General features: G+C 39.3%; 3 protein-coding genes across 4 annotated transcripts; 1 reads left to right on the forward strand and 2 right to left on the reverse strand.

Annotated features, from left to right (window-relative positions):
* Positions 1 to 3373: 3373 nt before the first annotated feature.
* Positions 3374 to 16951, reverse strand: LOC137288244 (uncharacterized). Its single transcript, XM_067820701.1, has 2 exons — positions 16725 to 16951; positions 3374 to 4436 (listed from the first exon to the last, which is right to left on the reverse strand). Exons 1-2 carry the CDS (start codon positions 16949 to 16951, stop codon positions 3374 to 3376), a joined length of 1290 nt encoding a protein of 429 aa, XP_067676802.1.
* Positions 16952 to 27557: 10606 nt separating this feature from the next.
* Positions 27558 to 41703, forward strand: LOC137286474 (cysteine and histidine-rich domain-containing protein 1-like). 2 transcript variants are annotated; one of them, XM_067818364.1, is made up of 9 exons: positions 27558 to 27746; positions 28643 to 28749; positions 31435 to 31512; positions 32096 to 32267; positions 32945 to 33003; positions 33431 to 33501; positions 35242 to 35344; positions 36582 to 36773; positions 38688 to 41703. In XM_067818364.1, the coding sequence occupies exons 1-9, from the start codon at positions 27680 to 27682 to the stop codon at positions 38823 to 38825; spliced, it is 987 nt and encodes a 328-aa protein (XP_067674465.1). In that variant the 5' UTR covers positions 27558 to 27679; the 3' UTR covers positions 38826 to 41703. The 2 variants fall into 2 exon arrangements, with proteins under 2 accessions (XP_067674465.1, XP_067674464.1); XM_067818363.1 differs by having other exon boundaries at positions 27639 to 27746; positions 35242 to 35348; positions 36586 to 36773.
* A 5183-nt stretch (positions 41704 to 46886) lies between these two features.
* Positions 46887 to 50942, reverse strand: LOC137286472 (uncharacterized protein DDB_G0287625-like). Its single transcript, XM_067818362.1, has 2 exons — positions 48128 to 50942; positions 46887 to 47986 (listed from the first exon to the last, which is right to left on the reverse strand). The coding sequence occupies exons 1-2, from the start codon at positions 50940 to 50942 to the stop codon at positions 46887 to 46889; spliced, it is 3915 nt and encodes a 1304-aa protein (XP_067674463.1).
* Between the last annotated feature and the right edge of the window lie 21147 nt (positions 50943 to 72089).

Raw genomic sequence — 72089 nt, forward strand, 5'->3', positions numbered from 1 at the left:
CAGACATGCAGGGCTCGCTTCAGGCGCATTTTATCGCCGGTATTTCAAGCATCTTAGCAATACGTATCTCACAACCAGCCTCTCAGGGAATACGAGGATGGCAATTTCACAATAAACAATAATGTGAATGATATGTATACCTTCATTTTCACAAAAATCAAGATGGTCTATTTAACAATTTTATGACACAATGACTAAACCGTGTGACACTACATAATACACGTTCCTATGTATAATGTTGAAATATGTCATGCACAACTGCTTCAGTACTGTCTGAACAAGCATGTCGGGTTTGCGGCTTATCTGTTGTCATGTATGGTAAGCCAGTCAGAGGTCTAGTAGAGAGAACGCTTGTAATGTGCTACTTCGGGTGAGAATTCGCGTAGGTTCCAAGAAAGTGAGTGAGTAGATATGGTTTTACGCCGCTGCTTACAATATTCTATCAACATCATCGCGGGGGACACCAGAAATGGGCTTCACTCATTGTACCCATCTAAAGAAAAAAGGTAGTGCTGACTCTGACAGAGATAGCCAGACTGTGAATTTTGAGATTGTGGTTGAAGAAGCCCGATCGCATCGTTGTTCATACTTTCAGTCACCGGTTTCCCTGCTACATACTATATTTTTTATTGCTATACCTCTGCTGGCTGATCACAAACAACATTCATTCGCTGTTCGTGGCATTCCTGTGTTACGTGTTGCACATTACATACGATCAGTTTGTTGAAGCGCACATAAAATATCCTACCCTACTTTGAAATACGGTCTGATCTGTTGTTTTTTTTATTATTATCTTCATATTTTTTTGCTGGTTTATTCTTTTTAACACTCATAAGTATTCCTGCTATATGGCAGCAGTTTGTATAGACGAGCGTCTGGACCAGACAATCCAGTGATCAACGACTAGAGCACAGATCTACGCAATGAGGATGGCCCGACACGTGCCAACCATGTCAGCGAACCCGATCACCCGTCAATCACCTTATGACAAGACTGGGTCCCTGTACACCAGGCTGATCTGTATATGACTAATGTGAAAATAATGGTCTTTAGTGTCATGTTCAAGATTACTGGATTTACGCAACAACGCAGATGTCGATGTCCATACGTCTGTAGGTGGTTGCGTCTGCTTGTGTTAGTCAGGGACTGATGCCGGTTTTCAAAAGCGACCGAATTTAGATATCTTGTCTCATTTCAGAATGGACACCCTACTAACATGAAAATTTCATGGATATTATCCCCCGCCCCGATTAATCTGACTTTCATGCTCACCCCTCCAGGCCATACCCTGTAGTTGCTGCTCAAAGGGACAAGCTGCATAATGAATTCAATGTAGCCTTCATGACACATTGGTATCGCGTCTACGCTTATACTATTCACTAGACTAAATCTAATTCTAACTCTATCTCTAAGCCGCTGAGAGATGGTGGTAAAAGTGAATATCGATTGTTCTACAGTCTATTATAATCTGTACCCCAGTAAGCACCAGTTGCCCTAACTCTCCGTGCGTTCCTCCATGTTTTCCCATGCACTGCTTCCGGGGGCTTCTAATTGTCCATTCACTGTCATCTGAGAATGTGCGTTCTAAGCTTTACAGCACTTTTTAAGTTCCACGTAAACTCCGAATAGGTATAAACAAGAAATATTATAATATAATAATATAATAAGAAAACAAACCCCAGTGGTACTTATCGAATATTGTAATCTGGTTTTCCAAATCGTGTAAGTATTTTTGTTTCTTCGGGCAATTCTCGGGCAAGAGCATTCTCTCCCAAACAACGTCAAAACTGGTTAAGTGATCCATTGTCATCATCGATGTTGTTGAATGTATGTAGATCCTATTTGCCATCTTTAACATCACTGACCTTTTACAACAAACCTCTTGTAATGAACACGTTTATTGCCTTCAGGAACACCGCCTTGAAGTACAATGTTGCTTTTACATTCAGACTAAACCTCAAAAAGGATTCAATGTAAAAAAATATATATTCAACTAACCAATCTTATCGAACTGATAACAATATGACCCCTGCGCATCGCATATCTGATACATTTACCAGCAACTACTTGTAGATATCTACCTATAACCTGATAGGGATAACATTAGCAAAATACATTACCTGGCAAGAGAAAGTATGCCCCAGCAACTTGGATTTGAACAAAACAAATCAAACGTCTTCACAGTTTTAAGCATTTTTAAAACAGTCGTCAAAACACCCCATGTCACAAATATGATACCCTGTGAAATATATCACAATCGAATAACCATTTCTTGTTCTTGTCATTTTAGCCACTATCGAATATAGGACAAACATTCACCTGCCAGTGGTTTACATGACATAGACTGTACGATCGTGCTATTGCGTCCATCCATTTAAACTGTTAAACAAATAAACTTCAATAAATATTCAAATATTCCGTCACTTGTTTCACGTTTAAACAAAACTGTGTTTCATTTTAAAAAGAAAGTTCTGTTTGTATTTCTGTGAATTGGATACTTTTAATCTAGTTTTGGTGCATTGATACTAGCGGTGGATTTGTCGGCGAATTATCTTAAAGAACACTTGCTGAAATTACAGCAAACTATGAGATACAAAGTGCTATGATTATAACACAGTCTTGTCTAATGGCTTGTGTGGAGGAACGTTCGTGTATTAGATGAATGTGCCGCAGGTTTCATAGAAGAGCAGTTTTACTTCCAACTATATTAATTGTTGCTTAACAAATATTCTAGCTGTGTGAATGCAGCCTGTAAATAATCGTTATTAAAAATGAACCAGAGAGTTCGGTCATATTGTGAGCAAGCAAGGTATGAAATGTTCAGCATTAAAGTCACCGAAAGAGCCCACATCTGCACGACTACTCGTATCAAACATATTACCTTGGGAAAACTAGTTTTTCTACCAGTTTTAGTACTCATGAAAGCTGGCGTACTCTTTGTTTCTCCTGTCAGTTTAACTGTTATACATATTTTCATACGGAGATATTGAAGGAATGAGAAAATCTTCAAGATGAACCGAACAAATCTAGTTGCCTGATTTATCTCTATTAGTTTCCATTTCCACAGCATCTTATAGCGGCAGACAACGTGAGAGACTAAAACTATCAACACCTAACTGCTTCTTTGACACAGCTCTGGACCCACTTTCAGTCATGTACTTTCTTATATCCGATCTTTTTAGTTGACACTAACGGCCAAGTGAGTGAGTATTCTGTTAGGCCACTATTAGCAATATCCTCCCATTTTGGCAATTAGCCTAACCCTCCACTCAAGAGTTCTAAAACTCATTGCTGCTTGATGTGATCTCGTCAGCTGTTGAAGTTACTAACCTACAGAAGAATAAATAGAAACGATCCAAAACAGTGTCATATGTTAGCTGGCATCCAATGACACTAACGTTGGGAAATCATCCAGTCTTTCTTTAAGACTTTCTCCCCGAATAAATGGCTCTCTTTCCTCACAGTTACGTCCCTTTCGTTGCTTGTCCTTCGTAAGGGACTTCGCTTGAGACAGAGTACGCCTCGATATAACGCGACCCCGTTTGGGTGATCCGTTGCTAGGTTTTGTTGAGTGTAGATAGTTCAGTTTGTTGTTTAACGTTGGCAATGCTTTGGAAGACATGGAACTGTTCTCCTGGTCACTCTGAGGGTCTGGAGACTGATCAATGCAGTCCCCAGAACTTGGCACAATATTTGGTAAAAATAGATGCAACTCAGTTCCTTGTACGCCATTTTGTTTGTAAGCCACTTTGATATTATCCGAAAACGTCCGCGGTGTCACATGATGTTTTCCCACTGGAGGATCAGACGCAAAACCTTTGAACTCTGACCTTTGGTCATGACTTGACCTGTAACCTTTATATGGTTTAACGGCGAAGTCATACAGGTCGAGCGACTGGTTAGACTGACTGTCTGTGTCGTCAAGGGTCGAACTGCCCTGGACACTGGTCCCGTCTGTGTCTGAGGAGGCAGTAGACGTGACCACTGATCGGGTGACAGTTTCCAGCAAGCGGTTTAACTTATCCGAGGCTTGAATCAAACATTTGAATGTCGGCGAATGGCTTCGAGGGTGGTAGCCATATTTGGAAGGAACGATAACTCTGTCACTCCTTCTGTACATTCTCCGTCGAGGCGAAGTCAACATTCCATTGGAAGACGCATAATCGTAATATTCAGTCTTGCTTCTCACAAACGTACCCTGTCTAGAGTTTAAGGCAGAGGAGTTATCTTTCCTGAGCACAAGTGACGTCACACATAACCGTTGAGAGCTTCCGGTTCCACTAGACCGAGAGTCATTGCTCTGAACACTGACAGTATCTGGGTCATGTGACTTTGTCGAAAGGGTGCCAAACGGAACTGAAGATGGCGCTGTTTTCGGGGGAACGGAAGTACTCCTGTAAGAGTCTCTCACTTTTCCTAGTCTCCTGTCGCAAGCTCTGAAACACGGAATATAATTCTTGAAAGTTTCTCATGCTAAATCTAAAGATTATACTTGCAGGAAATAGACATGGATACAGCCAACAGTGGCTATATTTTCACACTGCAGTACTTTTAAGTTGTGTCTGTTTGTGGAATCAACACTATTCCACCTTGGCGGTCTGTAAATAATCGTGTCTGGGCCAGACAATCCTTTGATCAAAGGCATGAGTTCGACTTACGCTAGTGGGATACGTTGACATATGTCAACCAAACAGCAAACCTAATCACCTGATCCTATGACTCGCCTCTGTCGACACGTATGGGTCGCTGAGGACCAATTCTTACTCGGGTCTTCATGTGTTACTCTTATAAATAACAAGTCCATCGTACATATTCTGGGTAATATGGCACTTAAGCGGGGAGCTGACATCCAGAACTTTATGACATGAAAGAAGTACCTAAACACATTCATTCAATACCAGTTATGCATACTTCTACTAACGTAACAACGTTAACATTGGCAACTTTTGACTTGAAGAAACCTGGTATTATACGTAGAGGACATATCTTTTTGGAATTAACAGTACTATGTCCTTATGCATACATTTCACAGTCACTTTCACTATTACTTATTGTCATCGCAAGAGGCACGGTAGCGCTTTAAATCTAGCGCGTAAGTTATTTGTGTGAGGTAGTGTAGTCGACTAACTGTTCCGTTGTTGAACGCAGGTCTGAAATGAATTAGTATGCATATAAACTGTAAGGTCGAGTTGATCTGTCCGACTGTACAGGCGAGCTGTTGTATGTGTTGTATAGTGTGTTGTACGTTATATTGCATGTAACATTTGAAGTTACTCACTGACTAACTATCAAAACATGCTCATGCATTGTGTCTATGTGTGTAACGCCCTGCCACACAACATTATATAGCATGTGACATGCAGTGCGTTTCACCAACGCCGCTTTGTGTGTTACCTGGAACTGTATATTGAAATGCTACAAAATATGTCCACTTGTGTCTGACAGGCCGCTGTTGATAAGAACTACCTCCTATATGAGTCAATTTCCGAACCTTATATGTACCCGATCTAATGTTTTTGAGAGCGGGTTGTAATTTTCACACTTGTTGCAAAATTTGAGTATCTAATTAATGGGTTTACTTTTTGGAGGCTTTAGCTAATATATATATAGTTTGTTTTTCGGGTATTCGTCTCACGTTCGGTCAGTGGTAATATTAATTGGGTTCAGAGCATTTACCACCTGCCTAGATCGAAATGGGTGGGCTCATATTCAAAATACTATATTGTTAGATTCTCTTGTTTATCTGTTAAGAAATCAATTTAAAAGTGTTTAGGGTCGACGATAAATAAGTGAATGAATGAATGAATTTCACAGAATATTGGGGCCACAGACGGCTTTTATCAAACGTGCTGAAACTGCCGATTTAAGTTTTGAATACGTTACAATCACTATGACACTGCGTTATAGTATGTGTTCTTTGACCTTTAACCTTTAACCAACGTTATGTCAAGGTCAAACACTTCTGCATTAATCGGAAATGTACGATGTCAGAAGTTGTTAGGTATTTTGGTGCAATACATGCTCTGAGTGGATACTTTTGTCCAAAAATATATATGCTGAGATAATCACTTATTTGAGGAGTTGTTCTGAACATTAGTTAACTTTAGTTAGAGACGAGTGTTCGCGTCTGTCTTCCCAACAACGAAATAACATGCCTTTTGGAACAAATCCGACAATGGATAATCTGTCTGGAGAACTAGTTCTCGTTCTAGTAAAGAGAGTAGTCATGGCTTAATTTCAGTCTAAAGTTCTACCTACCGTAAAATATAAGATCCACCTTAATCCCACTCTGCATAAATACTGGCACTCTGCAACTTCAAAGTATGGACTTCGAGAGTTAATCTAACCTCGATTAACGTTTTTACAAGGATCGGTTCAATAAGCAATGTTGTAACTTAGATATTATCTCTGCAGAAACGGCAGAAGTTTAATCTGGGAGTCCAAACCCACGTGCAGTAATCCCACTTACCTGCGTTCAATATGAGATAAACGTTACTTTGTAATTGACAAGCCAGCTGTCAACTTGTCACATTAATTGACAAGATGTTCGTGTCGATATCGACCAGCGTTGCAAGGCTATAAACGTGGTGTGTTAGCCGTGATTTAACCGTTATCTGTGTGGCTGTGAGGGGAAGATATTGATTACGTTTCAGTGTTACCCGTCTACCATGTTCTCTAATTTGTACGTATATTTGTTTAGCTTAATACACTTTCTTTTGACACGAAAAATGCCGAAAGGAAAGTCGTCACATTGCTGAAATACAATAGCATAAAAATACAATAAAGTGACACTTTGCTAAATCGAAGTCGAAAATTGACGTTGTTTTCCGTTGTTCGAGAAAAGTGGTGTATCGACATATATTGAACTGACAATTGTTATTCTTGCAGGAGAAAATATTACAGCTGATCTCCAGTTTCAGAAGATTGTGTGCAGTGAAGTAATGTTCAAGTTTCTTACAGGAATTACATAGAATTCAAAATAATTTATAACGTCATAAACGAATATAGAATTAGTATTCTCTTGCACCTGCATTTTCCTTTTTTTTGTTTATAATTTAGCTTTTCCATCATCTGGTTAGAATGAGTCTTTTAATCAACACTTGTGCCAGGTTTTGAAATGAGTGGATAGGGTTGCATTTATTTACATAAATAAGTCTATTTTTATTCCAAAATTACTAGTGAACCCTGTCTTGGTTACGAACAATGTGCAGATCTAGGTATACTTAAATGAGTGAGTGAGTGAGTGAGTGTGTGTGTGTTTAGCTACGTGGCGGCGCTCTGTACATAATAGAGTCTGGACCAAAACAATATAAACATAAGCATTGTCCTACGCAATTGTGATATGATGATGAGACTACCAAATCAGCGAGCCTGACCACCCGATCCCGTTATTCACCTGTTACGACAACATGGGTTACAGAAAGTCACTCCTATCCCGGATCGGCACGGGTCTTGTGTCGGAAGGACCGACCGAGATGAGTACTGTTTTATAGTATAACACGAGAACGCAGAGCCTTGTATATGCTACAAGATTCGAATTTATCTCATCTACGAAGTAAAAGAACACTCACTCACCTGACACTCAGACGGGCAATTTATAGTTATTGGGAGATTCCGATCTGAATCCAATGTTTTGATCACGAACCTCAGTTATGAATGACCATGCACATCATGCGAAACCTGCATTGCTCTTGGGTTTCCATCCATGCCGAGATGACAACACGAACAGACACATAAATCGCTTACAAAATATCCAACGCCTCAAAAACAAAACTGAACTAATAACGAAACTCCGTAACTCCTGACAGCGCCTTAAGGAAATGAAACTAGCGATGATATAAACAGGAACACATGATATCTGACACACGGGTGACGAGAAGCTCCAAGGGGAGATCAGCCCAATGCTGAGAGCGTTACATACGGATCTAAGATTATATTTAGCTAAAGTTCATTTCACAAACTCAGTGCTAAACCTACCACTTAGTGTGGCTTCGCTGGTCGGTGTGGATTCCGTTGGAAGGTTGGACGAAAGACTGACCAAATATTGACCGTTAGGATTAGGAATACCTACCTAATGTCTACCAAGCTGGGGATAATTTGGTTGACTTACCTAGAGGTGGTGAATGTTTGTTGTAGGATTTAGCGGGGTGTCCCCTGGAGGGTTGTTTATGTACTGTATACTCGTTGTTTACTTGTCTAGTGGTCAAACTTCGAAGTAAATGCGATTTTGCATGTCGAGAGACAGAGACAGGGAGAGAGATAGAAAGATCGAAAGTGTGTGAGCGAGGAATGGATTGAGAAAGTGAGAGAGGAGGACTGAAAGAGGGAAAGAGACAGAGTGAAACAGGCTGAAAGACAGATGGGAGAGAGTGAAAGAGAGAGAAAGTGTGAGACGTAGAATGGATTAGTGAGAGAGAGAAAGGGTGTGAGAGACTGAAAGCGAAAGGGCGAGACAGAAGGCAAGATAAACGAGACGAACAAAGAGAGAACTTTGTATGTGTGTGTGTGTGTGTGTGTGTGTGTGTGTGTGTGTGTGTGTGTGTGTGTGTGTGTATGTGTGTGTGTGGAAAGGTGGTGAAAAGGATGGAGAGACTTAAAAGGTATCGAACGTGGTTCTATAGAGATTGAGACCGAGATACGGAGAGAAAATACTCTTCATACACGAAAAAGGAACACAACAAACATTCTCACAACTACTGACCATGAAACAGTTCATGTTTCACGTGCCAACATCTCTCATATAAACAATTATAAACAATGAATACACATAAATCATATCTACCTGTCATCACATACCCGATTCCAAGTCTCCCGCACCAGCTCCGCGCGCCTCTTCTAACACACTCTATATACCCATAGTGAAAACACTGGCCTATTCAACTAATAGACCCTAACGCTAAATACCTCCTAACCGCCCAACAACAGAATGAAAGGATTCAGTCCTCGTGGTTCCATTCAAGCAAAACTACCACTAACTTGTATTTGTTCGTCGTTCAGAAACTTTGTACGCTATATTACCTACCTGGCACCGACCTCTCGGTGTGCACCTCTTGTCACGTACAAAAGAAGTGTCGACTGTACTGGGGTCATCTGTTATTGTCATTGAGTGACTGAGGTCATCTCACCACGATTAGGAATAAAACTCCTGTGATGGAAGATCAGGATTAGTGTGGTCACTAATCTTGACCACCCACTTTTATTCACATACCGAATATAGAAGAGAAGGAGTTTATTATCTGGGAAGAATTGACATACTAGCGGGGCAGTCAATCGTTAGATATGCTTGTTGGAGCGTCGTTGTATGACTGACAAAGCCGAACCGAAGTTAAATCTGAAAATCGCTCATTTGATGAAGTATATATGTCAGAAAAATACTTTTGTAAACGAGACAATATCTCTTGTAACGCTGGTGGCACAAATGCCGAGACTGACAGTCGGGTTTTCGTCATTTCGGATTTAGGGTTGATAAAATAATCTAAACAGCATTATAAGCCGTTTTGGCTATATTCTCGCATATATATGAGCTACGCCGTATTAGGTGTAGAAATATTATGCATTTACAACGACGCGTAAAATGATTTTTTCTGATAGTCATTAAATACAATGATGGCATGACCTAGAGAGAATACTCACATACGGTAGATGGGCTCTTACTTACATGAAATACATGTAATAACATATCACTTAATGTGTTAAACCAAGAAACAATAAATATATGTTAAGCGATGCAGAGAAAGAACTCCCTCAACTGGATATGTCGTTAACGGGAAAGCTACGGTAATTCAAAGCCGAAAACAGGAACCTTCATCCTACTCTATTGTTTGTAAAGTTCATAATAATTTGTAAAATCCATTCACATACCCAATTACGTAATTTGGACAACATCCTGGTAAATCCCAGCTTTGTTTATACAATATATCCTCCGTCGTTCTTTCCCTCACGAACGAAATAAAAGTACACAGTTTCATTAATAATTCATACTCATACGCATATCACATTTTTCAATTTGTGGTGCATATCTGTTACCCTCACAGCTCTACCGCCCCACGCCGGTGGTCTATACTTTGGGCAGACTCGCGGCCATCCTTGTTGGGTGTGACAGTACACCAGTGACACCACTTTATCGCCTCTATCTTCCGTGGCTTCACAAGACAAGCTGTGGGTCACTCTATATAACACGGGTAGTCAGCCCTCCTATGCACTGTCACACTACTAACGAAAAACGTTGTTTATTTTTTTACTGATCTCAGGTTAATGTCTTTTACATTCGAACTTCTTAAAGGTGGGTAGTGGCAGAGTCGCGAATATCAGTATTGACATATACATGTTATGGGCTATATGGGTTAAACATATTTGAATTGAAAGGACCACGAACGAGACCACATACAGATTAACTTTAACAAGTCACTGAAGCAAAGGTAAAATCCATCGAACCGGTAGAAATTATGTCAAATACTTAAGTCTGTAAAACATTGGTCGAATCGGACAAAGCAGTGGAGCATACATAAAATCTAACAAGTCAGTGGAGAATAGGCCCGAAAGAGCAACCTAATGGAGCATTGATCAAGACATCACGTAAGAGCCTGCGTGAAGACTATAGCGCCGGTGGAACCTGCGTTAAGCATATCAAGCCAGCAGAGCCTAAGGCAGACTGGCGCTTAGATCCTGAATATAACTAATTTTGTCGGTAACCTGTTTAATTTGAAAAGAAGCTCCAGTGAGACGGGTGATTGAGAACCTGAACCAGAGGAAATCTAGACTTGCTTCATTGAGGGCTTTAACATTGGAGGATGGGCTAGGCAGTAGGGGAAATAATGCTTCCTTGAGGGCTTTAGCATTGGAGGATGGGCTAGGTTGTAGGGGAAATAATGCTTCCTTGAGGGCTTTAGCATTGGAGGATGGGCTAGGCTGTAGGGGAAATAATGCTTCCTTGAGGGCTTTAGCATTGGAGGATGGGCTAGGCTGTAGGAGAAATGATGTGGTTCAGAAATTCTGAGACAGACAAAGGCTAATTCATTTAGGTGGGGGTTGAGGCTACGTCTTTCAAGCTAGTGGATTCTAAATCAAGTCTACCAACCAGATCATAGTTCATAACTATTCAGCTGGTGGACCGTTATAAAATACGCCAGATTAGCGGAGACAAGGTCATGTATATCAAGTTAGTGGACCCTAGATCAAGCCATCCAAGTTTGTGGAACCCAGATCAAGTCACCCAAGTTGGTGGATCCAAGATCAAGTCAACCAAGCTTGTCGGGCCAAAATTAAGTTAACCAAGTCAGTGGATCCAGGAACAAGTCAACTAAGTTAGTGGAGCCAAGATCAAGTCAAACATGTCAGTGGATCCAGGAACAAGTCAACCAAGTTTGTGGAGTCAAATCACATCTTGAAGAGGGTTCGCTGATGGTTCGTCTATATTCTACTTTAGACAAACCAAAACCAAAAGGCCTGTGTTATATCAAGTCAGACAAGGCGTGAGGAGCAACAACAGGACCATTCTACAGACTAGCAGTACAATTAATACCTCCCCTTACTTTACGTTACACATGCAAATAGGTACTTGAAGGGAACTCAAATACAATGTTGACATGAAGCAGTTATAAAAGATCATAGAATTTGGCGACCAATGCTATTTTGTTGAAAACATGGACAAGGATATGAGTTCATAAAGGACTATTTAATATGGAATATCTGGCGTCTCTGCATGTGCTGAACATACATTACAGACATTACGATCATGCCGAACAGCGATGGGTGATATATAATTATGTAAAATATATGCCTCAGCTACAAGCCTGTACAGTCCAGTTATATGCCCTCGACACAAGAAAGATAAAACGGTATCCAATAGAACACAATCACCACATTTATATTTCTACTAAACCTACCAACCTGGGGCTGGAAGCAACCTTTACTAAGGTTACCCTTACTCCGAATCTTCAGCATTGCACTAAGGTTACCTTAATGACTTACGATCACTTTAGTTCTTTGTGAAAGGAGTTCGTGGTTAGGGCCATTGTTTGTGACCAGCAAACATGGTCAAGATATAATGTAACATATCCATCCTCGACAGATACCATGACACAAGGATATTACACAAAGGTATCATATCCTTCTGCGCCCTGCTTCGCAAAGCGATCGTAATATTACGAGTTGTTTTAACTCATGTAGTTTAACAATTACATACAACAGGCATAGATTTAAGATCGGTTTGTGACACGTAACCCTTTCAGTCAATCAGAAGACGACGTTAATGCCTGAGGTAAGATAAATACCTATGTACAGTATCACAGAAGGTATATTCAGGGAAATATACAACATACATATCTCCACATGACGTCTTTCATTCGCTGGAAATGAACCGTGTAATGTACGTCTGGTTTCAGAGCACTAACTCTTTGTCTTCAAGTTTGAGTCGAATGTCTTGGAATGATTAAGACACCCCTCACGGCGCTTCAGGACGCCTGGTTTCAAACGCAGAACGAAACGCATATCGTATATCGGTATGCTAAACGTTGCTTAATGGGCGTGTTAAGTGCACATTGTTGATACGAGTATATTTGTAAAGGTTGATGTTTATCTGCAATGTCCTATCTGGATGACCATCTCTTCACATCTGCTATTTTACGGTACTGCCACGGTTCGCGAGTGGGCCGTGTTCTATATATACCATTGCCACTGAATGTGTCGGGTGTGTAATTACTCAGATCGGTAGGTGTGCTTTGATAATACTATTCTATCACTATCCGTGAACATGAAATTGTTAACTTTACTTTGAAAACGGTCCATGAAAGAATCAAAGAAGACGCCGTTAGAAACCCCACGTCACCGCTCTTTGATATACAATCAAAGACGCTTGTGTCGAGCTTACTGTTGTCTCGAAGTAAAAGCTTGGGCCCTCTGTATTCTTTCTTTGGTGAGCATTTTGCGATATGTCGAACCTCAGGTAACTTGAAGTATTTACGTAATATGTACGTAACTTCGACACAAAGGAGTTTGGCTGTCCACGCAGATGCCATTCGACAACAAGACAATACGAGATGGCAATCGTAAGAATTGAATTGAAGAAAATCATTGATTACATTAATATATTGAACTTTTCGTGAAAAGGGTAAACAGGTCCTTCTCTCTCGAGAACGCCCGCCACTGACCCAGTTCTCATGGAATACTGATTCTGATTAAGGAGGCATTAAAGTCATGAAAAAGCATATTGTGTTATGGTGTATCATCATGCGTCATGATGACTAACCGATGTCTTGGACTACCATAGCAGTTCTAGAAAACCTAAAACATCCTTCTCGTTCTTGTCGTACAGTTTTGTACATTTTTGCAATTATGTACAGAGATCCAGGCATCACACTGTTTGTCGTATAACGCCGCAATCAGCAATATTCCAGCTGTATGACGGCGGTCTGTAAATAATCAGCTCTGGCACCAGACAATCCAGTGATCATCATGAGCATAGATCCACGCAACTGGGATACGATGCCATGTGTCAACCAACTCAGCAAGCCTGACCACTCGATGCCATGTGTCAACCAACTCAGCGAGCCTGACCACATGATGCCATGTGTCAACCAACTCAGCGAGCCTGACCACACGATGCCATGTGTCAACCAACTCGATGCCCCACACGATGCCGTTGGTTTGTTAGACCAATTCTAACCTGGACCGTCTTCAGTATTCACCTGAAATATAATTGCCTTATTGAGGTTTGAACATCTGAAACAGAAGGACCGCCTTTACAGACGTTAGTAGTGAAATATATACTGAGTGAACGCTTTCACAACGTCAGGAAATGTTGGTTTGTACTTAGTGTAAAGCAGACCTACGCTCGCCGACACTGCAGTTTACACGAACAAAGGAACTGTAGGTGCCCATCAAAGGCAAATTAGTTTCAAGATTTGAAATAATTATATCTTGACATCATCATCAAAGCATACGCAACTCAGACAGCTCCCTTATATAAATCATATCATTTGAAAGCCATGTTAAATCAAAGAGTCGCGAAATACAAGACAAATGTATGCCTTCGAAAGGGACACAGTCTGTATCGCTAAGAGAGAAAAGATTTCCCGTTATAAATAGGTTCTGGTTTGTTTCATGTATTTTGTAAAGATTTGCGAGAGATTTGCCAGATTATCGATGTAAAACTCCATTAGCCAGCTCGCTGTGAGATATGGGACAATCAGTTCCCATGGTTGGAGTCCGAGGTCAGAATGTGCCGACTAGGTGGTAGGTAAGGCTTTGTTTCTACACAATGCTTATTGAGCTGGTACAGCTATTTCCTATTACCAAGGACAGGGAGGAAATATTTAATAACGCACCTGGTCTGACCTTATGAATCAGTGACGTAGAATTTATGCCGCGTGTAAATTGATATCGGTATGAGTTTGATTTAAAGTTTTACGCTGAGTTGCGAATAGACGAAAACATGGTTTCTCAACAAAAATTCATACGTTATTGGCGTACACATGATATCACATCTTTGTTATATACTAGGTGGTGGAAGTTGAGTGGTTGGGGTATGGAGGTGTCCTCAGTAACGCTGATCGGTGGGCTGGTTGTAGTCTGTCGTACAGACCCTGGAGTATAAATACCCAAGAAAGCCCACGCAAGTCTAGAAAATGTGGCAAGTCTAGATTTCCATAGTTTCAGGAAAATGAAGAAAGTCTCAGGGCTCCATTTCATTATATTATTTTTTTCACTACGAACGTTTTTTAATAAAATATGTTCATTTCAGAGACTAGCTGTTAGTCTAGGCTGGTTGGTTTGTTGTTTAACGCCGCCATCAGCAATATGTCACCTATATGGCCTCGGTCTGTAAATATTCGAGTCGGAACTAGACAACCTAAGGATCAACAACATGAGCATTAACCTACGCGACTGGGATACGATGGCACGTTTCAACCAGCCTCCCGATCCTGTTAGTCACCTCTTACGACAAGCATGTCTTACTAAAGACGAATTCTAACACAGATAGGCACAGGCGAAACAGTACCGCCCTTCAGTGATTTCGGGTCTGGATGTAAATAAAATGTTGTACAGGTTGTGGTGGACTGTACAAATGTTACGTCCTCGGTGGTATTTCGGATTCTCCTTTAACCTTGTTGTATGACGGTGGGACTAGTTGCTCCTGCTTTCAATTATGCATGGGTTTGCTTAGTCCAAACCCAATCATATACAGGTCACCTCTTACGACAAGCATGGTTTACTGAAGACCAATTCTAACCCGTATATTCACTATTACGATTTGACGTCACTTAGCCCTACTATAAAGCTATTCATAATTATTCGTTTACAAATGCGACTTGGGTGTCAAGAGCTTGCAATATAGATATATACACAGTAACAAGTTGACAATTATAACAACAATTTTGTTACTCCCAGTGCTATCGTTTGATGATTTGTCGGTGACAAAGACGTCATGTTGTTTGATGAGGACATCACCGTAAGACTGTCAGTTGATTGTCAGTTAATTACGTGTTACGACTGCAGTACAAAGTCAGCCCTTTGTGTTCAGACACAACCGTCCATAACAATCTATAGCTAAACTGTAGAAACCTTTACTTTGTTGTAAAAACAGCGTTATCTATTTGACGGTATATTAACTAGAAGAGAGTCAAACAAACATCAATAAGAACACACGAAGCAGTCGTCTTGTATGTGCTAAAATCATTTGCAAACCAAAAGACATGATTTTTTATTCTGCGTTTTAAAATACTCGTAATTTATTCTTGCACGGAGACCCCAACTAGTCTAATGTGATCTCTGTTTTGTAAGGAATACCTGGAAAAAATCTCCAACAATACCGAAGGTACTTGAATTGCCAATTGGTGTGGCGAGAACCCATCACGCGGTAATCAAAGGGGATAAAGTTACCATAAGTCTCTATAGGTACACGCTGTCTACAACCAGCTATGCTTTTAGCCTGGGGTCTTTGTAATGAATGTGTAGGTATACCTGCATGCTACTGTTGAGGGTATTGACAACAGGCGGAAGAACCGTGGTATACAAGGGGGTCGTGTTCGGAGCTGTCGATAATATCGATATATTGATATATTTTTTTACATTTTGTAAACACACAAATTTGGTCAAATTTTAAATTATTTGGAGTCTATGAATATCGAATAATTTTTCACACGAACACCTTCAGATTATTTTCTTGACTTGAATCTGTATTGGCGTATGTAGATTCTCACACGAATGTGACACGCTAAGTCATATTTGAATAAAGGATATTATAATATTACTCGAAAAGAAAAAGAACCATAACACAGCTCGAAAATATACAATGAACGCGTTGTTTGTTGTTAAAATATAAGTTTTTTTTAATTTTAGAAAACACTATCCTCCAGTGTGAACAATAGACTGTGACAACATTTCTTGCGGCCTCATTGCTAAATTTGAATTTAAATAAAGGTGTATGGATCACCTCAGCAAGTGTGTCAGCATTTTGTGACTATTACTTTGAGAGGGACCAATCTTCCACGTCGATTGTATGGACATTTTTAACTTGCTTGTCTTGAACCTTTTTAAACATTCCTGACAACATAGGGTTATATTCATATGGAATTTACATATCTAAACAATGAGATGAGATTGTTATACACTACAAGCATGCATTGCACGACCGTTCAGATGATTATTCCATTATTCTGGCCAAAGTAGAATCAGGAGGTATATCAATTCAGAAATGATCTATACGAAACGTAGACATTATATACCTTGAACGCCCAGTCTGTCTGAAGAATAATTGCGTATCCTGCCGAGTGGGTCCGAGGTTTGGACACCTATGTCCAGCTGATGTCCGTCTGTCCGTGTTTCCGTTTGCCTTCGCCCTTGTCACGTCCAGGCGGAAATCTGGCCTAGGGGTGGCAGCGTTGAGTATCCCCCGAACCCCGAACCCCCTTCTCCATACAGGTGAAGGAGGCATGACACACACTGGTGGCATCAGAAGAGGCAACAAATCATCCTCAAAGACTCCAAGGAATCTCCAGATCTCTCCTCACGACCCATCAAGAGTCTCGGAAAACTATATACCTACAACAGACTCTAAATCATCGGAGTCTTGAAATAACTTCACTATCGACTATAAAGTACTGAGGTGTATTTTCAATAGTTGAAGGAGGTATAGGTTCACGTGGATTGGTTCTTAAGCATAATCAATCACTTTGGGAGTCGTCTTTCTTTGTAAGTGCAACGCACACAACCGAGAGACCAATACCGGCAGGGTCAAGTGTCCGTCGTCAAGTTTTCTTACACACACTGGCCTGTGATATGTGCCTCTATGTCAATGTATCATTACCCAACAGCTTTGACAGAAACCCTTATTCGCACACAACACGTATAGGAAATTCTCATGAAGTTCGTTCGGTCCCTGATTACTGATAACATACCGCAGCGTTTTCTCTCTGTGTTATGGAGAAGAGAGCTTCACGTCAATAGAGTGGGCCTAGTCGCCGAGCACCCGGGAACGTGAGACGGTGGTTCTGTATACCCTGGGGTACACGGTATTATTGATACCGGACTTGCTTCATATCCAACACTTCTGTTTTGTTTAAGACGCTGAACAGGCTTATTCTCTTCCTGAGATGATTTTTGTGCGTGGTTTTTACTGAAATCTTGCATTTACCCTTGTCAACGTACAGAATTCTAACGTTTCAAATAGAGTCGGTGCTCTTCAGATCCGACATATGAAGGTGGTTTACACACTTTCCGAGGCACGCTTGTTGAATTGTTTACGATCCTAGAAGATCCAAATACTCAGTGCCTTCCTTGTGTTCCAGCCTATTCGAGTTATCCTAAACCTTCGAGATATGTATATGCTACCGTTGTTGTACGATGAGATTTCTTCTTCTCTAACATGTCTTGTGTTCTATTTTCGTCTCACATCTTAGTTCCTGTCCAGATACATTTCACCACTACAGGTCTTCCTGAAAGTTCCACCAGTCTCGATTTTCATTCCATTTCATATAGTCATTTTAGTCTGAAAATAGGCTGAGTGATACCTATGTCTCGATAAATGACCATCTGCTGACCACTCCTTTCCTGAACACTGTCCAGATCACTGACCGTAACATAGCCTTGCTCTTGTTGTCTGAGACATCCACATCCTATAGCATGGTGACCACCATCCCGCTGCTGTCTTCATCTACCCCAAAGCAACATATCACAAGATCGGCTTTTTGTTGATGGCATCTCCTAGGAGAGATACGCGCGCCTCCCCTCACATAAAACAGATTTGCGCAATTTATATCCCGATAAATTACCTCTATCGATAAATCAAATCAAATTTATAGTGTGTGACTTGTGAATGAATACACGATTTATCAACACAGATTCTGCGCATATGGGTTATTGACAGCTATTGACAATTGTCAATTTCATCAGGTGTGATATCCACAACCGAACTCGAATACTCCGCCACATTCCATTTCCGGTCCATGGTAATCGATATCCAGATTACTGGATGAAGAATAACGTTTCACCACCACCTACAATGATGATGTACAAATACAGGTGTCTATATTCAAGCTCTAGTAGATCATCCCTGTCTCGTCACAAGCGCTTCAAGTATGGCTGTCTTGCTCACAGCCTTAACTGATTATTGCTTGCGTTGCCATCAACGTGTCAATGAGCTTCCTATAGTCATAATGGATATTTCCAGTCTATAGGCGGGATTTGGATCAGCGCGATATGAAATAATCTCTGGTTTATTCACCGGTACCGACATAATGTAGACTCAATGTAAGTATAGGGTAGGACGGCTCGGGAGCTGCTTTACCTATCGTTCACTGTACTTCATGTGATAGCGACAAATTGGTTCAATGATCCGTGACGAAATCTGTCGTCACGATTCAACCACACGCTCTCAACGAAAGAGGGTTTGTGGTTTGGTTCTTCGAAGTCTGTTCCAAACACCGGCAGCCATGACTTGATTTAAACATGTTCCGTGCTTTAATATCGAATACATATTTTCATTTTCAACTATACTGTCGGACAAGAGGACTGGATACATTTGGAAAATGTAACTGACCAAGACGTTTATAACGGTATTTACGATACACTGAAAACGGTCGCCCAAACACTGCACACTTACTAACAAAATACTACACGAAATAAACTGAGACGTTCAAAAGTGAGTGAGTCTAGAATTATCAATATTCCAGCAATAACACGATGGGAGACACCAGAAATGGGCTTCACATAATGCATCCATGTGGAGAATAGAACCCGGATCTTCTGCGAAAGCTTTAACCACTAGGCTACACCACTGTCCCATGTACAAAAGGTTGTACTTCGGAGCCATTTAGAGATTTGACATGAAAATACAACAAAAAACGTAAGTATTTGCAATGACAATCTCAAAGAAAACTCTTTTGAAAATATTTTCGTTGGGTTTCTACCGGAAAATAAACACCAGGCCTGGACACTTTTGTACGTCAGTCTATATCACATTCGAAAAAAACATGTTTAAAGAATTTCAGCGATCATCAAACATCGGCGTACAGGTACATTTGTATGAATGTGTATGCATTTGTATATATTTGAACGAATTTGTATGCTTTATATACCACCAGAATTGCTTTTATTTGCTAGTCATGGAGCTATTCGCGTTGTACATATACTGATATACGCTTCACAAAAGGAGGCATTTCAGATTTTGACACATTAAGTATGTGCCCAATGCGATCGTTCTGTGTCATATTCTACAGCTGTCAATACGCCAAATTTGAGTCTTGCGGGAATTAAAGGTATTAGAATTTGCCAGTCTGAAACGTTTTATTGTACACACATATCTTTAGATTCTCAATGGAATTCTAGCTATACCTAAGGTTAAAGATTAAACGGTATTAGTCGATGCGATCAAAGATTATCTGCCAGTCTCATTATATTAACATGGATATGTACATGTAATATATGATTACAGTAATAGAAAGGTAAACGAGATACATATATATATGATTATATTGTGAACGCGCTTGTTTGAAGGGTTAAACAGGATCCGTGCAGGTCCGGGGTAGAATAGGCCTTCAGCAACCCATGCTTGCCATAAAAGACGACTATGCTTGTCGTAAGAGGAACGGGATCGGGTGGTCAGGCTTGCTGACTTGGTTGACACATGTCATCGGTTCCCAATTGCGCAGATCGATGCTCATGTTGTTGATCACTGGATTGTCTGGTCCACACTCGATTATTTACAGACCGCCGCCAAAACTAAACTCACTCACTCATTGAAGGGTTATGTCAATATTTGGTCCACCTTTGTGGACGTGAGTTAAACATGATCTTTGATAGGTCAAGCGGTTGATTTGCGTTCGTTATGATGGATCAGTTAAATCAATTAATGAATGAATATGTAAAATTATGTTTTGCAGGGTTCGCGAGAACCAGTACATGTAGATAAAGATTTGATGGTAGATCATACGATCATATCTCGGTTCTTAATTACAAAAGATCAGTGGGAGAATTAAGCGATATACGAATAATAATGTTTTTAGGAAACTCCCATGCTCTGAACGTCATCATACACTGAGAGGTGTTTTAGAGCGCTTCTTACTGTTTTCAGTTCTTATAACTGAGGCATTAAGTGTATGTCGCCATGGCAGAATTGGCATTATTGATGTCGACCACAAAATTACCTTTTTCACACTCCACTACACTTATTGACACTAGTGTTACGAGTACTACCACTACTACTGCTATTACTGGCAGCACAGCTACTACTGGTACTACAGCTACTACTGACACTACAGATACTACTGGTACTACAGCTTCTACTGGCACTACAGTTACTACTGGTACTACAGCTACTACTGACACTACAGCTACTACTGGTACTACAGCTACTACTGGTACTACCACTACTACTGGCAGAACAGTTACTACTGATACTACAGCTACTACTGGCACTACAGCTACTACTGACACTACAGCTACTACTGGCACTACAGCTACTACTGGCACTACAGCTACTACTGGCACTACAGCTACTACTGACACTACAGCTACTACTGGCACTACAGCTACTACTGGCACTACAGCTACTACTGACACTACAGCTACTACTGGCACTACAGCTACTACTGGCACTACAGCTACTACTGGCACTACAGCTACTACTGGTACTACAGCTACTAGTACTACTACAACTTCTCATGCTTCTGCAACTAATAATACTGCATTCACAACCTACTACTACTGCTGCTACTACTACTACTACTACTACTGCTGCTACTGCTACTACTACTACAACATATATTTTCCTTATATAGCTTATATAGTGCATATAAGCACTCCTCCATCACCTCCTCCTACTACTACACGATATATTCCTGTAAGCACGACTACTGCTACTGATACTATTGCCAATAATACTCTAACCATTACTACTACTATCCCCTCTACTTACATTACAACTACTGCAAATACTACTGCTGCTACTACTACTACTACTACTGCTGCTGCTGCTGCTGCTGCTAATATTACCGTTAATATTACTCATACGGTTACTACCACCACTACTACTACTACTACTTCTACTACTACTACTACTACTACTACTACTACTACTACTGCAACAGCAGCCATTACGACGTATTGTCCAAGCAACATGTGACCACGGCACCGTTTGATCGCGACAGAATTGCTTCCATCGGGAGCCGCCTAAGAAACATAAACAGGTGCACGTTACCTCAGGAAAACCGGAAATGACCCGGCTGTAAATGACCCCAGACCGGATGTGGACTAATCTCGCACAGAATGCTGCCTAATCTCGCAACAAAGGCCAGCGTGAATTCCAATCTGCAGTGACCGCCATTAACAGATGACGCTCTCTCCTATCGAACTGAATCAATACCATATCGATCAGCTATCGGCAGTGTGAAACCACGCGGCAAACACGTTGCAGTTGTTTATAGAGAGACAGGCCTCGTGACGTCAGTAATTGGTGAGGGATATATTTCACCATGGCGGAGAGTGTTAAGCTCTCTTTGAGCTCCAGCAGGATCTCACTTGCGAAAATTCGTTGATTACTTATGTCAGTACTTAGTAAACACAAATTTTCCCCATTTACATAACCAAAATCCGGTTTCCAAATGCGTAGGTCGATACTCATGGTGTTGATCACTGGATTGTCTGACCCAGACACGATTACCTACAACCTGTAACCATAATATTGCTGAGTGCGGCGTAAAACTAAACTCACTCACTCAATAACTCCAAATTTATATATCTGACCAGTATCGTAAGTATTGTGACTAGTATGTGGTTCGGGGTGTTTAGTCATCGTACTTCAGTCTAAGAGTATATGAGTTTGGTTAACATCGTTTTCCATTTCTTAAAAAGACTAGGCACCCAGTACCTCGTGGTTGTCGCCTTGCCCTATGTTGTTGATCTCAACACAACAAGGGGGTTGGGGAGTAAGGAATGTGGGAAGTACCTGTATAGCGATTACAAACCATTGTTTCTCCAGAGTGGCACTGTTCCAACTTGACTTCGCAGGGGCCCTGTGTTTCCGAATACAGAAAATAAAAGCACTAATAATTGTAATTAGTTTTCTTGTCGAAATTCCATCTAAGAACGCCTGTTGCAACCAAAGAATATACTTACATCTTATGCATACCACGCTTATGACCATTGTCCATCTAACTGACAGCACAGTTTACCGAAAGCGACCAATACCAGCCCATGATCATTAGAAATATCTGGCAAATGAAGAGTCTATTGTACACTTCCTGCTATTACGTTAGCACCCATCCTACTGGCAAACAAGGGTAGGTTAGATGCACAGCAATGTGCAAACCATTTGGTTTGTGAAAGGGGAGGAAGATGTAGGTTAGTGCATGTGCAGTGCATGACGATAAAACTGATTCCGAACATAGCTGCACCGCTGGCACGGTTTGCTCATAAGACTCTTGCGTGGTCGATGTAGCAGTTCGGTAATATTCGGACTTCACTACAGTCGGACCCCTTCGCTCAAATGACAGGCACCAGTTGGCGGTACTCATACATACAAATACTGTTCAGTTGTCAGGTTGGTGCTCAACTTATCCTTGTTTGCCATTAATCATACGCAAAGGCAAGTCCTTGTGCCACTGTCATGTGAAAATGAGTGAAAGCTTTGTACGATCTAATCTTTTCTATCTTCAAAATACCTGTGCAAATGCATCCACGTGAAAGGCAATAAAATAGATTCATATGAAAATCAATACACCCCGGTTATTGCCCTATCGCCAACCATCTTCCATTAAGCAGGTGAATTAACGGACTATAAAGTCAGGTTTTCTCGCATTCGTAATCACCACTGCAAGCGCTACGATCGAACCACAAAATTCCATCCACAGTTTTAGAGTGGACTTTTTCAGTCAGTAACACACAAGTTTCTTTCAGACAGGCGCGTGTCGAACAGAGGTTCCACACAGTAAGAGGAGATAGAATACGTTGCTATGAATTCTTTGTACGGCATTTTAGACGCTGGAAGATAAAATATTGACAAATGTTAAGGCTAAGAACTATTTTCATTTCTTGGGTGCAACGTTTCGTTACAGATTGTATTACTGTCGTCTAACAGAAAGAATGTACATGATAACGTCGCACTTATGAAATATAAGAAGTAATAATGAATGATCTATAAACTTCATCATACTTGTACATTGCACTGATATTCACCCTTACAGAAGAAGTTAGATGACGAGAGTAACGATAAATATGCTAGTTGGCGCATTACCTACTCACTAGAGTTCTAGAATGATTCATGTTTCAATAACTGACGGCAATTTGTATAACGGTATATGTGAGCATATTCCGAAACAACGTATCCCATTCTTACTGAAACATTTGTAGCTGAAACAAAACATTTGTATGTACCCACATTTTGTCGTCGTGTATCTAATCAAATTAATAAACCGTGCAGGAAATGCTTTGTTTGGAAAATATTGCAATTTCAATAACACAATAATATGACGTCCATGTTTGAACAGAATTCTGTCACCACATGAAAATTTTTATTTACAAGAATGTGAAGTACATTCACAAGATTTAATCGCCACATATCAGAGGATATATTGAGAATAACAGTGGAATATGTTCTATAACACTGAGTTATGAAAAGGCTCAAAGTCAACAAATGGGTTGACAAAAACCATGCGATAAGAATGGTGTGGCGGGCAAGCTGTCTAAGGCGCCAGACTCATGCCATGCCATTGAGCTTGAGATGCCGGGATGGACCTAAACCTCATCCTCGATATCTCCAGGAAATGCGTTGCGATAAATCTTCACCATGCCCGGCCCTGGATGCAACTACGGCGATTTTATTGCTTCCCTTCGCTGGCTTTTTATCCAAACGGGTATCCCCGCTGAGAAGTTGTGTGTACCAATCACAACTCACTTGCGCTTCTTAAATTATCTAAACGATTAAACTTGGCAACGCAAATCATGCAGAGGTACACTAAAGAGGTAGAAGTTTTTGCATATCTTTTGTTTTAAAGTTTCGGACCTTTCAGTTTGTCAAAATCTAAGGCGCACTGCGAACAAACCCTCGTAGCTGCGACGCGATCTCTGTTGTCTACTGTGAGAATGCCGAGCCAGCTATATATATATATACACATATATACATGTAAGCACCTAGTTGCGGGTACAGAGACGTTCCAATACTGCAACATGTACTTTAGTTCCTGTGATGTAGAATATTCAATACATTGGGACAGTCACTAATATTGCAGTTTCAGATGAACATGTTTATAAGCCTCGATTTAATTCAACCTTGTAAGTAAAAATGATAATATTAATGAAAATGATTTATTCATTTTATGAAATGTACAGGGACACATATTTAAAGGATTTTTATTGTTCATTGAATTTGTTTGTGTCCTTTGATAGACAAAGCAATTGTGAATATTGATTGGCCAGGTGCGCGTTTGTCAGAAACTTCTTAGGGTTCATTTATCAATGTTTTCAATAATAAGATCAATTCAAATTCGATTAAAACAGATTGTGATGACAGGATATCAAACTCAAACTCAAACACAATTTCTACGAAAATGTTTTTAAAATGTATAAATCTTGTCGTGTCTAAATTTGGACAAACCTTACATCAATATTATGAGAGTTCCATACAAGCAAACGATCTTTTGAATCTTTCATTGCATACTTATGAAGAATAATAGTTACGTATAATCATAAACCAAAAATATTTATATCATTAATAAATATTCAGGTGCTGTGAAACGGTAAACTGATGCCAAACATATGCGTGTGTTGGTCACAATAAGATATACAGTAAAACCGTCTAATTGTTAATATATTCATGACACTATTTAAATGGTTAAACCATTCATTTTAGGTTTTGTTAAAAGAGTGTTGAATTCTGCCAGCCGTGACCTTTCATACAATCACTGGAAATTAGGGGAGGCATATATTAATCAAACAGACAGACAGACAGACAGACAGACTGTCTGTATATTAATCATCAAACCAATGTCGTCTTTTTCCGACGTCACAAAATGCACAAAATATGCCATGAAAAATAAAACATATAGCTAAAATATTATATCATTTTCGGTAATTCCATCACATTTGAAGATGTGGCTGCTACTCCGTTCATAATGATGTAAAATTAGTCAAAATATATCTACACAAACAGGAGAATAATGGAATCTAAGAGCTGATGTATTTTTCGCATAAGGCCATCCAAATCGATATTACCTGCTCTGTCATATATATAGTACATTGACTTCTATTCTCATTAATTGTCAAATTACCAAAAGGTATCCTCTCACATTGGGGACCTTTGTATTGGAATAGTTTGGTTCACCGTGAAAAAACATAAGAAAAATATTTGTCCATATCCAGAACAAATTCTCTTGATGTGATCTGAGTTATTTGACAGAATGTTAAGTATAGCAGAGTTATGCCCCCTTATCCTAATACGTGCAAGACTTCTCTGTTGACGTTTGGCATTTATTGCGGGTCATTTTTAATGTTGAGCGTATTACATTATGCATTAACACACGAATCCATTTTATGTACACTTTTGTCGTTCAGATCAAAATAAGCATGCAGGTTTAACGAATGTGTACTAAGGATGAAAAAATAAAAAAACCCAAAAAATTTCCAAAACTCAAAACATAACCTTGCTTGCCCATGAGGGGTATTTATTGAATGAAATTATGTTTATAAGTATCATGACTCAAACTTCAACCCAATTTGACTTAATTCCGAAAATTTAGTGCGATTTTAAAACATATCTTGTCCATGGGAGAAAAAAGATTTGGCCCATGGACGAGAATATGTTCTTTCACTAAAATTACATCTTTTTCCTTGTTCTGGGGGTTGCAAATGAACGACAGTATATTTATAAGTATCGTGACACAAAATTCAACTCATTTTGAATTAATTCCGCTAATTTAGAGCGATATTAACAAGTACAAGAATTGTGTACTTGAATTTTAAATTCCAAGGTGACAATGCCAGACCACATCGGGCCCAAATTGTCACAGCTTATCTCTGACGAGAGGACATACAGACATTGGACTGGAACCACACCTGTACCCAGTTGACCGTCTAAGAGACATTCTCGGTCCAAGGGTGTACGCCAGGGACCCCGCACCCATCAACCTGGCCCAGTTTGGTGCAGCTCTTCCGGAGGAATGGCAGGCAATACCGCGAGCAACCATCCGCAAATTAATAAACAATTTGCCATCAATGTGTCGTAAATGTGTTGCCCAGCATGGTGAACACACCAGATATTGAACTTCATGCCGAAATTTGATTTAGTGGACATTCATAGCAATTTCACATTCACTGTCATTTCATCAGTTCCCTTATTTTTATCGGTAGTATAGATATATTGAGCAGTATCTAGCACTAACTCCAAGGGAAGACAAAACCAACAGGCAGTAATAAATACTATTAACATAGAGTGAGCTTAGTGTTGTTCCGCATTCAGCAATATTCCGTTGGATAGTTGTCTATTTCGTAAGATCAGAGTGTATTACGACTGGGAAGGACTCTGGATGAGAGTAGATCATTAGAGCGTAGGTGCTAAGTGTTTACATCCGCCACGGCATCAGACATGCATCGGAGGGGGTAGGTGTCATCGTCGATATGTTCATTTCGGTGGTATTTTTTTTGTTTGTTTGTTGTTTTACATTTCGGTAAGCACAAACTAACCTTAACATAATAATGTTTAAGGAAATGCAGAAATGCAGACCCTGGGGATAGGATGATGGGAGCACAAGTAAGTTTGAAATAAGTCATCCGTAATTAGTGAAAATATTTCATGTTGAAAAGCTAACTTAGAGTATTAGTAACAGTTAGTCAGAATGTTTCATTTGCACAACTGAACACATCAAGAATACCGCATTTCATAAAAAAAATCTGAATGTTGAATTTCTAGAGTAAAGTAATGTAACTAATCATGAAATCGTTTCACTGAGTGCACTCACGCTAAGACCATAACTACAAACAAACACTGTAAGTAAAACACAACTGTACTTTGTATAACTAACAACTGCACTGTTTGACCCACTGGGTGGCTTGTTGGTTTATCTCCCTTTGACTCGCCAACAGATGGCAGTGGTTTGTTGTCGTTTGAGACCGGCGGAACTGATTTCCACGTGAGGATAGCCTTCTAGAAGATTCGACAATTAGTCTGTCTCTGTACACGGAACCATTTGTTATGGCCGAAGTACAGTGCTACAACAAAGGATGTGGTCAGAAGTTTGACCCACAAAATAATCCCGATGGTAAGGATTGTCTTTGGACTCGCGTAATTGGCTGGTAGTGAGATCGAGTGGCATGTGCATGTAAAGTCGTGATTTTCTCTGTCAAACGTTTTGGGCAAAGTTTGTTTTGTTTTAACTGTTATCATTGTTACTTTCTTCGAGTTATGAAGCTCAAGCAGTTCTATGTCGTTTCAGCTGATATTTCCTTGAGTGAGTGCCCATTGAACTAGATCGTCAATTCAAGCTGTGTAGTTTAGCAAACTTAGTTTCACTATAAGAATATTACTACGTAGCCGTTGTCATTTCCCAACCACTCTAATGTAATTTTGACATGTTCGGCAGGTAGGTTTACTCGTGAACTTTCCCTTTCTTTAAATTACCAGTTATGAACTGTGTCCAACAAACATTTGCAAAGGGAGTCCCTTGAGAATCCTAGTTAATGAATGTTGTCCTATTGCTGCGGTTGTTGATCAAGACTACGATCAGGTGTATCACTGATGATGGGGACAAGTAAATGATAATGATACAGCATTTTGGTGACGGATATCTCTCCATAATGACCACATCAATGTAAACATTAATGCTAAAGTGGTTAATGCCAACACAGGTACTACAGATGTATCAACAGATGCAAACACTCGTCAAAATCAGAATGCAGGGTACATTTCTGTATTTTGATTTTGTTCAGGGTATGTTTCTGTTTACAGAAACTTATTTGGATAGGACCTGTGTCAAGAATGACCCCTTCAGCTTTAGTAGCAATATTTGGTTTACTGATATGGATGTTCATAACTTATGTCAGTTGTGAAACCACTTTTAAACAGATTCAGTAAAACCAAAAACTTGCAACACTTTACTCATCATAACGGGTGTTAGAAATAAATCTATTAGCTCATGAAGACCCCTGTTTCTTCCAGATGCATGTACATTTCACCCCGGACAGCCTGTGTTCCATGATGCTCTCAAAGGCTGGTCTTGCTGTGATAAGAGGAGCACGGATTTCACCATGTTCCTCAACTACCCGGTATGTTACCATGGTTACCAGGGCTGCTCTATCATATATACATGATATATACCTGAACTCATGGTTTTACCTTGACTTACAATAATGAGGGTCCCAAGGGGCTTTTTGAAATGTAAACAAATTCTATTTGCCTGGTCAGCTAAACTAATACAACAAAGTCAGTTGTAGTTTTGTTATTTATTATGGTCTGTATCAGTAGGGGCTAGGGGTCCAGAGGACCAATCTTACTTACTACAAGGGTGCCAACTGTCATGGAAGGGTCCTTTTAAGTAATCCAGCAGTTTTGTTTACTGTAAGATGTAATCATGGGCAGATCTACAAGGGGTTCACAAGGTTCAAACCCCACTCTTTTGAAAATCACTTATGACCACATTGAAGATTTTCTTTGTGTTGGCAGAGCCACGGGTGTGTCAGAGGGTTCGAACCCCCTGAGCCCCCACTTCAAAGTTCCTGTATCCACCCATGATCATTAGATTTATAACAGGGATTCCGACTGCACTTGTTCGTTGTTGAGATCTGAGTTCATTTAATATTATTGTGTGTCCCTTGTGATTCATTAGGTATTTTTACAACATCCACTGTATGCATTTGTGCATACAGGATACACATTTCTGCATAGCGTAAAACCATGGTTAGGAGTTTTGCTTGTGTGATCAATAATCTTATGTTCTGAACAAAGATGTAGGCCTCATGTCAGTTTGTGTCACAGAGGCAAATACACACACTGAGGTAGATAACAGTGGGTAAAAGAATTCTTGAATTCGAGAATGCAGGTGATATACGGTGTTATTCATCCTCATGATTTTAGATGCTTGATAACAGGAAGTCAGTAATCCTGTTATACATATAAGACTGTATCTGAAAGACAATTTGTTCTGAAGATGAATGTTAACAGTCTGAAATTTTCATTCAGTTGTACTAAAAATTGAACATGCAGGAAGAAGGTAAACGCAGCACGTTCTGATGCTACACAAAGTGTGTATTATGTTGAGTAATATGTTACCAGTTTATTCAACATATTACACACTTTGTGTCGCATTATGATACAACAGAATTTGAGCTATTTTGAAAATATCCTATTACCTTAAATACCTGACAGGCTGACCTACGGAACCAAAAGTACATTGAACACCCTGTAAGATTTATGACCTATGATGGCTCTGAGTCCCCTTCGATAGAGTGATCTTAGTACTAAAGGGACGTTGACTCCTATACCTTAGCATATGCTTAAGATACCATAGCTTTAAGATAGCTTTGTGGAAGGGGTTCCTAGACTTTCCACGTTATCCTGGGGTACTCCTTTGTTGTGACATAAACAATATTTTCCATACAGTGCCATGCTACAAACAAAGTTGGGAAAATGACATGTTTAAGACACATAATTAGCCTATGCCAATGACATGTTTCCTTCCTTCTTTCTCCTTTGTCCTCAAATTTCTGTTTACTACAAAATCAAGAAACTCTTACCATGGTTACCTCTACAGGAATACATATTCTCACCTTAAACATGTTAGGTTTGGCCTGTTCAGTATATGCCTGTTTTTCAGGCAAGCATGAGAAACATGGTAAAGCCTTTCAAGCAGCCCGCAACAATCTGTATTTATACCGAAACTAAGTATGACAATACATCAGTTGTCTGAAATTTCCATGGACAACCCATACTGAAACTTTGTACAGATTTTGAAGTGTGGTATATTCTTACATGTGTACACGATTTCTTTTGTGATTGATTTGGTTTCTAAGAATTCATTGTTCTAAAACGGTAATGTATAATGTTGACAATAATCATGATAAACTCAATATTTTGGCTCTGTATATATTTTCTTGAGACTTTCGCTCCTTCAAAGTTCAACACAATAATTCTCGCGGAAGAAATCCTGTTGTGTGTAAATACCTACTAAATAGTTCTTGAGGAAACTCTCCAACTGACATAGTTTGTTTTTACACTCTCCCTGATATGCATGTATTATCTGAAGTTGGAATAGACACGTAGGTAATTATTCAACAACATCTTTACTTCTCTGAATGTCATTTAGATGTTGGTGTGATAACAAGGGGGATAATGCTACGGATATACACCAGTGTTTGTGGTAGACTGTGTATGAGTACATGCAGAAATAAAAGAGTAAATATGTAGTCCAAATCTTTTACACGTGAAATTTTCATTACATAATGATGGCAATTTTCCACGAATCCGCGGATTTGAATAAAAATCAATCAATCCTGGTACCTGTTGGGGTTTTCATCTGAATTCACTTTCACACTTTGCCGTCCCTGATTACAACCATGAGTCATTTCAAAATGTATTGGTTCTTTATATGCTGCTGTTTTAAGCTACTTTTTCAAATAAGTAAGATCAGAATCCATGCATCCAAACACGCACACAAAATATGTTTTACATTTATTTATTATTATTTTTTTTGCATGAAAAATGCAGGCTTCTGCGATAACACAAACACTGTGCATGTTTACTGCAAAATATGTGATGCTTTGGTGTAGATGCAAAAAACAGTTATGAAGCTCGTGTTAGCATCTGCACTGAAATGTCACATATGGTGAATATCCATATAGTTGTATATTTAAAGAAATTATACCCTTTTTCAACACACCAATATCTGTGCTACACACAGAAGTAGCCTTGTTCTTGCCACTGATTGTTCGTATGTTCCGTTTGCTCTCCTTCAGGGTTGTACCAAGGGAGCTCACAGTAATGTGAAACCAGTGGAGCCCCAGAAACCAAAGACTGAAAACCCTGGGGAGGTGGTGAGTACACATCCTGTTGGTTGCCATGGATACACATTTCAGACATTGGGTGGTTCATCTTTGTTTCTTCTGATCGGTAATAACTAGTAAATTAATATCTTGAAAATGACGGTCAATGGCAGTTATTTTTCACTGACAGCAGGATTTAGCAATAGGGTTATTTTTACTTGATTGTTTAAATTGTGTTTTAAAAAATACCAATGTAAATAAGAACTTGAAGAAATTCCAATTTTGAAGAATTGTTTGAAACATTTTTAATTTGGAATCCCTTGATAAATTCCTGTATTGACCTAAATTATTATTAATATGTGTAGCAGGGCGTGGAGTCATTCTACAGATGACATCCTTACCTTGTCAGCTCGCTGACAATGTTAACCTGTTTGGACAAAGCATCTAACTTTGGATTGGAAGGTCCATGGATCAAATCCCAACATAGGGCTTGGAAATTTTATAGCTGCTACATGTGGTTGGATTGATAACTTAGCATTAAAGTAGTAAGTGTGGTTTTGAATGGTCCAGAGGGTTAGCATGCTCACTTGAGATGTACTATCATGTGTTGAAGTGTAGTTGTTCTGTGAGTCAGGTGGTTGTTCAGGCCCCCAAACAGCGAGATCCCATTAAGCCACGCAACGCCAATGATCGACCGTCGGTTGATGAACCCATGACAAAACTTAAGCTGACAGTGGGAGCGACATTGAAGTCAGCGCTGGAGAAGCTGACATTGCAGGCGAACGATGACAAGGATAGTGCAGTTGGTACGTGGAAATGTTGAGTTGGATAAACATTCATTTGGGAAGATAAATGTTGGTTATGACACTTTAAATATAGCTGAAGTTCCATTTTATCTAACCAGTGAAGGACCAGGGTAGAATAGGCCTTCAGCAACACATGCTTGCCATAAACGGCGTGCCTCAAGAGGCAACTAACGGGATTGGGTGGTCAGGCTCGCTGACTTGGTTGACATGTCATCGGTTCCCATTTGCGGAGATCGATGCTCATGCTGTTGATCACTGGATTATCTGGTCCCGACTAGATTACTTACAGTCTGCCACCATATAGCTGAAGTATTGCTGAGTGTGGAGTAAAACTAAACTCACTGACTCCATTTTATCTACGTAATCCTGATGTGAGGGAAGAACAGATTCCTGTTCTACAAACCAATCGTAGCGCTACAACCATTGTAAGTCTATGTTTAAGTATGGGAGTTACGATCATCTTAGCACTACATTTGCTTTGTGAAACACTACTCACCATATCCTGTACTTACACCTGACTGGATTAACTACTTTGGTTTTACTTATTGTATTGACCCTAAGATGTAATGCTTACTCATCAAGCCAAAGACATGGGTTCCTTTCCTTTTTCGGATACAGTGCGTGAAGCCTGTTTCTGGTGTCTTTACCTGTTGTTCATTATTCCTGTGTTGTTTCAGAGACAACTGGTAACACAATAAAGATTGGAACAAGCTGCACAAACAATTCATGTAAATGTGTAAGTTGTTTTTGTCTTCAGATTGTTTTGAATTTTTTGCCTCGTATAAGTATAAGTGTGATGATTTTGTCTCATGTTAGTTGTTCCTCTGTTCTAAGAAAGACATATTAGAATTCCTGACACCATTATCCTCTTTACCCAAGGACACTGTCTGTGCGAATCTCAATTCTCCACATAGGTACTATGTGAGAAGCCCATTTCTGGTGCCCCCTGCCATGATATTGCTGGAATGTTGCTAACAGTGGCATACAACTAAACCCACTCACTCACCATGTGAATCAGTTGTTTTCATGTTGCAAAGATTATATACAAGTTTTATGTACAATCGTACAGGATTTTACAGGGTGCTTCATTCACTTCTGGTCAGTGGGTTCTTCAAGGGGCCTATTGTAAGTTCTGTATAGTCTAGTATAATCCTGTGTTGCAGACTTATCAGGGCGAGGCCAGCGACACTGAGACCTGCACATACCACCCTGGTGTGCCTATCTTCCATGAAGGGTACGTCATTATGCACTAACAGCTCTGTCACAAAAATGAACCTATTGTAAACAAGCAAAGCTGGGTGTAAACTCAGTAAATGTCAAAGGATAGAATTCTGCTATCCAATATTTCATGACTTTGTGTTTATGCAGTGAATTGTAAGATGTTAAGTATCATTCATCACTGTTCTCAGTCGGTTTTCTACAAGTGCATGCAGAAGTGAAATTATCAATATGTAGTACAAATCTTTTGCACATGAAATGTTCACTGCAATCCTGAATCATTTCAAATTTTTCTTTTTTTCGGTCTGTTGCTGTTTTTAGGTACTTTTTAAAAATTAAGTAGATCAGAATCTGCATGTGCAAATATTGTTTTTTGTGTGAAACATGCAGGTTTTTTGTGTGACTGGACATTTGGTTCCAGATAGGTCACTGTTCAGTTCTATGTGCACCTCTCCATAATAACATGAAAACTTGTTAAAAAAACATCATGACTGTGAACAGTCACAAATGTCAGAAAAATGCAACCTGACATGTTGTTCATCCCCTTCATACAATTCTTATCAGTCCAATATTTTAGTGTTTCATTATTTTTCTTAAAGGAAGTTAATGGATTAGTATTGATAAATACAAATAAGTGGAAATATGTAGATGTTTGAACATTTTGAATCTCACGCCTATAAACATAATAATAATCCTCATGTGGCATCTATATAAACAGGTCGTACCTTCACTCTCGGGGTTAAATGATAAATGTATGAAAATATATTGTAGCCATTGCTAAGATGGTGCCATAGTTCATAATGTCCCATTTCCTTTAAAGTGGAAAGTTTTGCTACTGCCTAACATTACTATAATCAAGCAGATCCAGGATTTCGTAGAATAGGGAAGCACATAAATCCTGACCCCCACACCCACCCGCTTGCAGTCTAAGTAAACTTAGTCTCGGTGTATTTCGTTACACTCCACCACTGAGTCTAACAAAACCTAGTAGAAGGTCGCGTCAGGTAACCTTTGAGCGACCAATGACCGTCCAATCAAACGCAAGATGGTTAAATAGATTTAACCAATCAGACAATGGCTACTATTTAGGGATCGGAGGGACTTTCAAAATATTCAGGTCACTGACACAGATTTCTCCACACAAAAAATCCGCATATAACACAGTTATCTGACCTGCAGTATATACGCTTTGGGGTTTCTGTTGACATGGTTACCATTAGCTAATATTTCCGCAAGTTAACATCCTTGAATATTGCCAAAAACACTACTTTCAGTGACTGTTTACTCACCGTTGTCATGGCAGTATGTACGCCATGTGCATCACCCGGAAGCAAGCGTATTCTAAATAGCATTCGGAAACCTTCGGGTACGAATCTTTTTCGAGATAAAATGTTCAAAAGGTATGAGCGAATGTCCACTTTCACAATTTGGTAAGCTGTTTTCTGATTGGTCAATCTCAAAGGTTACCTGACGCGACCTCCCATAAGGTTTTGTTAGACTCAGTAGTGGAATGTAACGAAAAGTACTGAGGATAAGTTTACTTAGACTGACCCGCTTGATCCGTCCCTATGAATCCATTGTGGGAAAATCTCCCTAAATCTTTACATTTTTTATCTGGTCCCTATATTAAGTTATCCTTACACTGTCCGTTAAGGAAAGTTAGCCAAAGTAACTGACAATGTTGAACCTGACTTTAAAGTAGTAAATCATCTGCCCACCATGTTCAGGTATTGGTATGTAATTTTGCTTGTCTCAGAATGAAGTTCTGGTCATGTTGCTTGAGGAAAACATCAGACTTCGACAGTTTCCTGAATCAGGTGGGGTGTGAGATGGGGACACACAGGTGGATCAAGCCACAGGTAGGTTGTTTTATAACTCACACCCCACCCCTTCCATGGGGATTTGGGGCTAAAACTTGAGTGTCTGTTATGTATTTCTGAAGTTAGGATGAAATTAAGGAATTTCATTTTCATAACTCACAGAAGTTGAGACCTTCAGCATTTCAGAGTCACTTAGAATGATGTCTAGGTGTCATTAATGCATAATAGGTGGGGTAGCCAAATGCCAAATACCCAGATTTGATTGGCCACATGGGTACAGTATTTGAATCCAGTTTCTGTTGCCCCCTGCTGTGATGTTGCTAAAAGCGGCGTAGAATTATACTTATGTACAAAGTATCTACTATGTTTCACCCAAGAGACAGAAGCAATGACTGATGAATGGAGAGCCCTCTGATGCAGGTTTAATGAATCATGGTATTTAGGATTATCTGTTAAAGTCATTGTAGTCAAAACCCCTCAACAACCTTAAATCCAAATGTCTTCCAAACACAAATCCACTCAACATTTTCTACCTGTTTATGCAGGTGATACCAGTATGTAAGTTGTATGTGCCTGTGATGATATGTCCATGCTACAGGCACATGTGGTGCTGCTGTCTGACATCGCTGACGATGTGCTGCATGGGGCCATCTGAGGCTGCTGGAAAATATTGCTGAAACCATTGTAAAATTCAACCAGCTCAAAATTTCCAATTAACCTCAAGAGTAGATTGACAATATTTTATCATGTTTTTGTTGAGTAATGTGTTTAAATATTTGATGACTTTTTTTAAAAATAAACTTCATTTGGAATATTTGTGTTACCTGGTAAATGTTTGAAGATGTTTGAAAATGATCTGGTCTGATAGTGTTTGATTGTCTAATGTTGGTACACGCTGATAATGTTTGACAGGCAGACGATGCTGGACCAGCTGATAATGTTTGACACTGTCCAGTGATGTTTGACTCATTTGACAATGTCCGATAATGTTTGACAGTCAGTGATGGTTGACAAATTTGACAATGTCTGATGATGTTTGACACTGCACAGTGATGTGAACCTATTTGATTTTGTCTGTTGATGTTTAAGTTAGAGATGTTTGAATCATTTGACAAAGTCTGATGATATCTGACACTGTCCAGTGATGTTTAGCTGATTTGACAATGTTTGATAATGTTTGATACTCTCCAGTGACGTTTCCTGGGCTGATGAAGTTTGACACTGTCTACTGATGTTTTACTCATTTGAGAATGTCTGATAATGTTTGATGTTGCAGACAGAAGGAGGGGAAAAGAAGGCTTGCAGGTTTGACTGGCATCAAACAGGGCCCATTGTCTGTCTGTCTGTGTTTGCCAAGGTTGCCAATCCTGACTTTTCTCACATAGAGGCAAACAAAGTTTTCCTCCGAGTTCACATTGTGTTTGATGGCGGGAAGAGTATATTCGAAAAGGAATTTGTTCTCAGAGATGTAAGTAGAACTATGCGTACACTCTGTGTTATATGTGATGAGTGCAAGTGGTCCAGTACATTGAAGTCTTTAAGGCTGTATAATTGTTGGTTTACATCCTCATGAGTAGTATTTTCAAATTATTGAATTTTTAATGTATTTTTGTATGTTTCCTGAAGGTTATGAGCATCTGGAACCTGCATCACTTCAGATTTGTCTCCAACATTGCACTGTCAGACACATTCTCTTCCAACAGAGCCAACAGAGAGTCATATGTTCCCACATAACCTCTGTTCTAATACAACCCTTTCATGATGAATGTGTTCAGGATTAGTGATTAGGTGCAATCAGATTTAGTTGTGCAAGCAGCGATGTTTTAAAAGCGATCATTCGGAAAGCTTTGGTAATTTCCGTATCCTTCAGGAAAACTAGAACCTCTTTAGGTTCTTTATGAAGAAATATCCACATGAAACAGTGATCGGTATAGCCGTATTTGAGCCATTTTGATGTAACATGTTTTCTGATTGGATAGAAAGAAGAGGTAATTCGGGTTTTACGGATTTTACGAGAACGGGAAATATGGCTGTATTAGAACAGAGGGAAGATCTGGGTTAGAACTGATCTTCAGTAACCCGTGCTTGTCATGAGAGGTGACTATGGGGGTATTGTTGTCTGGCTCGCTGACTTTGTTGTCATTGTCTCCCAGTTATGTAAATTGATGTTCATGTTGTTGATCAATGGAATCTCTGGTCCAGACTTAATTATTTACAAACCATTGCCATATAGCGAGAATATTGCTGGATGAAAAATAACAAACCAACTAATATAGGCAGGTCCATGTGTGTGCGTCTGCACCCCTTTTTAGTCATGTAAGTTTATTAAATGACAACTGAAACTTGAAAAATGAACTGTGCACCCTTCTTTCTCAAAAAGCTGTCCTGTCCCCTGAACCAACCAGTTTGTGTGTGTATTTGTACCCAGCATGTCCTGGCTGACTATTGGTGTGCATACTTCTATGATATATCTGTGATCTTGAAGAAAAGGCATTGTGCCAGTTAGTGTAACAGTCAGTCACTCTCCTGTCCTGGTTTTGGGCGTTCAGCATTAGAATGTGTCCATAACAACCCATAGTTGTCATCATTCTCTTCCAACAGAAGTTACTTGTTACATCTTCCTACAGACCTCTGTTCTAATGCGACCCTTTCATGGTGCGAGTTTTCAGGATTCGTGACTGGTTGCATCCAGATTTAGTTGAGCACAATCAGCGGCATGTGATCATTCATAATGACTTTGGTTATTCATGTATTCTTCTGGACAACTTGAACCAGTTCCAAAGCATGACGTGCAAATGTTTCACCTATCATTATTCAGTCATGTAATGTCCAGATCATTGGTGTGTCCATAGCCCTCCTTGACATGGACAAGCTAGCCATTAGATGCCTAGATTTCACTTGTTCCCAGATGTTTGTGTCCCCACATTTGCTTGTATTAGTCAAGTTAGATCTAAGTCAATGTAACATGTGTTCTGATTGGATAGAAAGAAGGGAGGTAATTCATGTTGCGGGTTATTTTTGGCCACTAGGGGATTTTAAGAGAACTCCGAAATATAGACGCAGTAGAACAGAGGTTTGTAGGAAGATATGACAAGTAAACTCTGTTGGAAGACAATGAGTTTGCCATAAGAGACTCCAATATTTACAGGTTGCTGTGATATAACGAGAATATTGCCAATTGAATATGTTATACAAATGTCATAGTGAAGTGTCATACAAATGTTATAGTGAAGTGTCATACAAATGTTATAGAGAAGTGTCATACAAATGTTATAGTGAAGTGTTATATAAATGTTATGGAGAAGTGTCATACAAATGTTATAGTGAAGTGTTATACAAATGTTTCATCAACAAACATACAAACTCCCTGCTCTTCTCACAGGTGATAGACCCTGCCAGGAGCTCAGTGAAGATGCTTGGCACTAAGGTGGAAATCAATCTGAGGAAAGCTGAGAACTTCAGCTGGCCATCACTGGAGATGCCCAAGACTGACAAATCAGCAGAAGATGAGTCTAAGTGACACATATAGATCTGGGAACATTTCAAACAAGACGCTTTCAGGACTACAGACCAATGACTACTTACCTCCACAATTGCAATCCTGACTCAGTTTGATCTGACCAACTCTTGCAGTGTCCATGATAGCTGGCCAAAATATTCTCCAAAAAGGAAGTATCAAAGTACTACATTTCCAGTAGGTGATTATGATGTTGGTCTGTAAAATTTTGTGAGGAATAATTAAGATTACCATACTGAGAAATACTGGAGTATGTCAGTACAGATTAAATACAGTGTTAATTCCTGGATAGGAAATATCTTAAACCCTAGCCTGGGTGTAAGACGTGCTGGAAGATTAGGCCTAACGTACATATGAGGATGTGTGATTGTTCGGCAGTTGGACACCAGAGACATCTGTTAGACATCTATATGCCTGACCTTGAGATGGGCTTATTGCAATTTCAGAGGGTATTTCATCTTGTCATGTTGGTTTTGTGGGTGCTGTCTAGGACAGTATCAGTGTGACAGCAGACTTGCATCACATTGGATATGATTGTCTCCCCTTGGTGCCAAATATGTTGACAGGAGCAATATATATCATATGATCAAAATGGATGCTGGTCCACGTTTAGCTGTGAATTACTCTGAGTGTTATTAGTGTATGATATACAGTTGTAAGTTGAGGAAATTTTGAAGACAAAATGTTTTTTTTTCATTCATGATCATGAGTTTTTTGTCTGCGTTATTACTCAAAAGATTATATAGAAGCTCAATGATTGTATTCACATCGGTGGAATGTTATTGCGACCCCTGCACCCCTTGTCAGTATCCAGCTATGCTGAAGGATTAACAAATAACTAGAAATAAAGAAAGTGCTCTTCATACTCTTGTATATACCTGTAAATACAGTGGAAGCTGTCAAAACCGACATCAGTCCAGCCTGGCAAGTTGTCGACACCGACATAAAATCTCAGTCCTGTCCTTGGCATGTACATTTATCACCAGCTCTGCAATCAGGCATGTTGTCTAAACTGGATTATTTCTTAAGTCCCGATGAGACAGCTTCCACTGTATTACCTTTGCTCTTGTGTGCTGGGGAATGCAAGCATTTCTGACGCTCATTTCATAAAATCAGTATGACATATACTCCCGTAACAATCTCTGTTTGCTCATATCCATAATTAATATCCACACATGCTCATGTTTATGAAATTCACGCTCTTGTGCTATCATGTTAAGTTATAACATACATTATAACATAATTCTGAGAAATGCTGTTGGCCAGTTGTCAGACAGTAACATTTCATAAATATGTTATATTTTACCTTATCTTGACTTAAACTAATCACTTTAATGTGTGAGTCAGATAAAAATGTTAAAAAATGGTATTTGAAGTGAAATATTTTTGTATCAATCTATTGTTTAAGGGAACTTTCAGGTCATTTCTCAAGTTAGGTTTCTCAACCATTTTCCTTCACAATAGAACAAATCATACTGTCTTTGTCATTTATGTATTTCATTTTCTTGATTCATGTTCGTTTCTCAAAGGATGAAGTGCAATTAATTTCAGTTCTTCAGGAGTGTGTTGTGTATAGTTTCAAGGCTAAAATATCAGTTTTCTCATATGAATACTTAATCCCTGGGACCCGTAAAGGTCCCGGAGTAGAATAGGCCTTCAGCAACCCATGCTTGCCATTAAAGGTGACTAGCTTGTCGTAAGAGGCGACTATAGGGATCGGGTGGTCAGACTTGCTGACTTGGTTGACACATGTCATTGGTTCCCAATTGCACAGATCGATACTCATGTTGTTAATCACTGGATTGTCTGGTCCAGACTCGATTATTTATAAACTGCTGCCATATAGCTGGAATATTGCTGAGTGCGGCGTAAAACTAAACTGGCTCACTCACTCACTTAATCCATGGAGATCTGTTACTGATTCTGTCTTGTAGGGGATAACATCTTCTTCCTTTAAATACGTCAATAACTTAACATTTGTAAATAGTAATGCCTGTTCATGTCAAGGGTAAACTGGAAGTCAAGCTGGCATGCTAGCTTGAGTCTGAGTGGTTAAGTTGAATGTTAATATATCATTATAAATCACAGATGATAAACTGGACAGGAAAAGAGTCATAGAACTGTGTCATATTTAGATTATTGTATCACTTTTGTTTATTTTTTTTTATGCCACGTATCACCTTACAGATGACCAGACCTAAAATAATATTCCAACAAAAAATGTATGTATTTGAAAGGTAGATCTGTTATTTTTTGTTACTTTGCTGTTGTTCTTTTCATGTCCCCAACACCCCAGTAAAATGTAACTTCAGGGCTTTGAAAATCCTGTCGCTCGGTGCCCAGGACAAGACCGTTTTCATTTCAGACAATGAAATAATGATGTCTTACTTGTCCATGGGCTACTAGAAGATTTCCTCTTATGGTTTCAAACTGCAAACAAACTTGAATTTCTTTTCATATCTGCTCTATATGTAGCCATTAAATTTCACAATGATAATAAAGTAGAGATATCTTTCTTTGCTTTTCATCACTTCTCCATCAAAATACCAACTTTGAGGACCCCTTATTGTCTGTCATGTTTTAATGACAACCATTCCCTTGTTACATTTGAAACTCGCATGAATGTGGACTGTTAGCTATTTCCCCAGATGTTTATTTATTTTATTATTGTATGTATGCCATAAGACTCTGTGTTGAGTCAGCTAAGGCCTGTATATTATTACGCTGTTGGAGAAGAACTTGAATTTATCACGGAAAATCATAGTTCTCAAGACATCATTATTTATGTTTGACATGAGCAATGTGGATGACATTCTGTCTGAAAATTAGCACTTCTTGTGTGTTGGTGCAGACTTGTGTAAATAAATCAGATAAGGATGGCTGTTTTTGTCTGTTCTTGATGTTCAGTTGAATTTTGATTTGCTGGTTTGTTAAGTAACACCACACTCAGCAATATTACGGCTTTATGGCTCAGTCTGTATATAATCAAGAATGGGCCAGACCATCCAGTGATAACCAGCATTAGCACATTTGGGCTTCGATGACATGTCAACCATGTCAGCAATGCTGACCTCTCGATTCCTGAGTTGCCTATTATTTACCATAGACACAGGGTGCTGAATTCCAGTTTTAACCTGGATCTTCACAAGTCGTTGAAAGTGGAGGTGATAATATCATCAAGGGTGGAATTAAATGAATGTAAGGGGTATTATGAAAAGAAAATGGCACTTGCTAAGTGGTGCCAAAATTTGTTTCAATAAGAATTGCATTGGAAGGAGGCTCACACATTTTGTCAATTTAAAACATTCCAATCACGCTCTTATAAACTTTCACGTTCCTGATCTTATTATTACACATAACATAAAAAATATGTATGCATGTTCGTCTAACTTTTAACAACATATCAAGAATTTCTTCATTTGTGTTTATGGAAATATTCTGTGACAACCTCCATTTGTCATCTGATGACATTCAATGACATTTTCGTCCATTTGTCGCCATTATGGGGTGACCATAAGAGAATCTAAATAATTGCAGAATCGCTTAATTAAAACGTTGGGTCTCGAGACATGGCAGATACAAGTGTGAAAACTGTTGAAGCGTCTGTAAAATCCTTGCCACAGCACCACAGTTGCTCTCGGATCTCGGATCAGCAGGTCCAAAATTTCCACACAATGGCGGTACCGTGGTCCTCCACGAATTAGATGTTCTGTTGCACTTGTCAGATCTTTCTCTCTTTTATCGTGAAAAAATAAGTCTCCAACATAAGAACGTAAATCTTACAAAATAAGCAGAAATAGCAGAATAATATTCTGGCATAACGTTTGAATATCAGGCGGACATTTTCGCTTTGAAAGAACGTGTGTGCGCGTGTGTGTGCGTATGAGAGAGATACGATTATATATGCGTTGATTGTATCTGCAAGATTGCTTTGTACAGCATAACCCCAAGCCGAAATGAAGTGACTCGCATAGTTTATTTTTTTTTTTATACATCAGTTGATAGATACATTCTCATTTCATGCCTGCCCAGCATCGACAATTCTTGAACAACTGGTGCTGTAACACCTATAAATGAGACCTACTTAACTCGAAGTCTGTGTATACCGAATGTATATACAGTTATCTGTGGTTCAATGAGAACAGAAAATCAATTTGACATCATATCGATAAGCATAAGGTCTTCGCTATCATACAAAAAATACTGCATCTATATCACAGTGTTAAATGATTACGAGACACTCTCGGAAAAACGTTGTTATTATGACTTGTTATGGACGTCCACTGGGGTCTCTGAAGAAGGGACACAGTAGTTGCGCATTAGTCCTCTGTGTCAGGCATTGCACATGGTATACTCTCGTCCCCTGCTCACCCTCCACCCCTACACTCGATTGGATTTTCCTCTCCATGACCAGCGTAATATGCACCCATCCACTGATCTCTGATTCTTTTCACAAAGCAGTAAGGTGATATCGTAAGTCACTAAGGTAACCTATTGCAATGTTAAAGATTGGTAGGCCAGGTTAGCCTTAATTTAGGTGCTTCGTGAGAGGACACACTCTGCTGGTCAGTTATACAAAGTATACTTTCACATTTGGTGGCTGCTAAACTTGAAACAACCCACTCACCCCACTCCAAAATGGCTATTCGATTGTTATTGTTAATACGGCTGTTATAGTTTTTGATGTTCCATTTCCAGTTTCACAGCGACTCTTTTCATTGGAGTAACATTTGATGGCGTTTGTAATTTAGGCCGAATCAAAGTTTGATTGTACTTTCTTTTGCCCGGGATTTAACAAAAGCACTTAATTAATTTTAATTAAAATTAATTCTAGACAATTTGATACGACATGTACAGAATACAGAAGCCTTAAAATAGAAAACCAACTATGCAGACTTTCATCATACATTTATATTACCATATGCTGTTATATACAGAATAATATATATACAGAATAATATATACATATAGCTTCTGACAGTTTTTATGTCGTATTTGTACGGCTGATGGACTATGACGTACATAAGAAATGACTGCTTTATATTTTATATTGTAGGCCAATAAATGTTACGTTAATAAAAGACGGAGTGAGTATGGATTTACGTCAGTCTTTGCGATATTCAGGCAACATCACGGCGGGGACACGAGAGAAGGGCTTCACACATTGTACCCATGTGGGTAATCGAATCTGGGTCTTTGGCGTGAGGAACCAATGCTTTGACCACTAAGCTACCCAACCGTCCCCGTTAATAAGCGTCAGTGACCAAGGCATAACTCCTCGTTGTCCAGAGGTGTTTACATTTACCACATGGGGGACCAAAGAGGGGCCAGGGTGCCGACTACCCGGAAAACCAGAGCCTACATGGATTCGAACCCAGGAAGATCTGTATTAGGCATACAGCACTGAACGCTGGGCACGGCCAGTGTGAACTGTCTTTGTTCGACCCCGCATTCCGGAAATTTCCTGCTGTATTGCTGCAGTCTGTAACACACTGAATCATGTACAGACAATCAATACCGTTTGAAGCCATGCAGTGAACCAAATATGCATACCCGACCACCGACTTATTTAATTACAACGTACGTACGACACGCACTGGTTTTCTGGAAGTCTATAGTCTGTACAGGAACACCGAAGACGTAAGAGGAGCAGTGGGGTAGCCTAATGGTTAAACCGTTAGCTCGTCACGCTGAAGACCCTGGTTCGATTCTCCATGTGGGTTCAACATGTAAAGCACATTTCTGGCGTCCCCAGTCGTAATATTGCTGGGATATAGCAAAGATTGCGTACAACCATACTCACTCACTCACTCACTCACTCACTCACTCACTCACTCACTAAGACTAACGTACACCCAACAACTATGAATGCAAATGTCAACCTAATACTATTTACACAACCTGGTCTGTATATAGAATATATGAATTGATGCTGGGAGATCATTAATAATACGAATTGTTATTACTTGGATAACAAATGTGACTTAATAACTATATACTGCTAAAAAAATCAGTATCACCCGATTCTTTAATACAGTTAAATCCCCATGAGTCGAATGGCTTGAGACCAAGTAAGAAATTCGACTTATCGATGTATTCGAAATTTCCTTTTCGAGTCATCGTGTGTATTAATGAGACGAATTCGTGTAACCGGAAATCAGATGATGACAACTATACCAGAGAACGGTCGAGACGGACAGGTACTTCGAGTTATGCATAATGTTCGAGACACCAGCATTCGACTCATCGAGATTTGAACATCACGGCTTAACTTGGTCAGTATAAAGAATATATGAACCGATGCTGGTAGATCAAACTAGTCATGCCTACCTGCATGTAGTAATAGTAGTAATAAGAATTATTATCACTTGGATAACAAATGTGATTTAACAACTGTATACTGCTAAAGAAAATAAGTATCACCCGATTCTTTAATATCAACCTTGCTAATCTGTCCTGCTATCAAGCTATCTTTAACTTATTTTGAGCATTATAGTGACGAAAATTAATATGATTCTAGTTGAGAAAATAGCATTTCAAGCAATTCCAACATAAAACAGGTTGTGAAAAAAATGTACAAATGTTTTGGGAACAAAGCTGGGAATTGCATAACAGTTAATCACTCGGCTGATCTCATTACCGAGTCCACAGTGAGTAGGCGATTAAATCTCACAGCGACCGCACAGGAGGTTTCTGATCGAACAGAGATCAATACACATGTAAACAAGTCCGTCGCCGTGATTCGTCAACACACAGAGAAGCCTATTGAGTCCCTGTTGTCAGTAAACAGAATTTGTTTCTGATTCTGTCAGCTAGCTCAATGCCTATACTCATAAGTGGAGTGTTGGCATCAATATGTTATAGTCGCACTCACAAATTACACGAAGAAGTGATTTCTCTTATGTGAAAAAATCAGTGCTGAAATCAAAATCTAATCATTTGTCTGCTAATTTAACGCATAATCAGAGACCAAAATATAACTATTGACATTTTTATCTTGCTTCATCCTTGTTATTCTTGACTGCCATACACAGTCTAAAGTACACGAGGCAGTCACGTGACAGTCATGTAAAGTACATATTTTACTGCGATTATAATTATAAACATTACCTCGAGTATGTTATAAAAAACGTTTATCAATGATTCATGTCAGACATCATCCGGCTGTACATTTTTCGTTGTAATCCTAGTCCAGGAAGCTGTTTTTCAAGTCTGAAAGGGACATTGTTAATTTTTTTAACGTGTCAAGATTCAAGGGTTTCTGGGATAACGCATGTTGAACTAAAGAGGTTTCTCAACATCGATTCCATAACTGTATCATTATTATTATTATATACTGTTCATTCAGCTGTAACAAAGCCAAAACACCGAAAACAAATATCCGTTAATAACAGTTACACCTAAAAAAATCTTCAATTACATTATTGTATGTACACATACTAAACATCAGAGAATTGATGAATTATCTAAATGTATGGTAGTGTCTAGATTCATTCTAGCCAAGCAACACTGATTATGAAATTCTGCAAACGGATTTAGAAGTTGGTGTAGAGGTACAAGACAAATCTTATTTACAACAAATAAAGAGGTTGTTATCCATAAGATTTGTCGTGTATTACTCTGATTATGAGTGACAATAAGGAGGCTGTACCGAACTCACCGTTGCCCCTCAATATTGTTGAGAGCGCAAAATTATAAGTGGTTTCTCGTTTGCAGGGAGTAATTTCAGTGCTTGTTGATAACTGCACAATGTCCAAATATTGTGAGGCCGTCTGAGTTCGCCTGTGGGAAGATGATAGGCGGGCATCCGGTCAACACGACACTGGTTAGAAGGATATTATATGAAATTTATACCTCGAACATTCCTTTGATTTTAACCCATGCATCGCTTCTTGAAGTGATTTGTGAAGAAAACATATTTGGGCACTGACCCAGCACTACATAGCAGCTCGTGGCATGGTAACATTAAAACACCATTCTCTGCTTCCTGGGAAGTATGAAACACAAGAATATCAACGGAACCTGATGGTACACCAGGCTTCTCTACTAGCACTCATTTCTACATCAGTCATGATCTGAGTCTTCCTCGCTCTCTTCTTCAGATTCGTCCTCTTCATCTGACTCTTCTTCTTCCGAATCACTTTCTTCGCTGTGTTCATCATCATTTGTCACAGATCGTTTGTCATATTTAGATGCAGAACATTTATCCTGAGTCCCTGTGTCATCTCCTGAATCACCCACATCATCATCTTGTCCTGAATCGTCATGGTCAGATTCGTCATTGTTTCTCGACCTACTTTTCTTTTGATGTTTTGATGACCTCCTGTCATCCTCCGAATGACTGTCGTCAGAACTGTCACCTCCTTCATTTGAGCTTTTACCTTCTGAATCCTCATCATTTTCACTGTCCTCATCTTCTGTTGATTCCTTACCCGTATCGCTATCAGAATCTGTTTTAAGTTTCTTCTTCTTGCCATCCTTCCTCCTGATTGTTGCCTTTGATTTGGTACTGTGTTTCAATTTCTTTTTAAGACTGTTGTTCATTTTACCCTCACTGATGTTGGATTTCCCGTCAATATGGTCTTGTTCGTTTTCTTCATCATCACGATCATTTGGCTGTATTTCGTTACAGATAATCTTGTTCATTTTCTGGGTTTTAGAATTCCTCTGTGCATTCCCTTTATTGGGAAGAGATTTCTTCAACTTGTTAGCTTTTCTTTCCTTTAAACCCGCACCTCTTTTTTGTCTTCTTGATTTTGTTTTGACTGATTTGCTTTGCTTGCTGTATTTCTTCCCATCATCTTCCTCATGAATATTCTCATCGCTTTTATCACCACCACCACCACCACCACCACCACCACCACCACCATCATCATCATCATCATCATCATCATCATCTTCTTCTTCTTCTTCTTCTTCTTCTTCTTCTTCATCATCATCTTTTTCGTCATCTTCTTCTTCTTCCTTATTGCCATCACATTCGTCTTCACTTGAGTTGGTTTTCCTATCTGACACTGACTCATTGCTTCCATTCTCCATAAGAGGTGTTTCATCGACTTTTCTATTCATCTGTTTGCTTCGATGTGTGTATTTCTTCGTCTTTGTGTAGTTCGTTTCCCCTGGACGACTAGCCCCATCGTCCTCCCTATCATCATCATCATCATCATCATCATCATCATCATCATCATCATCATCATCATCATCTTCTTCTTCATCTTCATTATCGTCGTCGTCATTGCCGTCATCGTCGTCGTCCTCGTCATCATCATCATCATCATCATCATCATCATCATCATCATCATCTTTTAGTGTCCTTGAATGGTTTCTTGGTTTCTTTGTGTTGAGTCGTTTTCTTTTGGAAACTTTCATTTCACGTAGTTTTCCCTCCTCATTTTTATCGTCATAGTCATCATCATCATCATTATCATCATCATCTTTGTTATCAGGTTCAACTCTGTTTACAGAACATATTCTTTCTTTATGTTTATGTCTTGTTCTCTCACATTTACTTCTTCTGCGATTGTCTAAATCATCACTGTCCACACAAACTCTATTCTCTCCTCCCGATTCTTCACAAACCTCTTCCTCACTGTCCTTAACAACGTCAGAAGTTTTCCTTTTACACTGTTTCATTTTCTGGGGTTTAATTCTTCTGTGTTGACTTGTCACAGTCTCTGAAGATTCATCACTCTTTTCCTCCTCGCACTCCTCCTCCTTTTCATCATCGTCCTCCTCCAGATTCTCCTCCTCTGACTCATCCTCATCAGTGCTGCTGCAGCTGCTGCTCTTATCAAACACATCACTATTATTTGTGTCAAACTGAAGCTCACTCTCAGTTTCCGAATGCACTCTGCTTTGTAGTTCATCACTTTCACTGGTTTTCACCGAATCGTTCTTCGAAGTACACCTGGACATGGTACTTTCATTTGAATTACTATTCCGTTTGGTGTTCTGCCCATCACTTCCACTGCACTGTGAATGTGAAACCTGTGGACTTCCAGTAATTCTGATCTCAGATCTCTTTTTAACACGTCGAAGTACCTTTTGTTTTGACTGTAGTTTATTTACGCTTAAATTCTTTTTGCTCAAATCTTTTGCACTGTGTTTTTCTTTGTCATGATCACCTGACAGCCCATTGTCACTGACTGTCAAGGTATCACTGCTTGATCCATCAGATGATGCAGACGTCCCAATCTTCCTGTTTCTGCATTCTTTGGCACTGGTTTTATTCACGTCCCTGCCCTCAGTATCATCAAATGCCGTACTGTCGTCAGTTCTATCTTCATCTTCACTGTCAGATGTAGCCATCTTTGATACTTTTGTCTTTGTACATTTGCCAGTAATTGTCACATCACTCTCTCCACCATCGTCAGTAACAGAAACCGATGAATCGGAGGGGTTGCTGTTATCTATACTTGAACACTTCCCTAAAGTACTGCATTTGTCATCAGAACATTGTTCAACTGTGGTAGAGTCTCCATCAGGCTTCCAGTCAACGTCACCAGAATAATCAGCTTCTGTGTCCTGTTCTGCTGAAGAAGGTCTTTGAACCTTCACAGCATCCTCTCTCTTCAGCGCCCACTGCACGCAGGATGAAGCAGAGTCTTCCTGGGCCTGTGCATCTACCATCTTCTCTACAAGAAGCAATCCCTTTTCTTCACAATGTGATGGTTGTGTTGTGATCCTACTTCTTTCCAAAGATTTACTGTTGATCCCCGAACAGCTTGTTGGCCTTGTCTGTAACTTCACTTTGTTTGGGCTTGGGCTGGGTTCAGCTGACTTTACTCTTTTGTTCAAATATAGCGTATTGACAACTGGGGGTTTAGCTTTTTCCAGGAAGGAGGGCGTTGTTGAAACAGACTTTGCTGGAAGTGATGAAACCACCTTTTTGGTATCATCCACAGGTTCTAGTTGAACACTGTTCAGTTCGGTTGAATATTCAGTGTTGAGGTCTTGATTTGTGTCCACCGCACTATCGAATCCCGTGAAGCTGTGTTGATCTTTACCTCCGTTAATCCCGCCATCATTCCAGGCTTCCCTCACCGTCTGCACATCACAATAACTATGAACCAGCTTGTATATAGGCTGATTTCTCGCCAAGGCCTGATGAAGAATATACCGTGGATCCTTCTTCATCATGGGCCTGTTCCTGACAGTTTTCCGTGTCCTCACAGGAAAACCCTTTTCCTTCTGAAACTTTTCCATGTAATCCTTAGATACGAGACAAGCTTTGAAGCATCCTTTGCACTGGTAAGGACAACCGGCACTGTGGTGAAGGTCACTTGTTGCACTGTAAAGCAAAGGACGAAGCATGGATCCCCTCAGAATCTGGATACTTTCACCTGGTTCTAATTCAGGCTCTGGGTTCGGTGTCATCAGTTTTCGGTGATAGGCCGATTTTGCTCTCCAGTACAGAGGAGGTGGTTTGTTTTCTCCTGACACTCTTGCACCAGAGGGCGCTGACTTGGCTCTTCTCACACAGGACTTGCTCAGGTTTGAATAAGCCTGAACATTCAGTAGCTGATTCTGCATCTTTTCTACAGGTTGTTCTGTTGATTCTTGTGAGTCACTTGCAGCATTTGTTTTGTCCTTACACATTTCTAAGGACTTTACGTTGAGTTCCAGGCTGATTTGGTCTTCCCTGCAAGCTTTGTTTGTTTGTCGCTTGTTGATGCAGTATCTATGTCTTTTAATAGACCCATCACAAAATCCTCCTCCTTTATATCCCCGTCCACTGGATCTTTGGTTGATGCTTGAACTGCTGTCATGGTAATCTCCTTCAAAGGGAACTGGTCGTTTGAACGGACGCTTCTCAACCACGTCTCCGTTTTCATCCTCAGTTTTCACAGAGAGACTCTGGCCTGTAATGATCTCATCCCTTTGTAAACCTGGTGGTTTGGGATGGTGTCTAACGATGGCTATACTGCCTGTGCTGAACGGTCTCTGTGGTACGTTGCGCTGATCCTTGTCATCACACTTTTGACTGGTAATTCCTATTGGACTGAGCCAGGAGTTCGCGTTGATGCCATTGAAGATGATACTGACTGGCTGACCCGTCCTAGAAGACAAGGGTGTGGCAACACGTAGCTTTTGATACACGTCAGCAGTTTGAGATGTCATTTTCTTTAATGCTGGTTGTGACTGTTCATCGGCTAAATGAACATTTGAACCGGCTCTACACACCTACGGAACGTCACATTTAAAGACTTCAGAATATACATGCTCCATTTCAGGTTCTGCTATATTCTTCAATATCTGATTTACTCTGAGGCACATTTTGACATCAGCTGTGTTTCTGACGAACCACAAAGTCAAAGTAAGCTTTGCTGAAACGAACAGAGTCAATCAGTGGCTTCTCAGCAGCGGTTCTGTACCGTGTATATGTCACTGAACGTTTGTGCTGGGATACCTGTAGTTGTTTGGCCTTCTCCATAGAAATACAACCGTTTGATCACGAGATCATAAATCAGTCATTGCTGCTGACCACCAATGTCCACATGGAAGGAATAACTGATCACCGATATCCTGTTGCTCAGCGTCTCCGAACAAATTGGAGACTGGAATCCCAGGAGATGGTCTGTAATTTCTGCGACTCTTGTTTAACATGGAGACCGGTTGCCACACACATATAAATAAAGGCAATTTGAGCCGCTGGTGTTGCGTTTCGGCCACTGACTGTATTCAATAACCAATATGGGTCATGGATTAAACGTGAAACCGCTTAACGAGATGCTAATGACTCTGCGGATGCGTTCTGGAATACTGTTCATCGGCTGGAAACATTTCATATACCATAATGATTAACCATTAACAGTCTCTTGGCTAAGACTCATAATCCGAACAAACCTTTTAAGAGTCTAAATATTTTCAGAAAGACATTAAGTATAACAAGGCATTTTTGATGCAGGGATTGAACACGGTATCGATTTATAACCAAATATTCTTCGTCGAAGAAACGCAACCCATATACCCATGCTCATAAGGCAGTTCCTGGCTGTCGGTCTTTTTACGTGTCTAATGTGAGCTTGGTTTAATTATTCTCCGTTGTGAGGGACGGCTGCAGCGGCGGGCTCTGTACTATCGATACCGATCAATCTGATTGATAAATGCCCATACTGATTTCATGATAATGACAGCAATGGAGTCGCGACCAGTGGGCTGGAAATATGCATGCATTGATCGGCGACGTTAAGTGGCGGCACGACACGCGAAAATAGTTGTGATGATTTTTATTTACACGGATAAATAAATTCACTGCTGGTATTTTGTAAACAAATATAAACTTTTAGAATTGCTACTATTATTTGAAGAAGTATTGAAATGAAATAACACATACTTTTATATATATTTAACCTCAAAAGTTTTTCAAATTAGCAGTACACACCTCACTATTTCAGTTGGCAATCCCATCATCATCATCATCATCATCATCATCATCATCATCATCATCATCATCATCTGATCCTATGTAAATATCCTGTAAGTGATCGAGAGACATCATTGGTGGATCAAGGGAGACTTAAGAGCACTTGTGATGCATATGTGGTCCCACGTTAGGCAAGAGAGTTTGTTCAAAATTGCCTCTGTTCACCAAGCAGAAAGTGGGTACCCGGTTGGATAAAGTCATGTGACTATAACCTGCTAGCGTCTAACAGGCAGCTTGGGTCATTCGGGGTTATAATAGTAATCAGGGTTTTAGCGCTTTGAACATGCTTTGTTGCGTGGGCAAAGGCTTCTCGTGATCAATATTATCATTACCCCGACGATGTTTTCTGCGTAAGAGGTTTCTAACCCTCCCTCCACCGCCCCCAGTCTTTGATGGCTTGGACTTTGTTTTTATTACTAATCATAAACTGATGACTTTTAATGTTCACACCTGTTGTCATAGTCTACAAAATGTAAATTGATATTTAACATATCGTGGGTTTCATATGCTGATGGGTCAGCTATAGTTTCTCACTCTGACCTAGTTTAAAAGTAATTCTTCAGTGTTGACGTGCCAAGAAAACCGTTGCTTGAAAAACGAATGAAATTCAAAATGACATATACGCTTACATAAATTATACATTTAATTTCGTTTTTCGATCGCGTTACGAAAATTTCGTCAAATGAAAAATCAGCTGATCAAGTGTGTAAATTTGACATTAAACATTTACTCTGATACATGTTTGACTTAAAATGGCTATCATTAATAGTTACGGTAAACATTAACTTTAATATAGGTATACTCAATACAACTTTTATCCGAAAAAATGTGCGAAAGTCTTGAATAGACTGGACAGCAAATTCGCCCGAGTAAGATATTCTTTTAGAATTTGACGGAGAAGACTTAGTAGACAAATACTTTTGTTACATTCGAAATATTTTCTTGCTCCTGTGAAGTTCGTTTAATCTCTACCCGTGAAGATCCGGCTTAGAACTGATCTTCAGTAATCTAGGTTTGTCGTAAAGAGGCGACTAACGGGACCGGGTGGTCAGGTTCGCTCATTTGGTTGACACATGTCATCAATATGCCAATAGCGTAAATCAATACTGCTGTTGATCACTGGATTGTCTGGTTCACACTCGACTAATTACAGACAGCCGCCATATGGCTGTGATTATTGCTGAGTGCGGCGTAAAACTAAACTCACTCCCTCTTTAATCTTTAAAGCGGTATCGGAGCAGTGTCAAGTGCCAACTCACGATAAATATCCATACATAACTTGCAGGTAGCTTCATGGTGGTTTTTCTTCGGAACCATCAAAATGCTCAGGCAAGACGTCATATGAATATGCGCAGCTGCAAAGCACGGACATTTAGAAATAATCGATAAAGGAAGGAAGGCATGAATGCCGTATAGATCAAGGAATGATTGTTGAACCTGGTTGATTAATGATGATATCGATCAGATACTAGCATAATCTATAACTCAAGGAAAATTCGGTAAGCTGGTAATTTTATGAAAATAATTGACAATCCCCGTCACCAACTTAATATAAAGTTGACAGCTAAAGTGTAGTTTGAAAGAAATATACCATATCCCATATAAAGCGAATTTCGAAACAGAAGAAAATTAATGAATCAGATTTTATGTATATTTTGATATTCATATTGAGTGAATGAGTTTAGTTTTACGTCGTACTCAGCAATATTCCAGCTATATGGCGGCGGTCTGTAAATAATCGAGTCTGGAGCACAAGCATCGATCTGAGTAATTGGGAGCCGATGATATGTGTCAACCACGTCAGCGAGCCTGACCACCCGATCCCGTTTAGTCGCTTCTTACGACATTTACAGACGAAAGTAAGCTGCGTCAGCCATCAGTCGGATAAGAAATAAAGCAAAACAATTAATAACAGTGAAATAAGCTTTTGACGCCATCTTAACTTCTACAAGTCAGGAAGCAGTTATATCCTACCCGGGGCTGTTTCTATGTGCTCCCGCAATACAAACAATATTAATGTTACATAGTACTCGTTCGTGTATGGAATACTGTAAGCGACATTTTTGCGATCTCGAATTCTCGCGAGATCTGGCCAAATCTCGCGTTCACGCCATCTTTCACTTTAGGCATTTGAGCTTGTTTCCAAAGGTCGAGATCGCGAGATCGAGAGAATGTCCGCTGCAGTATCCCATACTGATGTGATTGTCGAGTAGGTATTGAAAGACATTTTGATTGAGTCTGTGCATGTCATGATACAAAGTAGTAAATTAGCTTGTTGGACAATGATATATCTGACCGCTAGGTGACTGAGCGGAGGGATGCGTTGATGGGTATGTTAATGTTGTTGTACGCCGCTTGCAGCAATAACCCAGCAACATCATGCATGTGGACACTCTTCTGCAAACTGTATGATGCAACCTCTGTAAGGTTAATTTCTACAATATTTGTAATTAACACAAGTAGTTAGCATAGTGGTTAAAGCATCGGCTCGTCACGCCGGAGACACGGGTTTGACTCCCCATATTGGTAGAATGCGTGAAGTCCATTTCTAGTGTTTCCTGCAGTGATAGTACGGCGTAAAGTCCTACTCATTTACCCACTCACTTACACATGCTAGCCGTGTCATGCCCAACTGATTCATTCTAAACACTAGTCTGGCATACAGGCCCTGAAGAAAATGATGTACATGTAATCGTGAAGTCCATTTCTAGTGTTTCCTGCAGTGATAGTACGGCGTAAAGTCCTACTCATTTACCCACTCACTTACACATGCTAGCCGTGTCATGTCCAACTGATTCATTCTAAACACTAGTCTGGCATACAGGCCCTGAAGAAAATGATGTACATGTAATCGTGAAGTCCATTTCTAGTGTTTCCTGCAGTGATAGTACGGCGTAAAGTCCCACTCATTTACCCACTCACTTACACACGCTAGCCGTGTCATGTCCAACTGATTCATTCTAAACACTAGTCTGGCATACAGGCCCTGAAGAAAATGATGTACATGTAATCGTGAAGTCCATTTCTAGTGTTTCCTGCAGTGATAGTACGGCGTAAAGTCCTACTCATTTACCCACTCACTTACACATGCTAGCCGTGTCATGCCCAACTGATTCATTCTAAACACTAGTCTGGCATACAGGCCCTGAAGAAAATGATGTACATGTAATCGTGAAGTCCATTTCTAGTGTTTCCTGCAGTGATAGTACGGCGTAAAGTCCTACTCATTTACCCACTCACTTACACATGCTAGCCGTGTCATGTCCAACTGATTCATTCTAAACACTAGTCTGGCATACAGGCCCTGAAGAAAATGATGTACATGTAATCGTGAAGTCCATTTCTAGTGTTTCCTGCAGTGATAGTACGGCGTAAAGTCCCACTCATTTACCCACTCACTTACACACGCTAGCCGTGTCATGTCCAACTGATTCATTCTAAACACTAGTCTGGCATACAGGCCCTGAAGAAAATGATGTACATGTAATCGTGAAGTCCATTTCTAGTGTTTCCTGCAGTGATAGTACGGCGTAAAGTCCTACTCATTTACCCACTCACTTACACATGCTAGCCGTGTCATGTCCAACTGATTCATTCTAAACACTAGTCTGGCATACAGGCCCTGAAGAAAATGATGTACATGTAATCGTGAAGTCCATTTCTAGTGTTTCCTGCAGTGATAGTACGGCGTAAAGTCCTACTCATTTACCCACTCACTTACACACGCTAGCCGTGTCATGTCCAACTGATTCATTCTAAACACTAGTCTGGCATACAGGCCCTGAAGAAAATGATGTACATGTAATCGTGAAGTCCATTTCTAGTGTTTCCTGCAGTGATAGTACGGCGTAAAGTCCCACTCATTTACCCACTCACTTACACACGCTAGCCGTGTCATGTCCAACTGATTCATTCTAAACACTAGTCTGGCATACAGGCCCTGAAGAAAATGATGTACATGTAATCGTGAAGTCCATTTCTAGTGTTTCCTGCAGTGATAGTACGGCGTAAAGTCCTACTCATTTACCCACTCACTTACACATGCTAGCCGTGTCATGTCCAACTGATTCATTCTAAACACTAGTCTGGCATACAGGCCCTGAAGAAAATGATGTACATGTAATCGTGAAGTCCATTTCTAGTGTTTCCTGCAGTGATAGTACGGCGTAAAGTCCTACTCATTTACCCACTCACTTACACACGCTAGCCGTGTCATGTCCAACTGATTCATTCTAAACACTAGTCTGGCATACAGGCCCTGAAGCAAATGATGTACAAAGTCATGTAAATCATAGTAAAAAATGTGGCAAGTCTAGATTTCAACTCTGAATGAAGAAAGTCTCAGGGTTCCTTTGCAAAGACCATTTGTTATGTCTATCTAAAAGCACGACAATGTCTTGCCAAAATTTAAACCAACTTTGAGGATCTAAAAGGATCACGATGACGTCTTAAAATAGTGTAATTCCTTTTTTTGCTCCGGTTTATTATCAACAATATGCTTTTTTTCATCTTCGGAAATTAATAAACAAGTTGCGTCCCACGTTATGAAGCCTAGAATATGTTTATTAGGCGGCAAGACATTCCAGCGCGTTCAGATACGGCCGAAAGGTTTTCCGAGTTTATTTTTTTGCTTTTCAGACGTAAGGAGGTTCTTTCGCAAATGTGTGAAATAGGGCCATTTTCTCGCAGTTGTCAATGAGGGCATCACGGAACTGCGCGCGCATTCCGGTAGACACTCAACTTTGAATCAGCTCTAATTAAGCGCGTCCTTGATGGCGACCGTTTCGCAAAATCAACATATGGATTTGATTTCTAAACGAGAACACTTTTAGATAATATCGCTCTAATTATCTGTCATTTCCTTTGATTTTACTCTCTGGAACCTTAGTGAAATTTGTTCAAAACAAAACTTGTTTTATGTCGCGAAACGCATTGCCACTTAGCCAAAGAGCCATATATTTGAAGATTATTTGGGCTCGTTTTTAACAATCTATCTTTAAAAGAATATCTTAGGTTTTAGTGATGAATTGGTTTGAGGAAGATAGAAGCTTAGAAGCTGACATAATTCTCACTTTAATCTAATAGGACATATTTACGACGTCGAGTGGACAGGGTGATATATTCGAGGATAGATCTTCTTAAGGGCTGAAAGTACGTGATGTTTTTTTCTACGTTATTTGGGTGTGAAGGAAATATTGCCATCACTGCAGGCTGAAACAAGACACGAAAGTTCAAGAGATAGAGGAAGAAGACGTTAGCTGCAAACATTTGGGGAAGAGATAGCGTGAATGAGTGAGTGAGTGAGTGAGTGAGTGAGGAGTGAGTGAGTTAGCTTTTTATCGATTATGGAGTCACCGACGGCAAAATATAATGGTTTTAACTGTCAGTTCAATTTCAGTAATAGATATTGGATCGGAAAATGTAACCGAAATAAAGTTATCACATGCTGTGTATTACATGATGGTTGATCATTGTTATTTTTTTCAGATTAAAAAATATTCGTATCAGACACAATTGCTCATGGGTATCTAAATGACATCTTGTTTTCATAGCATCTCCTTTTCATCGTTTTGCTTTGGATGGTTGATGACCGTGTTGGCTTTTATATAACCAGGGATCTTGCACCGAAATTATTTGTCCTACGTAATGATATATTCTTAAGTCATACATACCACAGAAACAACCCGGCCAAAGAAAGCATCCTCTGGAAACGTACAAGCAACCAACTTTATGAAAATGCTTTGACAGACACACATTCATGGCATTCTAGACTTACAACTAGTGTCTAAAATGAACGTATTTAACAGTAAAAACATAATATATGGTGACAAGGATCCCTAAGATTTTCCACTGAAGCTGTTGATACTAGTATCTAGACTTGCCACATTGTCTAGGCTTGCGTTGGCACTCTTGGATATATTTGCTTTAGAGTTTGTATTGCAGACTAATGATATTCATACGATCACGGACAATGCTCAAAAGACCTCCTCCGTCGCTTGTCGCGACGCTTTGGCATCACGTCATTAGGGCACAGTCTGCTATAATAGCGCCATAGCAGAGCAGTTTGGTAAAATGTGTATAAAGAATACTGGTATCATTAGTGTGTTGCGCAGCTCATGAACCAATACGTTTCCTTCCGCCAAGCTCTTTCTGCAACGCTAAATCTCTTAACGAAGCAAGTCTGGCCTTGCCAAATGCAATGGAAATATTTGTTTCCATCAGCATTCACACATTCAGGGATTAAGCGTGCGCCCAAATGGCAGCCTTCTGAACAAGCACCAACGCTGGTTGGATTCGAGAAAAAGGTCACACAAACCATCAATTCTTTTGTTTTTGCCCATACTAACGGCACCACAACTGTGTGGACTGATGTGGTTGATGACGCGATTCGGTCCACTGATTGATCAAGGTGTTAAATAGGCCCAAAATACGTATCATGATTATTTTTTCTTCTTGAGATATTTTGAAAATATACCCGACGGTGTTGACTTCATTCGACTTAAATGTTCTGTTTATTGAACTGAAACCTTTGACAAGAAGAATAATGTTGAATGATGAATAGAATCTCACCTTCCTGTCGTCTGACATCAAATATATCCATGCTTGTCAAAATAAATTTCAAACTCTTCAGAAAGCCTCTACGTGTTTCAACTCTTATTGACTCATATAGATATCTCTGAGATCAAAAGAAGTGCGTCATCTCTTCAGCCGTTGTTGCAGAGTCGTTTTGGAACACCTGGTATTGATTTGATAGCATCTGCGTTTCATCGTTTTGCTGTGAATGGTTGATAACAGTGTTGGCATTTATATAACCAGTGATCGTGCACCGAAATTATTGTCACACTGAATGGCATTTTCTTAAGTCATACCACAGAAACAACCCGGACAAAGAACACATCCTTTTGAAAATGACAAGACACTGCTAACGTTACTTTAAACGTTACAAGACTGATATCTGTTGCTGAAACTCTACACGCATAGGGTTCAAAATGTTACTACGATACCTGAATGAAATACATAATCATTAAATGATTTTGTTTTGTTTATTTAATCTTATAGTAATTCAATCATGGATGTTTACTGTCATTTGACCGGGGTTGGTTGGTTAGTTGTTAAACGGAGCACTCAGAAATATTGCAGCTACATTGCGGCGGTCTGTAAATAACGGAATGTGAACCAGACAATCCAGTGATTCACAGACTGAACATCGATCTACGCATCGATCTATAAATTGACATGTGTTAACCACGTCAACGAGCCTGACCATGAACCAATCCCGTTAGTCGTCGCTTACGACAAGCATAGACTCCTGAAGACCAACTGCAACCCAGATCTTTACGTGTCTGAACCAAAGAAATACCGTTACCTTCTAGCCATAGGAGGGCATATATATATACATACTGTTTCACTGTTTAAGATCGACCCACGCATAAACATAAAAACCAGGACTCAAGTAATACCTTCACTTTCTAACAGTAAAGTAACACATTTAAAAGCCCACTGTCACTGATTAAGATCGAGGCACATAAAAAGGCTTCGCACAAAAACAACACATACAAAGCATAGCGTACTGTTTATAGGGTTTGAGCCATTTATGAAGGTTTTCTATTTGACACATACCCAAACGATTCACAAAACAGACTCAGTATACCTAACTCCTTGTTCAAGAGATTTATATATAAAAAGGGATATTTACGATCCTCTTGCGTAAAGATTGCTTGAGAACGGGACGGGGCAAGGATGCCACAGGCCATACATCATGAGTACGAAGAGTTCACACGAAAACTGCAAATTAACTCCAAATTAACACTAATAGGAAGATTCATCTGTCTTGTTGACCGCTATGCTATGTTATGTCACGGCGGAGAACACCACGGAGATGAATGTCGAGAAACCCGCTCGCATTAATCACTCTGCTCGGTTTATTTTCTTTAAATTTTAAAGTCAGACTATTTCAGGACAAAACATTGACTTAAATACCATGCCCTCATCGGCGGCGGCAAATATCCATCCATTCACAGCATCCGCCGAAACGTGGAGGCGCCCAATGTCTGGAGGAACCAGAAGGTATGCTTAGAATGTGTCGGCAATTTGTTCTGATGGTTAAAGGAGGGGATTCGGTTACATGACATCGCGCCTTTTAATAGGCGTGTTGAAAGCAGAATTAAAGAGGGGGTGTCACTCAGGCGGAACTGCCACTTAGTCTTTCGTTGGCGGCTTCTGTCCACTTCCGGTCAGTTGAAATATGGTTTTTAGTTGACATGATGGCCGTAAACTTCAGCACTGACCAAATTGTATGGCCTGACTGCGGCCAGTAATGAGTTCAAGATTTTAACGGAATTTTAACTTTGTGTCAAAGTGTTCCCGAACTCATTAATTTGTGTCATTGTTTATGCCTGACACTAGTCGATTTATGCTTAAGTGACACTCTTAAAGCATTTTGAGATATGATAATTAGGAATATGTGAAATATTAGATGCTTTAGGTGAAACGTACTTTACAGCTCAAGTTGTATTCCCCAATATATTTCATGACAATAGACACCTGTTCACCGATGAAAATCACGACAACGTTTAACTGTCTGATCAACTGAAGCAACCTTACTTTTGACTTACCTCACATGTTGGGAAAATGAAGTGACCAAACACTTAAAAGTTAAGTGAGTGAGTGAGTATGGTTTTGTGCCGCTTGTAGCAATATTACAGTAATATCACGGCGGTGGACACCAGAAATGGGCTTCACACGTTGTACCCATATGCATACAGGTAATCGAGGCCGGGTTTTCGGTGAGACGAGCGGACACTTTAATATCTAAGTTTGTGAGGGCATCTGTGACAACCAGCATGCACAGCATATAGTTTGCGTGTATCTTTTTGGTAAACGCAATGGCACATTTACACTGTTTTTTCCTTAATAGACTAACCAGCAAAGCCACATCCTACCCTCAAACGCATAACATAGAGTGGGTAGACCCTATTTAAGTTGCAATAGAAAAGAAATGATACTGAATGATCAAACTATTCTACCCGGCACTACTGCAGCCATGCCGAAAAAGAGACGTCCGCTATTAAACACTGATACCTGATATCTTTACTCGTTAAAATAGTATATGTGTTTATAAAGGTTTTTAAGAACGTATTATAATTTTATTTATTTATTTATTTTTTGATAAAATTGATAAAACACACATAATGCACTGCACGGTGTCCGTAAATGATATAAATTATAATAAATCTAATGAAATGGAGCCCTGAGACTTTCTTCATTTCCTGAAGCTAGGGGAATCTGGACTTGCCACTTTTTCTATACTTGCATGGACTTTCTTGGATATATTTGCTTCAGGGTCTGTACGACAGACTAATCATGGTCATAAATTCAAAATGACTCATAAATGATTTTAAAAATCCTTAAATGCCTTCTCCACAATTGAAGCATGCGGAATACGATATTCTTATGATGAAATTAAAGTAGTTATTGTATGAGTAGTAGCATCTACCCATGTAGACAATATCGTCTATGGGATCAGTACCATGTGGATATAATTGTGAAAAGCTTGTGCCATTTTTTAAAGTTCAAGTTAAGTTTATCAAATGAAAATTACTTCTGACATGATATCCAAGTGACTGCATTATGAACAAATCAACACCACCAATGAATAATATCACAATCACTACAAGCATGACCACAATCCATGCGTGCTATCTCCTTACAATATCCTTACGTTGCTATCAATGATAACATAACTGCATATTATATTAATAAATTACCATGGAATACTATTTCTCGAACACTCTAGTGGTCAATGCAGCAGATCTGCAATTGCACGATGTATGTACAAATCTTCATGACGAAATATTTGCCAGTTTATTTTTCAGTGTATGGTTTATAGTCCACAAACGAACCCCATATTTATATTTACACTTGACATCAACCTGTTTCATTGGAAAGACAAACATGAAATTAGAAACAATGTTAACAGCAAACGTATCCCACTAGCACTTGCTTCATTTGTACAAGAGGTTTAATAATGAAATCGTGAACACGTTTCGAGAAACCTGGCGGATGGTGACATTTCGCCGCACAGCAATATTCCAGCTATATGACGACGGTCTGTAAATAATCGAGTCTTGACCAGACAATATTCAGTAACCAACAACATGAGCATCGATCTGCGCAATTGGGAACCGATGACGTGTGTCAACCAAGTCAGCAAGTCTGACCACCCGATCCCGTTAGTCGCCTCTTACGACAAGCTAGTCACCTTTTATTACAAGCATGGGTTGCTGAAGGCCTATTCTACCCCGGGACCTTCACGGGTCCCCCCGCACGAAGGACTTGGTTTGATATGGATAGTTTAAACACATAGACGAGTCAAGTAGCCAAACTATATCAACATACATTTTTTATAGACTGAACTGTCAGCGATACTTTTGAACAAGAGTCAATAATCATCTTGTATCTTTGAGTCGTATTTGAAAGACGCTTTTATGTAAGTCTAAGTATGCAAGCTTTGTCTCAGTGTAATATACTCACATCTCAAGAGTAATGTATAATCGGAAATGGCATAATTGCTCAAAGACGTAATTTCATATTTCATCTACAAATGTAGCGTCAAAGTAATATAAGTAACACAAGACAACACATTGGCATGGTGGCATTAACATTTTCTTCTCAACTCCCTGGGGAGTATGCATCAGTATTTTCACCTGTGTAGTTTCGTATGAAAAGAGTTAACCCGCGTGGTGCCATGAAGTGGCTGTCATATAGTACAGTTAGTCAGTGAGTGAGTTAATGAGTGGAAACTTGAGTGCACGTGCGTAATTAGTTTAAAACCTCTCTCCCTGCACATACCACAGTGTACTACCATAATTATGAGTTTCGTACTCACAAATCCACCCAACCGGTCCTCATTCATTACGAACGAGGTGTTAAGTACAACGACAAGCCTATGGTACATCAACTGTCATACCATCACACTACACATCCAAATACCAGACACAAACCATATTACTGAACTTATCTATAATTGTAAATCGAAAATAAATATGCAAAAATGTATTTTACATTTCTGACGCCCACAAACGATCGAGGTGAAAATGTACGAGAGCGCGCTGCTTCCCGTCTCAGGGAAGACTGACGTAGGACCCCCACGCCACACAGAAGCGACATACTTCTACATCCACTGTGTTGGAATATACGATACATACAGCATTTCATCATGACAGGGAGATATTAATGACCTCAGCAGCTTCTTCATAAGTTATGTCTGTTCCGTCAGAACCTGAATGAGTGAAGTTTTACGCCGCTTCTATCTAGCGATATCACGACGAAGGCACTAGAAATGAGCTTCATACGCTTTAAATAACAAGTGGGTCACCCAGTCTTCTAGCAGAACTTAGAACTAAAGGAACGCGTGTCAAATTATGTTTATTTGTGATATCGGATCTGATTTCTTTGTATTTTCAGATATATAATGGTTTCGTTATTCATGCAAGCGAGAACAGTGCTTGAAGTACTTTATAATTTCACATTCATAATGATTTCTGCTTTCATGTAAGCTATAACTGGTGTTCGTGTTGGTTTCTACTTTCATATTCAAAATGATGTCGACTTTCATATAAGAGAGTACTGGTACTCGGATTACTTTGTACTTTCACATTCACAGTGATTCTACACTTTCATATTCAAAGTGATTTCGGTCTTCATGCAGGCGAGTACTAGTGCACGAATTACTTCATACTGTCACATTCATAATAATTCCGATTTTTATGTAATCTATTACTGGTATTCGAATTATTTTCTACTGTCACATTCATAATGATTTCGACTTCATGCAAGCGAGTACAGGTGCTCGAATTACTGTTTCCCTTCATATTCAGAATAATTTTGTTTTTCATACATGCGAGTACTGGTGCTCGAATTATTTTGTACTTTCACATTCAAATTGGTTTCGCATTTATTTATTCGTTTTCTTTAATTCATGATGATTAGACGGAAATATTTTATTGGCTGCCGGGCCCTTGACCGTACGTTGCGCATAGACGCCCCTCAACACAGACATTTGTGTATATACTAACTGAAACACTTACATTCACTTTCTGTGGGGGTCTTTAGTCAAAGTATTTTCGTGGTTTTAGAAATATGTTAGAATGGTAACAGGACACTAACATATTAACCATATTTGTCACTTGTGTTATATAAGAAAGTAAATAACAAGTTTCAAACAAAACTCTCAGCCTACTTAAACCACGCAAGATGTCAGACTCAGTGACGCGTCAATGAAATGTTGACTTTAATTGTGAAATTTCAACTCTCATTGTTTTGGACTTTATAAGAAACAACTGAAGGTTCAGAAACAAGACTTTCCCCATCATAATTTCGCCCATATAATTTTGGCATCTCGTTCAGTTCAAACATGTCATAATTGTTTATTTGCTAAAACAGATGTATGAACTATAACGATATATTATCTCGCATATCAGCGAAACAGTTTAATTTCATGTTTATACACGCAAAAGAAATGCAACAGTCTTAGATGTATGTGAATAAACCATATCCACCCACGCCCTCCCGTCTCCGTCCTCCCCCGGTCGCACGTACACCTGCCGCTTTATCACACCAGTAGCATCTTGTAACCCAGCCGTGCCTGTTTAGCGCTGAATAGTTTCCAGCATTTGTTCCTCCTTCTAAACGTTTGTGTCTTAATTAATATACATGCTCATCTCAGAAAGCCTTTTATGTCGCCGACAGTAAACGTAGATTTGGCACACAATGATAGAAACAACACAAATGATATATGGCAGAGATGTGTTTCAGTGCGTTGTCATAAATATCCTTTCTTTCTTCTCATTAGAAGAATTTGCCTTCTCTTGTGCTAGATTAACGAACTGACCTCAGACATGAACTTAGAAAAGCCAGTCATTTTCAACGAAACTGACACATTTTAGAATTAATAGTTTTTTGGGTTTAGATTTCTTAGCGCACAATATACAAAAAGTTCCGTTTCTACCTGTTATTTTCATTAAGGTGAATTGTACGATATCTTCTTGTCGAGATCCCGTATATCAGCGGTTTATGGATGAAACACGCTTATCATGTCCTGTCTTGTCTTGGTGAGTAGCATTTAATGCAAGTTTGTTGAAATGTCCAGAATAATACACCAAACTAGATACATTTTTTTGAAGTTGTTAAAACAAAGTTAGACAAACCACATGTGATATAGTCTTGAAATTTGTCTTCTGTCGATTTCTCATTCGACCTGATTTGTTGTTCGAGGAATATGCAGTTTCCGAGGACCCAAAAATACGATATCCGTCGAATAAGTTAAGGCCCCAATACTTGGACATTTGTAGGGAAGTTGTACACTGTATTTGCATGTTTATTTTAATTTTTTTATACAGCTGAATTATAGTGTCCGATCTATTTCATGTCATAACAACATCATACCAAAGTGTGATTATATCAAGTGAATTTAATTGCCCTCATACTTTTAACATACTGACCATGTAATTCCTAAATATTTAGAAAGATAGCACAGCTCGAGTAACTCAAACCGTATTGGTTATCTTCCATCTGTTAAACTTTAGTTTTGTTTAATCTTTATGTGTGTATAAACGGATCATCTCCATCCCAGACATTGTTACATTGTCAAAGGAGTCGAGAGCTCACAATTATGCATATCGGTGTATTTGGTTACCAATTTGACTAAGGGTATATTTTGTATGTAAGTGGCTACAGATGTCACCAAAATGCCAGTTTCAAAACGTTTTGTCGGGAACAAATTATCTCTTCAACAAATGGAATCAGCGAAATGTGGAACAAGGGTTCAATATTTTTTAAATAAGACATTTTCCTTCGTTCTTCACAAAGTCTTGTATCAATTTTCGTTCATGTCGACTGCTAACCACAGGAAACGGGAAACGCACCTTATCCGTATTGTCCCCTTTCAAATTGGACGTTAAATGATGTTTTATTGTGAATTACTTTCACTTAATACAGATACAAATGTTCGGAGACGCAACATTGTTTTGATTTTGTCGTACATTACCTGGAGCTACTAGGCTGTTTGACGTTGCAGCGCTATCAATGTCTGGGATAGTATGCCGCATTCCCGCAAAACGAAAAAAGAGTTTTTCTCATTTTCGTACAGTACAGAAGGTTTCTGCGCATGCGGCCTCTGTATTTTATTCATATTCACTATTATTGATAACACTAGTAGTTCAATCGTAGAGTGTCTCCCATGACACCTTATACATGTACGTTGTTTTATATCAATTCAAAAGAAACAAATATTGACAGCATGCCAGTGCTGATAACTGAAAACGGATACTATTGATGATGATTTAGTCTTCACAAGTAGATTGCAAATATATTACTTTTCATTGTCTATATGCACAGCACATACGTAAATACATTTGTCTGCTGGGGCTACACACGCAAATATTAGGTCGTCGAAGTGCAACTCAAATTCAGATTAGACTTTTGTATTAATTAGGTCTGCCACCGCGGGATTTAGATGTAATCAGGACTGGTAGTAGAAACAGGACGTTATGATGGGACAGGATTATCAAGACGTATTCTGCTTTGAAGATGGTTTATCGTTTGCAGAAGACGTATTGTTTGTGTGTAAATAATATGCAGCCATAATAAACACATATATTTGCAAACATGTACCATAAGTAATACACCAGTCTTTTAAAACTATAGTGTCATTGTCTATGATATTGGTCAGTTGTTAATAAAGGTGTGTAAATTTAGAATTACCCTACATGTGAAATGAGTGATGATATGTATACACATTCACATGCAGGTAAAATCATATGTATGATCACTCTTACATGGAATAATTCATGTATACATACTTTGTATTTATGCGCGGATTGTGAAAGTCAATCCAAGAATTTATTTTGGGCCAATGGTCTTGGTATTGGAATAAATGTCCGTCTCTCTGTCTGCCAAATTGCATTCAGTTGAACCAGTATGGGAATATTTTTTTCAGTCAATCCATTGTGATATAAAGCTAAACACAGGTAATCTACGACTATACAATAAGTGTTATGATTACACAATGCCATTTAGAAAGTGCCATTTTAAAAAAGTAGAATTTGTACCTTACTAAGAAAGTGAAATCCCAAATATGACATATGCTGCATTAAGTAAAAGTGTTATAACATCAAACCTAAATAAAATCACCATTTCCCATTTAGACAACAGTCATCACGATGGGTTTTTTTTAAAAATTAAAAACAATTGCAAAAAAAAACAAAAACAAAAAAAAAACAACAGGAGAAGATTCATATCAACTTTGAATATCCATATCCATTTTCTTTCATTTCAGCGAACATCAACTACGAATACATTGTTATTTCTCTTTCAGTTTAAATATACACACAACATAGACGATTCCATGATACGAAATTGTGATGAGGACACTGACAATTTCCGTTGTACAGAAGTCACTATAGTTATTGGACCACTTGAAAAAACAATCATTTTTATGATCTATTCTCAGTTACCTACAAACCTTGAACAGCTCCCCTGTCATGTTCAAGATAAGACGCTATGTTGGTGCTACCTTTACACCAGGACTGAGGAATACATGTACTTTATAAAACCCCACATAAACTAGATTCTACGAAAGCACAGCTAGCAAGCTTTGATCAGTACACTAATTGTACAGAGGCCAGTATTGCGTAATAAAAGACTGTATGCTTATCCTTCATGCAATTTGTCTTTAAATTTGGCGTTTCCGTTTTCCGGAGATAAATTTGCAAGAAATTGTAAGTAGGTTTTTGCCCATAAATTATATTTTAACAGAGAAAGGAACACACAAGAAAATACATTTTTAGAAAGTTTGTAATTAAGACTCATATGTTTGTCAAATCTACCTATAGTCTGGTTTGAATAAATTCAATCATCCCATCCCCGCCATACAAAGATGAATTTACTGCATTGTTTCAAAACCTGAACCTGTTATTCACAACTGGCGGAGTAAACCTGCTACTTTAAAATATTTGATTTCTGTCAGAACTAGAACTGCATGCCATTAAACATCTAACGGAATTCTTAGACAAAAACTAGCGAAAACGAAGACGAAGATCTAGATCTAGAGCACTACTGTTTTTATTACTATTTGACACCTGTCATTTAATGTTTGTTGTGACCCTTCTTCTCCAGTATTAGATGACAGGTTATTTAAAAGGGTTGAATATATGTATTCATAACAGAAATCAGGAAAATAATTGGCTGTGTCCATCAAATAGTATTTCTGTTCAGAAACTGAAAAGACTGCTTTCACATGTCATGTCATGTCATGTCGAAGAACCTGTCCTCAATAACTAAAGAATGTTCATTTTCAAATGAAAACATGTTAAACGGTAAATCCGACGTGCAGCAGCAAAGCTTTGTGTGCTGTGTATCGGTTGTAGAATGGAATCACAATGAAGTGTTAAAGCTCATAAACAACAGTGTGCGGTGCTTACAAATCTGTGGACACTGATCGATGTGTCGAGGCTGCACGATTTTGTTTGTTTCAAACACAATATATACAGATGAAATCTCAAATATCCAAATGAAAGAAACACTATTCATACGTCGAAAAAGTCAGGTAAAGGACTGGTTTACTGTTTGAAAGTTTAGTATTGAACTATCGATATGATATGTAATTAAACTGGGTGATTAAGGTTTCAGGCTGATTTTAGCAATATTCCAACAACATCAGGGTGGGGGATGACACCAGAAATAGGTTTGGCATATAGTATCCAAGGCGGGAACTGAACGCGAGCCTCCGGCTGGACGAGCGAACGCTTTAACCACTTGGCATCTCAACAGGCATCAACTCGGCTTTCCACGATGAAATGACTAGTAAGGTATGCCATGATGACGTTAATTGCACCAGAAATGTGCTGGAAAATATACTGCTGGAAATATAAATATATTTTATTTTGTACTTTGTTGTTGTTGTTGTTGAGATACAATCTTTTCACTTCTTTCCAAGCTTTAAACTCTTGTGAAAGAAGCCGAGTATGAAAGATTGCTCCTGACGATTTAATGGCAGTGTAGATATACTAGGTGCAGACTACTGGACCTGAAACGGCCCTTCGGTGCGCAACTGCTTCGAAACGGAACAGAGCAATCATTGTATATTAGTAACTAGTGAAAAAATGTATGTCTTTTTTGTTGAGGTTTGAAGTAAATCAGTTTCTGCGACAGGCTATTGTTTTTGGACGTATAAGAACTTCGAGATAAATCAATGTAACTTTGTTTGTGTTTCGTATGAGTGAAGCACGAAATGAGGATTACATTACTTAAATGTTATGTTTAGAAAACCACATCTTGTGTGAGGAAAACGAATCAACAAGTATTTATGGTGTACATTTCTGTGTCGACAAGAAACCTATGCTTGTGGATTATTGTGGACTTTGTGTTTGCGAATGGCATTGTTACGTTTTTGAACAATTCACAATAAACATACTTTTATTGACAAATTTTATCTACAATAAGATCGCTTCAAAGACACATCCCTGATAATAGCATCAGTGTTCTGCTCCTACGCCGCTGAACTAATTAGTACATCATACGCGAGACCATTTCGAAAATACGTGGAGTAAATAATGGTTATTTAACTCCCAATAATAATGCGTTCACATGACGCATTTGTATTCCGACGTACTTTTCAGCGTTGACAGGCAACAAACGTTTATTTTCTTATGAAGTTGTGTGACTGATGGGTGCCACAGGTGAAGAATGGCACGCTTATGATATTCGTGAAAACCTGGAGTCATCATTGATTTTTTGTGATCCATTCATATAATCTGACTCGATAATCGAGACTGGTTATTCTCTGTCTTTGACGTTATGTATTTACCACATCTGAGCGACGTTTTTGGTGCATAATGATCCAGACATGCCTACAGAAACGGACTGGCTTGGCAATAAGTTGGGAGGTGGGGTAGCTCAGCGTTTGCTCGTAATAGTGACGTCAAGGGTTCGATTCCGTGCAAGCTATGCGTGAAGCGTCTTCTTGATGTCGCGACATGGCATGAAAATCACTAAAAGCGGTCTAAATGCAAAACCACTCACTTCAATATTGTTGTTCTAGAAACGTTTACAAACTTGGTAACTATAACTGTAAGTTCAGATGCATGGTGAATATTTGTGCATCCTATCTCTACGATATTTTAAGGAATGTAATGCAATATTTGCTCAAAGGTTGTTTGATTTCAACATACCAAGTTTGAAACGTTTTGTGGTACACATACGGACATTTACACATTCGACGCATAAGTGTCAAGTTGGTGTCCGGAACCATTATGTCCGTGTGTTTTTTGCCTTTATAAAATGGCCTGCATATGCATGTGTTTTTGATGAACTATTAGTGAGTAAGATACGGGTGAGCAAGGCACGTTCACTTTACGCATTATCACCTGGTATCTGATAATGATCCACATATATTTGCTCATGATATCAATCACTGTTTATTTGGATTGTATGCCACCTAGGCTACATTTCACACCCACTCATGCAGTAAGATACACAGGTAATATATAAATATATACATCAATATATCGTCATGGTATGAGATCTGCAGCTGTACCATTGGCGCTCATGATTGCTCATGGTACCGTTTTGTCGCTGATATCTGTTGGAAATAACATTCTGGAAGATTAAAATTTTCTCTTTTAACTTTATATTGGGAAACCATTGACTGTGAGTCTTTAATAGAAAATACACTGCTGCTTTGCCTTGCCAGGACAAATAACTAAATGTAACAGATATTTTGCTCAGAAACAACAATGTTCAGACTTTTATTATCACTTAGAGAATAACGAGTAAGCTTGAGCTTCAAGTTAGTAGAGAAATTCAAACAAATGTAATAGGGTCTTGTCAAAAGAGTTGTCATGGAATTAAAAACTACATACTTATGCTGCCAAATAGTTCTTCATCTATGAGCGACTCGAGGTAAAAACTAGTCATGTAATAAAGTGCAGATGTTATCGTCAGCATGGAGTGTCGTAAATATTCTGATGATATCGCTTACGTCACATGTCGTAAAACCTGAGAACGCGTGAATAGTATCGGTGCGCCAAATCTAAACGTGTATCCTTGTTGAAATGCGCGGCCGCACATCGCATGATGAATTTACAGACTCTGGTTAATGGAAGCCGAGTCAGCGCTATACCATTGTCGTATGGACCTTTTTCAGGCTGAATAACACAAATGTATAGCATGACAACAGAAAACGGACATCGCATGATTAATGCGCCCACATTTTTTCTGTGCGAAGGAGCCAATGAGTGCATAGCTTAATTCCATGTCGCATGTTGTCGTTACTGTCACGTCCGAGTCAACTCTGTAATTCCTCTTTTAATAGCCGTGTGAGAGTACGGTTCTTACTCACCGCGAATACGAACCATTCTTGTGACACACACTGGGAGAAAAGAAGTCCATCATTTTCCTATCGGAAACCATCTCTGATATCATAATTGTATTTACTTAAGATATATGCTTAACAATATCATGACTGCCAGTTATGAGGTTTTCTGTGGCATAAGTAATCACTCATATCTACTAGATAATAATGTCTTTCAACAAAGGTGTTTTGTTGGTCCATTTGTGTCTGTACGAATTATACTTTGTGTTATGTAATTTGGTCATTTTGAGGAAAAAAATTTTTTTTGTCATGGCATTTCTTTAAAAATATTCCCATTATACTTGTTATTTGATCTTTTTGTCATTTCAATAACGTTGAACATATTTCAAGAGGAAAAGCCTTCCAGTAATCTTGTCTGTAGTTTTCTGAGGACCAATAACTATGTTTTTTCATACGTAATAACAGCATG

This window comes from Haliotis asinina, chromosome 6 (genome assembly GCF_037392515.1).
Source record: "Haliotis asinina isolate JCU_RB_2024 chromosome 6, JCU_Hal_asi_v2, whole genome shotgun sequence".
NCBI lineage: Eukaryota > Metazoa > Mollusca > Gastropoda > Lepetellida > Haliotidae > Haliotis > Haliotis asinina.

What these genes read in the sequence shown, in the direction of transcription:
- LOC137288244 (XM_067820701.1), bottom strand. Translation starts at nt 16,951, where the DNA reads ATGCCACCAGTGTGTGTCATGCCTCCTTCACCTGTATGGAGAAGGGGG. An exon ending in AGACAGACTGGGCGTTCAAG is followed by an intron (nt 4,437 to 16,724) that starts GTATATAATGTC and finishes TCCGTGTTTCAG; the next exon opens with AGCTTGCGACAGGAGACTAG.
- LOC137286472 (XM_067818362.1), bottom strand. Translation starts at nt 50,942, where the DNA reads ATGACATCTCAAACTGCTGACGTGTATCAAAAGCTACGTGTTGCCACA. An exon ending in AAACCATTCAAGGACACTAA is followed by an intron (nt 47,987 to 48,127) that starts AAGATGATGATG and finishes ATGATGATGATG; the next exon opens with ATGATGATGATGATGATAGG.
- LOC137286474 (XM_067818364.1), top strand. Translation starts at nt 27,680, where the DNA reads ATGGCCGAAGTACAGTGCTACAACAAAGGATGTGGTCAGAAGTTTGAC. An exon ending in CCATGTTCCTCAACTACCCG is followed by an intron (nt 28,750 to 31,434) that starts GTATGTTACCAT and finishes GCTCTCCTTCAG; the next exon opens with GGTTGTACCAAGGGAGCTCA. An exon ending in ACAGGTGGATCAAGCCACAG is followed by an intron (nt 35,345 to 36,581) that starts GTAGGTTGTTTT and finishes TTGATGTTGCAG; the next exon opens with ACAGAAGGAGGGGAAAAGAA.